The 58,744-nt window shown below is 37.2% G+C and overlaps 8 protein-coding genes and 5 pseudogenes across 15 annotated transcripts; 7 read left to right on the top strand and 6 right to left on the bottom strand.

Moving 5' to 3' along the window:
* Positions 1–2,629: 2,629 nt before the first annotated feature.
* On the bottom strand, positions 2,630–5,652 carry LOC147940802 (uncharacterized; annotated as a pseudogene).
* An 881-nt stretch (positions 5,653–6,533) lies between these two features.
* Positions 6,534–7,540, bottom strand: LOC104700224 (polyubiquitin-like). Its single transcript, XM_010415707.3, has 2 exons — positions 7,223–7,540; positions 6,534–7,142 (listed from the first exon to the last, which is right to left on the bottom strand). Exons 1-2 carry the CDS (start codon positions 7,529–7,531, stop codon positions 6,699–6,701), a joined length of 753 nt encoding a protein of 250 aa, XP_010414009.3. The 5' UTR covers positions 7,532–7,540; the 3' UTR covers positions 6,534–6,698.
* A 472-nt stretch (positions 7,541–8,012) lies between these two features.
* LOC104700223 (uncharacterized) lies at positions 8,013–16,064 on the bottom strand. 2 transcript variants are annotated; one of them, XM_010415706.3, is made up of 9 exons: positions 15,585–16,053; positions 15,290–15,337; positions 15,132–15,194; positions 9,381–9,464; positions 9,181–9,285; positions 8,907–9,020; positions 8,711–8,811; positions 8,413–8,524; positions 8,013–8,319 (listed from the first exon to the last, which is right to left on the bottom strand). In XM_010415706.3, exons 1-9 carry the CDS (start codon positions 15,915–15,917, stop codon positions 8,194–8,196), a joined length of 1,086 nt encoding a protein of 361 aa, XP_010414008.1. In that variant the 5' UTR covers positions 15,918–16,053; the 3' UTR covers positions 8,013–8,193. The 2 variants fall into 2 exon arrangements, with proteins under 2 accessions (XP_010414008.1, XP_087312667.1); XM_087456541.1 differs by lacking the exon at positions 9,381–9,464 and having other exon boundaries at positions 15,585–16,064.
* Positions 13,873–14,872, top strand: LOC147940803 (uncharacterized). The gene is made up of 2 exons (XM_087456967.1): positions 13,873–13,990; positions 14,088–14,872. The coding sequence occupies exons 1-2, from the start codon at positions 13,873–13,875 to the stop codon at positions 14,870–14,872; spliced, it is 903 nt and encodes a 300-aa protein (XP_087313093.1).
* Positions 16,065–16,609: 545 nt separating the features above from the next.
* On the bottom strand, positions 16,610–20,555 carry LOC104700225 (tRNA(His) guanylyltransferase 2). 2 transcript variants are annotated; one of them, XM_010415710.2, is made up of 13 exons: positions 20,180–20,555; positions 19,968–20,099; positions 19,839–19,883; positions 19,539–19,708; positions 19,318–19,403; positions 19,047–19,154; positions 18,450–18,706; positions 17,985–18,116; positions 17,865–17,909; positions 17,564–17,733; positions 17,375–17,460; positions 17,166–17,273; positions 16,610–16,975 (listed from the first exon to the last, which is right to left on the bottom strand). In XM_010415710.2, exons 1-13 carry the CDS (start codon positions 20,281–20,283, stop codon positions 16,850–16,852), a joined length of 1,569 nt encoding a protein of 522 aa, XP_010414012.1. In that variant the 5' UTR covers positions 20,284–20,555; the 3' UTR covers positions 16,610–16,849. The 2 variants fall into 2 exon arrangements, with proteins under 2 accessions (XP_010414012.1, XP_087312860.1); XM_087456734.1 differs by having other exon boundaries at positions 17,985–18,045; positions 20,180–20,517.
* Positions 20,556–21,998: 1,443 nt separating this feature from the next.
* LOC104700227 (uncharacterized) lies at positions 21,999–25,531 on the top strand. Of its 6 annotated transcripts, none has more exons than XM_087456735.1 (15): positions 21,999–22,116; positions 22,533–22,641; positions 22,760–22,886; positions 23,002–23,084; positions 23,235–23,273; positions 23,384–23,476; positions 23,553–23,669; positions 23,749–23,844; positions 23,938–24,051; positions 24,128–24,181; positions 24,254–24,301; positions 24,377–24,527; positions 24,615–24,780; positions 24,864–24,933; positions 25,037–25,531. In XM_087456735.1, the coding sequence occupies exons 3-15, from the start codon at positions 22,805–22,807 to the stop codon at positions 25,313–25,315; spliced, it is 1,392 nt and encodes a 463-aa protein (XP_087312861.1). In that variant the 5' UTR covers positions 21,999–22,116; positions 22,533–22,641; positions 22,760–22,804; the 3' UTR covers positions 25,316–25,531. The 6 variants fall into 6 exon arrangements, with proteins under 6 accessions (XP_087312861.1, XP_019082979.1, XP_087312863.1 ...); XM_019227434.2 differs by having other exon boundaries at positions 22,031–22,186; XM_087456736.1 differs by lacking the exon at positions 21,999–22,116 and adding an exon at positions 22,363–22,409.
* Positions 25,532–25,715: 184 nt separating this feature from the next.
* On the top strand, positions 25,716–27,072 carry LOC104700229 (uclacyanin 1). The gene is made up of 3 exons (XM_010415713.3): positions 25,716–26,073; positions 26,163–26,298; positions 26,405–27,072. The coding sequence occupies exons 1-3, from the start codon at positions 25,908–25,910 to the stop codon at positions 26,886–26,888; spliced, it is 786 nt and encodes a 261-aa protein (XP_010414015.1). The 5' UTR covers positions 25,716–25,907; the 3' UTR covers positions 26,889–27,072.
* Positions 27,073–35,129: 8,057 nt separating this feature from the next.
* On the bottom strand, positions 35,130–37,136 carry LOC147940804 (uncharacterized). Its single transcript, XM_087458277.1, has one exon. The coding sequence runs from the start codon at positions 37,134–37,136 to the stop codon at positions 35,130–35,132; it is 2,007 nt and encodes a 668-aa protein (XP_087314403.1).
* Positions 37,137–39,641: 2,505 nt separating this feature from the next.
* Positions 39,642–40,310, top strand: LOC104704280 (B3 domain-containing protein At2g33720 pseudogene; annotated as a pseudogene).
* Positions 40,311–43,343: 3,033 nt separating this feature from the next.
* On the top strand, positions 43,344–43,751 carry LOC109125392 (B3 domain-containing protein At2g33720 pseudogene; annotated as a pseudogene).
* Positions 43,752–44,311: 560 nt separating this feature from the next.
* LOC104704282 (DEAD-box ATP-dependent RNA helicase 21 pseudogene) lies at positions 44,312–45,776 on the bottom strand (annotated as a pseudogene).
* A 5,463-nt stretch (positions 45,777–51,239) lies between these two features.
* LOC147940805 (uncharacterized) lies at positions 51,240–51,656 on the top strand. Its single transcript, XM_087458279.1, has one exon. It carries the CDS (start codon positions 51,240–51,242, stop codon positions 51,654–51,656), a length of 417 nt encoding a protein of 138 aa, XP_087314405.1.
* A 4,540-nt stretch (positions 51,657–56,196) lies between these two features.
* LOC147940806 (uncharacterized) lies at positions 56,197–57,224 on the top strand (annotated as a pseudogene).
* The last annotated feature ends 1,520 nt before the right edge of the window (positions 57,225–58,744 follow it).

Raw genomic sequence — 58,744 nt, forward strand, 5'->3', positions numbered from 1 at the left:
TTCAGACTTTCACATGCCCACCGACTTACTAGCCAAAGTAGCTTCAATTCTGGGTGAAGATGGTGTGGAGGCCTTGAAGAACTTGCTACTCTCTGGAAAACAAGGTTTGGAAGCTGTTTATTCCCAGGAATGTCTCTCTATGGTCCGCCTAGACAAGTCGAAAGATCTTTTGTGGTGGTCAATGCGACACTCAAAATACTACTGTTTCTCTTCTAAATGTCTACAAACCGCCAATCCATACGCAATGTGGGCGACTAATAACAAGGGACATGCTTACGGAGATCTGCAGAGGAAGTTCAGAGATAAACGTCGTAGATGCCCCCGTTGTGCACGACCAAACACTAGAACGCATCAATTCACAAATGAACCGGCATGTCCTCATCCTTTCCACCTCTAAGCGTCCAATTTTGCAACTTCCCTAATCTGACAACGGTCGTTACTTTCAAATAATTCTCTTCTATCATTATTGATGTTAAAATATCGAATTGTTGACCCGGTTTCCAAATAGAAGGCACCTTCGCTTTTTTGATAACTAACAAATACATAAACGTTTCAATATCCACATGGATTATTCTTTATTGTTATCCACATTTTAATATCCACATTTTAATTACTTGTGTAAAGATATCCCAATAATTTCCATCTGTTGTGGATAGACCTAATTAACATATATACGTGTCCACATGGATACGTTTCTAAGAGTTTTCAATTAAACGTGTCCACATGTATACGTATCTTATAGTATCCAAACCGTTAACTTCACCATGACTTTAAGGATTGAGAATAAAATGGAATATAGATAAATTAAAAACGTAGAACAAGGTTAGAAATAATGCGGATGTTGTGAGAAAGAACGTAGTTTAAATCTAATAAACCTTCAATTAAGCTTCAACTTTCGATCAATCGATTGGAGGAGGAACCCGACACCCTGCGTAATCGGCGTCCGCCACTTCTCGCAACTCCTCAAGACTCTGCAACTCTCCCACCAAATCTTCAATTTCCAGAGACATGATTTCATTAAGTTGATGGATTTTTGCATCGATGGTTTCCACTTGATGAAGGAGGGCTGCTTTCTCTTCCTTTTTCTTAAAATGATCCTCCATCATATGAATTATTGCCAAGTAGTGATCCTTAGTCTCCGCCTCGGTCACCTCTCGTGTCTTAGTTAGCGCGGCTCGCATGGCCTCCAGAACCTCCCCTTCCCATTCGAAATCATCATTCCTTTTGGGGCGTTTGCTCGAACTGGCTCCTGCGGTTGGCTCCTCTGCGAAGCGTTTAGGACGTGCTGTTGAACCCTCTCCGGTCATTGCTGCACTCTTGAAATGATACTGTTGCTTGAAGGAAACACAATAGTTTCGGTCGACAATGAGAGGAGTTTTATAGGGGTCATGATCGAACAGGCACATAAGGAGAATGAGACGATTGAATGCATATAGACAGATTCAATCGATACAATGAATTATCGGGGATCGAAACGATACAACGTTTCCGACTCATTTATAGTGTTTTAACCTACGACAACGTTTCTACTTCAATCCCACTTGCTATTGGTTGGGTTATGGATACATATCTTAAATAATCTAATTTTTTGGTTCGGATAACCCTTACAGTATGTATCTTAACATAAACCTGAACGACAGATTAAAGTAAATGACACCCAACTATCATGTACACCCAACTATCATGTAAATGACAGTATCCACATTAATAAAATCCATATGGATACATTAACATCACTATTTTGATCTATATAATATGCACCAGCGGCTATCTACGTGGATATAATATGTGACATGATAGACAAACACAAACATCCACGTTTAAATATCCACATGAATTATGTTCTGTTATTCTCCACATTTTTAATATCCACATGGATTATATCACGTCTGTGTTTCCGCATAATATAATCCATGTGGATACTAAAGCGTGGATACTAAAATCCTAACCTCAGAATATTTTACTTTCAATTTCACATCAAACCATAACAAACTAACAACGTGGTTACTAACCTTTCTTCTCGATTACAATCCAATAGAGTACACCAAAAAAATCCGTAGTATATCAAAGCTAACACAAACATCCGTGGTTAGTCTATCATGGCACATGACGTGGATATAATATGTGACATGATAGACTAACACAAACATCCACGTTTAAATATCCACATGAATTATGTTCTGTTATTCTCCACATTTTTAATATCCACATGGATTATATCACGTCTGTGTTTCCGCATAATATAATCCATGTGGATACTAAAGCGTGGATACTAAAATCCTAACCTCATAATATTTTACTTTCAGTTTCACATCAAACCATAACAAACTAACAACGTGGTTACTAACCTTTCTTCTCGATTACAATCCAATAGAGTACACCAAAAAAATCCGTTACTGACTACCCAAAATAAAACCATATCCATTAAAACAAGATGGAATGGATACCTAATGTATTTTCTAAGATAGCAATGTAAGCAACAGTGTTCCCAATTACATCCACAAAAAAACAGCAAATCTGGACACTTCCAATTGACTACTATCCGCTCCTAATCCGGTTAGCTTCACCCCAAGAATAACCCAAAAAACAGTGCTCTCCCACACTACCGCCAAACTGTCTACCTTCATCCTCATGGCAACGGGTTCGAACAACTTGTTCGATTGTGTCCCGTCTCTTTGCACCTACCACAACGATTCACTTTTGTTTTCCCGAGTCCATTACTCTGCAAACAACATAACATATCCAAAAAAACCTGGCACGTTACACAAATGTTTATGTGGATACCAACACTACACATTTAAAAAAGGATTTCTCACATATTAAGCCCACTTACACGAAATTCACCAATAGAAGGAATCCTACTCTCTTTTGGACGCCCAGCGGGACGTCGCGCCTTAGGAGGGTATAAAACACGGTTCTTTATTTCAACAGGAACTTCAGCATCACAAATTTCAGGATTAATTATCCCTTCGTAAGTCCTTTTCCATGTTTCTGTCTTGTAACAGTCACCCACCAAAGTCCCATAAGGGATCCCTTGCGTATCAGCTGCTATCAATGCATGCCCGCATGGTATTTTCAGCCTATCGTACTGCTTACAAGAACACTGCTTCATATCAAGCAAAACATGATGCTTTCCATTCAATAAACCAACCACTTCATAACTCCAACTAGATAGACTGCCTACTTTGCTACCACAAACACCAACTAGATAGACTGCTCTTCTGCATCTGTTTATCTACCTCCGGCGTAGTCAACCCTCTATGCTTCTCAGCTTTCTTGCGTCTCGCACTAAACCACCTACTTAACATCGCACAAATGTACTTAAGTAGTTCAATAATATGACAGGATCTACCCTTTCCTAACATATTGTTTAAAGACTCTGCAATGTTGGATGTCATCAAATTGTAACGGTTCCCTTGGAAATAAGCCCTACTCCAATGAGCTGCTCCAATTTTATCCAGAAAAGCAGCACATTTGGCATTTTTAGCTTTGATTTGTCTATAGATTTCCAGGTAACCAGTTACCTTATAGGCAAACGCTGCATTCGTCACAAGTTTTGCAAGTCCTTTACTATGAAACTTCGCATTAACATTCCGGCCTAGATGTACTATGCAAGCTCCATGATGTGACAAAGGAAACACCCTCTTCTTCGCGGTGTATATTGACGGGCACCTATCTGAAATTATGGTCAGGCTCTTACTATCAGCAACAATTCGTTCTAATTTCTCAAAAAACCAAGTCCATGAGTCTTCGTTCTCACTGTCCACAACAGCAAAAGCAAGCGGAAACACCTGGAAATTAGCATCTTGTCCACTCGTGGTCAAAAGAACTCCATTATACTTCCCATTCAAATGAGTCCCATCCATAACAATAACACGCCTAAGCTTCTTAAAACCTTCTATGGAAGCCCCAAAAGCCAAAAACATATACAAAAACCTTTCTCTACCATCTTCAACCACTTCAGTTTTAATATCGGTTATAGTACTAGGATTCGCTTCTTTTAAAACATGGAGATAACAGGGAAGATCCTCGTAAGACTCATCATCAGGACCAAATATTCCTTCCAAAGCCTTCCCCTTCGCCCTATGACATTTGCGGTAGGACGCATCGACCCTCAATTCTTCTAATACCATCTGCTGGAGATCCAAAGGTTCCGGTCCTTTAGTAGGATCCCTGAACTTCGATTTGTACACTGCTGCAATCACCTTCGAGGTTGCTTTCTTTAGGTAATTGGACCTAGTCTCTATTGGGCATGTGTGTTCTAGATTAGCTTTCCTGATCACATAGTACCCGGATTCTTTCATTTCACAAGCTAGTACCCTCCAGTCACACCTATCTCCAGAACAACTAACTACAAACGACTCTTTCTTGGTCGTCGTCTGCGTGAAGTGAAACCTGTTCTTGATGGCGTATATAGCTAAAGCTATCTGGCAATCCTCTTTATTTGCAAAAACCTTACCCTTATAGATACCTTTCCCATCATCCTCATAATCAAGATCCGGTATTTCAGAACTAACATAATCTGTGTCGTCAAACAGAGGAGGAATATCAAACTCCTCGTCATCTATATCTTCTAGCCTGCGACCATCCAGTGCAGTTGCAACTCCCTGACCACGACCACCTGTCCACGTGGTTACATCAACATATTCACCATCAACTACTCCGACCTGTTCCAGACCACCAGTTGTCCTCACTTTATTCTCCTCTTTTAAAGGAACAGCTCCGTTAACTAAGACAGTGTGATCAAAACAGGAGTTTGTGTTACACATAAACTCCACCACGTTCACCCGACCAAACTGATCGCCAATGAAATTCCCCCAAAACTCTTTATCATAGCTCCTTGGGCTCACAGCTACATCGGTTAAAACAGATTCTTCTTCTTCGTCTACATCTTCAAAACTATCTTCCAATCCGTCAATTTTTTCAACACAACCTAATTGTGTACTTGTCATCCCACGACCAACCCCATCTTCTACACCCTTACTGCCCTTCATCTTTCCCTCTATTTCTGCCAACTCAGCCATATATTCTTCATCAACCTGGCTTGTTTCAAAAGCAAATGGCTTCGAACCGGCTGTTGAGGCTTCCCCTAAAAACTCTTCTTCACTACCGCTGTTACTAAGCCCAAACGAAGAACCCGAACTACGTCTCTTCCGACTTTCCTCTCTCCAATCGGAAACCTCAGCATCGTTACCCATTCCTCTCTTCTTAACCTCCTCAAATGTTACAAATAAATTCAACCCACAGTTCTGACTAAGCATCTGAATATAATACTGAAGTCCTAAATTCGTTGTCACAACCACCGGAGGCGTCCTCACCCCCGTCGTCAAATCCATAAACGTTGGTATGCAGTAACTCAGATTAGCCTTCTTCTCCACCAAACCGAATTCACCAACGACAAAAACTTCTAACTCTCCTAATGTTGTGGTCGAAGACAGTGGAACAACACGCGAGAGAAGTTTATTGTCAACTTTGAATCCCCAAACGCCGTCGTCAGAACAGCTCCAGCTACCGGATATTACCACACAGAAACTCGGATCTTCACCCTGCATTACAAATCAAAGGAAGATATCACACCCATCCACGAACATCAAACAGAGTTGCATTAATACGACCCTATCCACACAACGTAATCCCTACCTGCGCAGCCATGTTTCGTTCACGGGGACACAAACCTACATTCAACTTATGTCTCCTATCCACAAACAATCTTCAAATCTAACAAGGAGCATACATCCAATGGTGGAGAACAAAGAGAGGTAAGTAAGGTAACTTTTAAGAAGAGAAAGAGAGGTAAGTTGTTAGTAAGGGCAAAAATGTAAAAAGAAAGTGGACACATAAGCAAAAAACTTGGAAAAGTATACCATGAATGGAAAGTATGTTTTTGTGACAGAACTCACACCCAAAATGGGTTTTCATGACATTTTCCCTTATCTTATTTACATAAAAAAAAATGTTTCTATTCAACAAAACATTAAACATTTCCTAGTAACTCAACAAGTAGATTGTAACATCTTAAAATTGTAGGGTCCATATATCCGGTAGTAGTCGCACTATCTTTTAATTCTCAATCTTTTATATAAACACATTTATTGTTAACTAATTGACCAAATATTATGTACATAAGTTACTGAAAATGCTATATACATTATCAAAAAATGATTATACTTAACCAAATATTACATCAGTCATTTTTCATGATAGAGTCATGAAATATTCAACAACTTTCTTAGAGACCCAATAAACCGATCATAACATCTTAAACTTGTAGGACTCACCTATTATATTGTATTACCAGTTAACTAACATTTGGATTTAAAATATATATTTACTTGATTATCTATTGACCTTAATTATGAAATCTAATCATCTCATTGTGTTATTAAAAATTCATAATATTCAGTGCTTTCCAAAAAATAATTTGTTGTTGTTCAATACTTTGTTTTTTTGTTGTTGTCAACATATATCACATAAGTTTGAATCCGAGTTTTGACACATCAATCATACTAGTACAAATCACTAACATCAACTTGTTTACTTAACCTTAAACCCTTCCATTAAAACTTAATTATATTCCATGAGTGTTTAAAAAAGCATAATCCAATCAAACCCTCCCATGAATACCTCTACATTACATTACATAGTATGAGTTCTTTGAGAGGGATTTATTCGAATACTTATCTTAAATTTTGTAAATCTCAGTACCCTCCAGGACTAATAGACCCTTTAAACACGAAAAGAGTGTCACCATTTTCAACACCATGCCAACGAAGGCTACAATTCTCTCGCATAATCCGTTGCTTGTGTACGAATATATACTCGTCTCTTGGCAACGTCTTGTTAGCTTGTAAACCTTCTCTCATCTCCGAGATAGTACAAGTTTCGTTAATCTCGACAGGGATCCTCGCACCGTTGAATAAACTTGATGACGTCTGCACCAAGAAACAGAGTTCCTTCACCGGAGCGACGTCTTTCGCACGGTTGATTGACTTGAGGAACACCACTATCTCTGAGAATTCACTGATTCCGTATTCGTTTAGGTTTCGATAATCGTCGGCTAGCTCAATCCCAGAATAGTACAACTGCATTCGCTTTATCGGTGTATTCTCCATAATGTGAATCTTGTTCTTCAAGCTACTCACCTGTGAAACATTTGTATCTTGTTAATCAAGAAAGCTCAAACCCCTGTTATAAGATGGGACGTAAACACGTTGCGCTTTACCGTTTCGGTTCTGTCTACTTCGACGGTGAACTTGACGGTAACGTCGATTTTTTTATCGGCGGGGACTATAAAAGACGGTGCCGTGAAAAAGGGGGTGACGGTGAGGTCGATTCTGGTGCCGTCAGAGATGATCGGATAATCTTCCATGTCGAGACCGTCGAGGAGTTCCCAACAAGAGACAAAGAGAGTTAAAGAAGATGTTGGAATCTGAAGAAACTGTCCTAAGCGTTTCTTGATCTCCAACACAGATTCTTGCTCGCTAATTTCCATGGTGAATTCTTGGCTGTAAGAAACAATTGTCACTATCATGTTTTCAGATTCAAAAATTGTGTTTTTTTTTTGTATGTTTATGGGAAGAAAGAACTATGATGATTCCACAATGCCACATGTATATTATATACACACAGAAAAAAAAAATAGTGATAATAATACCTATACACAGACACATATATATAGTGGAGAATGCAAGTTGTTGGACTGCATAAGATATTCATGATAGTTTTTGAAATGTTTAGTTGGGTGACTTGGGTCTTGTGTATGTATATGTGTGTTTGCGTCTGTTACAACACTATGGTTCTGTTCGTGATAGTAACTGAATTTGGCATGAGATTCGATTGGGTATTTTTCAGTAGAATTAATAAATAGGCAAAATAGTGGAAACTTACAAAAGAATTATAGATATATCTGTAAATTTAAAAACTTTATATTTTATTATGAGAGACAGGAAAATTATGATTGCAATAAAAAAAATAAAAATAAAATTAGTATAGTTGAGTTGAGAGACATGAGAAGGGAAATAATTGATTTGTATATATAACTTCTGGTGAAATTATTCATCCTAAAGCCATATAAAATCAATAAAATCATGACAGCTTAAGTTTATAACAGTTATTGAAATTTATGTCATCATCTGTTATTTGCCTACGTTTTTATTCTCCTCATGAGAAACTCACTCTTACCTTTGAGATTATTTACTTATTATTATGATGCATGCCGGCAATTATGGCCACCCCGGCGACTACAACCACCACATATCTTAAAATATTCTTCAAAGTATAAGTTGAATTAATTGTCGGTAACTCCAGCAGCTCCTTCATCTGCAAAAATACCATTAGTACATTGATAGGGAACAATTATGGCATTTGTTTTGAAATGAAATTTGTAAACTGAAGAAAAATGTAATTACTAACCTTAATAGGTTGTTTCCAGTTCTTCTTGATACCTTGTAGATGCCCTCTACCGACAACTGCCACGACCGAACTATGCTCACTTGCAACTCTGAACAATAAAGATGCCATGTACCTGAGATACAATGCAATTTTTGCAAACAGATTAGGAAAAAAAAAAACAGGATACCCAAGTCAGATGAACTGTTGACATTTTCCAATATTTTGATGATGAATGAGCACCTTAACAGCTAATTCAACACAACGATTACTAATCATGCGAAATCAAACTGCTATATTAGAGAGGAATAGAAATACGAACTTATCTCGCTCATGCACAAGTGTCTCCATGAGTGATGGGAATTCCTTGCTCATTTCTTGAATCACCAATGTCAGCATATCCACATCGTTCATGTCTTTCAGCTAAAAGCCATCCAATTTTTATCGTCACTAATATATTTTCACTTTTATTGAATCACTTAAATGGGAGATAGGAAGCAAATGACTTTTTTTTTTACCATCTTCTCAAGTTCTTCAGAATCGGGCAGAAAGACAGCTTGAAATACTATGCCGTACAGTAGTTTTATTTTGTGCCATAAAGGCATCTTACCCCATGTTCTCGTTAACGTGATCTGCTTCAAGGAAATACAAAAAGAAATTGAATACTCTCACTGGAACAAAAAATTTAAAAAAAAAAAAGAAAAAAGAATCAAACATGTCAGAGATTGCAATTCATAACATTTCTATTAAGAAAGATTTAAAACTAATATGTGAACACCAAAGTGAGATCACCTGTACTGGACGATCCCCAAAGACCACCTTGCCACCATATTTCATTGCCTCTTCACATGCCACACGAAACTCAGCACCAGGAAAAACATCAAGCTTATTGGCCATCTAAACATCAAAAGCCATGGGTAAAATATTATTGGTATGGAAATTCCATTTAAGCTACAATTAATCAAAGAAAATCTAAACCAAGGAAGCAATGCCTTTGCAAGTAACCATCCGTAAACTATTCCAAATAGGTTGTGGTTCCTCTTCCACATGCCTATCATTTCCATCAGAGACGGCGCCTCGAAAAAAAAAAAATCACACCATGCCAGAATTAAAAATCATGGATAGAAGAGCTAATAAAACCATAGATAACTATGCTGAAGTTCAATGAAAACGAATGTTTACTAAACAAAAGGAAAGGCGAGTAATAAAAAATAAAAAAATTTAAATAAGGAAAGGCGATAAAAGAGGCGATTAGGGTTTCTTGCGTTCTTGTCACGTATGGTGCCGTCGGCGGTTTCCCCGAGCCGTCTTCCGGTGGAGGGCGGGGGCGAAAAGGAGGGAGATCATGGAGAAGGGATCTCTGAGAAGGTTGTGGAAGTCTCGTCGGAGGGCAGTCAAGTAAAAGAGGGATCTAAGGGTTCTAAGGCAGTGTCGTCGCAACAGCCTGTGGTGGGGGCTCCTACTGGAAAGCGAATCTTTCTGCAAGCTGCACAAAAACGAATGTTTACTAAACAAAAGTTTCCAGTTTCGGAGGTCGATGGAAAGTCGAAGGTTGTAGTACCGCGGGAGGTCTTTGAGGACGCAAAGCCCTTGTGGGAGGATTTTCTGGTGGAGAAATTTGCAGACGCAAAGGCTCCTCATGTTGGCAAGATTCATATGATAGTAAATAAGATCTGGAGGCTTGGGGATCGTACATCATTGATTGACGTTTATGCTGTGAATGAGTCTACAGTCAAGTTCCGGATACGAAGTGAGGGTTTGCGGCATAGGGTGTTGAGTCGTGGCATGTGGAACATTGCGGATCTACCTATGATTGTCTCAAAATGGTCTCCCTTTACTGAGGAGACTCAGCCAGCTATGCAATCAGTTTCATTATGGGTCAAGCTCAAGAACGTTCCACCCACTTTGTTTACAGAGAAGGGTTTGGAGTTTCTTGCGAGTGCAGTAGGGGAGCTGATTCGGTTGCATTCCAACACTGACGAGTGTGTTAGTTTTGATGAAGCTCAAATCATGGTGAAAGCGGATCTCACAAAGGCTTTGCCTTGGGAGTACATCATCTCGGGTGAGGAGGAGGGAGAAGTTGAAACTACTGTTCTGTACAGTTATCCTTGGCTCCCACCTCGTTGTTCTAACTGTCATCGCTGGGGACATCTTAGCACTACGTGTTTGTCTCCCGGGGCAGATCCCTCTCCACAAACTAAATCAGTGGACCCTACCATCAGGACTACTAAGCCTCAATCCTCTGTTCCTCCTTCAGCTCTTGGCTCTGAGAGGGAGGTGGTGCTTCCGGCTCTCATTACTGCGACTCCGATCCCTGCTTCTGAGAGTTTGACAGCAGAGCCTCTAGTTCCCGGCTCTGTGAGTCAGTTAGGGGTGCCTCAGGGTGCGACTAACATGGCTTCAGGAGAAGTCACTGTGACAAATGAATGGATTACGCCGAAATCAGCTGGCAGGGTTAGTCCTATTAAGCAGAAGGAGCTGTCGGATTTAGGAGCAGGTTCGCTGCTAAAAAACTCTTACTCTGTTCTTGGGGAGGCAGAGGATGCCAACCAATATTCTGTAGAGGTTCAAGGGGATGTTGATCAGCAGGAGGTTGGGGTCTCTGTTCCACAGTCTAGGGAAGAGAATCAAGAGGATCCTAAGGCTCCCATCCAACGCACTGGGGCAGCTGTAAAGCAGGATGCACAAGCGCTGGTACAGCTCAGGACGTATTTGCCTCGGGGCACAAAAACGGCAAAGAAGCGAAATTCAACTCTTTCTACTCAATCCACCAGGACTAACCCTGGAGATCAGAGTAAGAAGGCCCCTCTTAAGCATTAATGTCAGGTTTCTCTTGGAATGTGCGCGGTCTAAACAAATCTTCAAAACATTCCGTAATAAAACAGTGGTTGGAGGGGAATAGGTTTCAGTTTGGTTGTTTGTTGGAGACTAGGGTTCGAGAAAGCAAGGCGTTGAGGTTGGGCAGTCATTTGTTTCCGGGTTGGTCTATATTAACGAATTATGAGTTCAATAGTAGGGGTCGCATTTGGGTTATGTGGAAGGACACGGTGCGGTTGGATCCGTTTTATAAGAGTGAGCAGCTAATTACTTGTTCTGTGAAGCTTGATGATACAACGGAAGAGTTTTTCTGTTCATTCGTCTATGCTCTGAATACAGTCGAGGCTCGTAAAGTATTATGGGAGGAGTTGCGTGAGCACCATAACTCGCCCATTGTACATAGTAAGCCTTGGATTATATTGGGTGATTTTAATGAAACGTTGGACCTGGTTGAGCACTCTAGAGTTGATGCTCGACCGCTAATATCAGGGGGTATGCGTGATTTCGAAGCGGTAGTTAACCATTGTTCTCTTGCCGACATGGCTTACCACGGACCTTTGTTCACATGGTGTAATAAAAGGGATAATGATTTGATTCTAAAAAAGTTGGATCGTGTCCTAGTTAATCCTGCATGGACAAGAGAGTTTTCCCAGGGTTACAGTGTTTTCGCTGCAGGAGGATGCTCTGATCACTTGCACTGCCGGGTAATGATAAAGAGGGATCTAGCTAATCCTGCTCACAGGAGAAAGCCTTTTAAGTTTGTTAATCTTCTGACTGAGATGGAGGATTTCCGACCGCTAGTGGCTGGGTACTGGAGAGAAACTCAGCCTCTGTTTCTATCTACGTCCTCACTCTTCCGGTTCTCAAAAAAACTAAAGGGGTTAAAGCCAGTTCTGCGGAGTTTGGCGAAGCGTCGATTAGGTAATTTGGTGAAGAAGACTAAGGATGCTTTTGAAGACTTATGCAAAAAGCAACAAGCAAACCTTACAAACCCCTCTCCTACGATGATGGCTGAGGAGAATGATGCTTACAAGCGCTGGGAGTTCTTAGCGGGCTTGGAGGAAAAGTATCTAAAACAAAAGTCGAAGTTGCATTGGTTGAAGGTGGGGGACCGTAATAATAAAGCTTTTCACAGAGCTGTTACTGTGCGAAAAGCTTCAAATTCTATTAAGGAGATTATGGGACCTGACGGACGAATGGTTGTGAGAGCTGAGGAAATAAAAGTTGAAGCTGAAAGGTACTTCCGGGCGTTTCTGCAGACAGTTCCGACAACTTTTGAGGGCACAACAGTGGAGGAGATGGAGCTCTTACTACCATTCCGCTGTTCTGCAGCAGATCAACAGAGTTTAACTAGAGAAGTTTCTGGGGAGGAAATAAAAAAGGTCCTTTTCTCCATGCCTAATGATAAGTCACCTGGTCCTGATGGTTTCACTTTGAAATTTTATAAAGCAACTTGGGAGATTTTGGGAGCAGAGTTTGTCCTGGCTGTGCAATCTTTTTTTGCTAAGGGTTTTCTGCCTAAAGGTATAAATTCTACCATACTTGCTTTAATCTCTAAGAACGTCTCTGCACAAGAAATGAAAGACTATAGGCCCATCTCTTGTTGTAATGTGATCTACAAGGTCATTTCGAAGATCATTGCTAATCGACTTAAGAGAGTGCTTCCAAAATTTGTCTCTGGTAACCAGTCTGCATTTGTGAAGGATCGTTTGTTGATTGAGAATGTGCTGTTGGCTACTGAACTTGTGAAGGACTATCATAAAGATTCCATCTCTGGGCGCTGTGCTATAAAAATTGACATTTCAAAAGCGTTTGATTCAGTACAGTGGTCGTTCCTCTCTAAAGTCCTCTCTGCAATGCAGTTTCCACCGATGTTCATCCATTGGATAATGTTATGTGTCACTACTGCATCATTCTCTGTTCAAGTAAATGGGGAGCTGGCAGGGTTTTTCAGAAGCTCTCGGGGGCTTCGTCAGGGCTGCTCCTTATCTCCGTATTTGTTCGACATATGCATGGATGTGCTCTCTAAATTATTGGATAGGGCGGCAGGTGAGCAGTTGTTTGGATATCACCCTCGGTGTCGTTCACTTGGTCTTACTCATCTTAGTTTCGCCGATGATCTTATGGTTTTGTCGGATGGTAAAGCAAGATCTATTGAGGGTATTATTGGAGTTTTCACTAAGTTTGCTCAGCTCTCTGGCCTCAATATCAGCTTGGAGAAATCCACTATGTTCTTGGCAGGGGACATCGACCATCGACCTGACTCTGCATCGCTTCCCTTTGTCATAGGCTCTTTGCCGGTTAGATATTTGGGGCTTCCCCTTGTCACCAAGTGTCTTACCACCTCCGACTGTGCCCCTTTACTTGAACAGATCAGGAAGCAGATTGGCTCTTGGACAGTTCGCTCTCTCTCTTTTGCTGGTCGCTATAATCTGATATCCTCTGTTCTCTGGAGTGTTTGCACATTTGGATGGGTGCGTATAGATTGCCTAGGGAGTGTCTCGACGAGATCAACTCCCTGTCTTTGGCGTTTCTCTGGTCTGGCATGGAGATGAGTACTAGAAAGGCGAAGGTGGCGTGGGAGGTTGTTTGCAGACCGAAATGTGAGGGTGGTCTTGGCTTAAGATCTTTGCATGAGGCTAATGTTGTATGTTGTTTGAAGTTGATATGGAGGCTAGTTTCAAAAGGAGACTCTCTATGGGTTCAATGGGTTTCTGCAAATCTGCTGAAGCAGGATTCCTTCTGGTCAATCAAGAATACTACAAGTCTGGGTTCGTGGATATGGGTAAAACTCTTAAAGTACCGTGATCTTGCAAAGTCTTTCTGTAAAGTGGAGATTGGGAATGGGGAAAACACATCTTTTTGGTTTGATAATTGGTCAGGCTTGGGTACGCTTGCTGATGTGGTAGGAAACAGAGGTGTTCTAGATTTGGGGATCAGCTGGCAGAGCTCTATGGCAGCGGCGTGGTCTCGCCGTCGGTCTAGGCGGCACCGAGCAGACCATCTCAATATCATAGAGGATTGTCTGTTACTTAAGTGGCAGCAACGTCAGGAGCAGGAGGATAGAGTACTCTGGAGAGGGAAAAATGATGTTTATCGACATAAGTTTTCAACTCGTGACACTTGGAACCATACTCGTACTACATCAAGCACGGTGTCATGGCATCAGGGAATATGGTTTGGTCATGCAACGCCTAAGTACTCATTTTGTGTCTGGCTGGCGGTTCTGGATCGGTTGTCAACTGGTGCTCGTATGGTTGCGTGGAATGGGCAAGCAGCAGGACTTTGTGTTTTCTGTCAGCTTACTTTAGAAACACGGGATCATCTCTTCTTTGCTTGTCCGTTTGTCTCGACTGTGTGGTCTGCTCTCGCTAAAGGCCTGCTGCAAACATTTTATACCACGGATTGGTCCCTCCTTCTTGCTCACATATCTACCTCGAATCTTCAGCTGGTGGAAGGTTTTCTAATCCGCTACTTATTCCAAGTAGTGGTTTATACGGTCTGGAGGGAACGAAATGGTCGTAGGCATGGTGAGCCACCGAAGCCTGCGGACACCATCATTGCGTGGGTTGATAGGCAGGTCAGAGACCAGCTTCTTGCCATAGCTTTAATGGGGGATCGGCGATATGATGAAGGGTTTCAACTCTGGATGCAATCTCGAGCCTAACACCTCTTATCTATTCTAATATTTTCAACACATTTATTCTTCAAACTATGTTGCACAAGTTGTAAAAACGTTTTATTTTTCTTTTGAATATAATTTAACATTAAATTCAAAAAAAAAAAGTTCAATGAAAACATTGGCCATTCTCTAATAATAGAATTTTGACACATATAGAGACACCAATAGTGATTATCATCTTCTAGCAAAAGAAAGAACGATAACCATAAAATGCCAAGTAAACTGAAGTGGGCATAATAAGAACCTCCTTCAAAGCCTGAGGGTTGAGAATAGACAATCGACTTGTACATAACTCCACGAAGACGACCTGAAAATCATCAGCCAAATACTAAGAGCTGGATAAAAAAAATTGAAGATATATAATAACACTTCAGTCTTCAATGAACTGTTTAGGAGAAGAACCTGTGGTTTCAATGAGCTAATTACAGCTTCAACTTCTCGACATGATTCCTACCAAACAAAAAAAATGCAAATATGAAAACAACGAGGGAAAGAGTTGCAAACAAAGGAGGCTGCAACAGAGCAGAAAACAACGAAACAAATCTCAAGTACGTAAACCCTATCTTCCTCAATTTTTTCATTCAATAAATCAAAACCATTCATCTTTTAGCCCAACGTTACATAATCAGTCACCAAATCCAAGTTTCAATTCATGAACAGCAATTTCTGATTATGGAACCAAACAAGGATAGTATACCTGTGATACATGAGCAGTACCAACCAAGTACACATCACAAGATCCACCTTCAACTGTGGAATCGCACGTTAGAACCATAACGCATTTCGTAAATTCCTCAGGCACCTCCAACTTCTCCGTCGTCTCCTCCACCGCATTCGCTACACCAGCACCGCAGATATCATCTTCACCACTGTTATCACCGATCGAGTCGTCACCGCTAATCACTGAACTGTCGTCGCTATCTTCTTCCTCCTCGATACACTCCTCCTTCTCAACAATCACTATGCTGCTGTCCATGTTAACGAATTCCTCTCGAGATTGAACCTCCGGCATGTCCATCGTCAGCTCCATTTCTCACGACAAGGATCAAGGAAGCAGTGGCTCAATCGGTAAATTCGAAGGTTTTGAAGGACGGAGAGAGAGAGAGAGAGGGAGAGAGAGGAGAGAGAGAGAGAGAGAGAGAGAGAGAGAGAGAGAGAGAGAGAGAGAGAGAGAGTCAGAGTCAGAGAGGAAACGTTACGAGCTATTAAGCCAAATAGCAGAATCGTCTGATCGTCGACGGAGGTAACGCTTACAGTTTTGTTGTTTTTTGAACAAACGGTGAAAAGGTTATTTTATTTCCTTACCAGTTACCACTATATGGTTGAAGTTAAAAAAACTCTTATTCGAAAGTTTTTTTTTTTGAATTTATTTAAAAGTTTCTTTAATAATAAAAATCTCTTCGATTCTATTACTAATTATGGATGTAATTTATAAATACAAATTAATTGAAAATAAGGGGATTCCTTTTGAAATTAAAGTAAAATATTGTTGTATTTGGAATTAGATTGTGGTCAAATTAATATTTTTGAGTATATAGAGCAGTATGTATATTTGGTATGCAAATTCATTAACTTACCTTTTAATTAAAGAAACATATCAGTCAATTTTTTTTGGAGATTCTATTTACCCCTTATATCACTTTAGTCAACCTATTTTATTTTACCAAAACAAGCACTAACATTTCTTCTCCTAACAGTCAAAGGAAATTTAATAACACAATCTTTGTTGTAATTTTTAACTGCCAAATTGAAGGAAATTAGGATAATGTATAGATACAATTGTTGAATAATGAAAACATATACTGTACTAAGAGTATTTTTTTAAAAAAGTAGACCATTCGGTTCAATACTTTTTCTTTTGTTGGTTGTATTTCAGGCTTACAGCTTTGGTTTATGACAATAAGACCGGAATCTGATTCGATTATCTCTTTAGACTTTTTTTGGTACCAAAGAATACCTGTTTTAGGAGCTAAGAATGTGAGGACGTTGTTGCCAGAAACATTGGTCGATAATGTTAGAATGGTCTACGACCACTTCTTCTTCCACTTGCTTGCCTGAAACTTCTCCATTCTCCTCTGTAACACGTTCCTGCATGATCTCAATGTAAAAACTAATTTAGACAGTTTTTTTTTTGATGCTCTGCATAGACACGAACACTCTAAATCAAAACTGACAAAAGAGAAATAAATTTTAGAGGACCCTTCTTTTCTTCACTCTAATAAAGTAATAAGATTTTGCTAGAAAACACTAGAATTTCGGAGTACGATAACAAAAGTACCTTTAGGCGGAAAACGGAAGAACCCATGCGGAAGATTAAAGGTAATGAATTGTACTCAATTCCAAATTGCTGGCTAAGTAACTCGTTTTTCTCTCGTGTTTGGGTACCCTGAAACAGAGCCAAATCCCAAATGTTAAGTGACAAACCAATTTAGTCAATGAACTTAAGAGCGAGCATTGGCTACTAGACGAGGACATATAACAAAGCACCTTTAAGTAATCTTGGGCTTGAGTTTTGCTTTTTCCAGACTTAACAAGCATCCAGAAACATGTATTGTACTGATTATTGATGTGGCCTGCAAGACAAAACGAAATTGCTGAAGGGAAGCATCCAACTCAAACTAACGATACTATATCTCTCAGGAGAGACGAGTGAATCATTAATCACACAATACTCACAGTCGACTTGTCTCCAAGCTAGATAATCCAGGAGAATCTCTGATGTTGGATAGCATACAGCTCGTCCATCAAATGATGGAGGGTACTTCAATTCTTTGTGAGGGAAGAAATCTTCCCATCTTATCACGTATGCAGACGTAAAGAAGGATACAATTGCAGATATTATCTTACTGCAATAAGATAGATATTTGAAACTAAGTTATATGGTCAACAGTGGAAAAGAACAAGAAAAAATTTAGGAAATACATGATAAAATTTATTCTCCACATAGAAACTTAAGGGGATAGAAATCTAGTTTCACCTGGACTGTCTTTTGTAAAGCTCAGATTCCTTCCTCAGAACAAAGCTACAAACCACAGATGAACTCGAGATTAATATCAAGAAATGTAAAGTTGATTTAAAGGTGCTGAGAGTTACATACCTGTACTCATCACTAACCCCATAGGCAAAGGCAATATCCTGAAACTCCTCAAGAACAGCCACTGCACATGAATTCATAAGTTTCAGAGCTTGCTCATCATTTGGCTTCTCAAATACATGAGCTTCAGAGAATCTATCAAAAATCAAGCAAGCTCCATGAGATTCACTTACAACACAACGACGATAGTAATTATTCAAGCACTAGGCAGGTGTTTTACACAAGAACACAAGAACGACTGTATAAGTTCTACAATTCTACTTCTCTGTAAGTGATACTAGCACTACACAAACGCAATCGCAATGTAAGAAACAGGCTGACCATAGCAGTGAAAAGTGTATAAACTCGTAATATAGCATTGTATCTGAAATAAATCCTAGGGAACATAAATTTTTAACAAGTCTAAGGCTTCCATGCAAGACACATTGTCTATCAATGAAAAAAGACGGACACTAAAAAGCATATTACCTGTGAAAATGGCAGCCATCAATCCTAACCACAACCCAAGTTAAAGGTAATAATCTATTCTCAAACTGAAACGACTTAACATAATCCGGTTCAATTTTGCCAATGTCTTGTACAAAATGTCCAAGATCCTTATGAAGAGAGGAGTGCTCATTCCAAAAGCTTCTTCCGGCAATACTTTCTGAATGCACTAAAGTTTCCCTTCTCCTCAATCGCTTTACAGGATTTCCATTCTCATCATGCTTTACAGTTTCTTCCACCTGGAAAAAATTCAACAAAAATACCACACATAACGAAACATACATTAAACCTGACCAATCTGAAACAAGAGAACATCTGACTTTCATGTTTAACTATTTAAATTGATTTTCTACTGAACATGCAAGATGCAGCCACACAGGACTATATAAATTTACAAGATTTCAAGAAACTGATATTTCCGATTCAAAAAACATACAATGGACACCGATCAAAATCACTGAATAAAATGAACTTGCTGATCTTCCTAAAGATTCAGCTTAACAATTGAAAGCTCTAAATTTCTACATACATATGTATGCAACACATCTCAAAGCAAGCATAATATAATAGAAAAATCACCTTCGTCTTAAAAAGGCATGACCCTTGACGAAACAATACAGGAAGCATTTTATAATTAATACCAAATTGCTGGAAGAGAAGCTCATTTCTCTGTTGTTTCTGAGTATCCTGCATCAATATGAAGTAGTGTGATCATACAATAAAATATGATTACTATAAAACCATAATCTATATCAAAAATTCTAATCATAGTGCTAAATACTTTCCGTGGCAAAAAAAAAAAAAAACAGCATAGCTCCTACCAAAAAAAAAAAAAACATAGACAACACACCTTCAAGAGCTCATGTGTTTCACTTAAGGTCTTTCCACTTTTTACTAACATCCAAAAACATGTATCATACTGATTAGTGATGTGGCCTGCAACCAAAAACAATGGAAGCTGTAAGAAGATCTAGATGCAAACTCCAACAAGTATAAATAATGTCCAGAACGTAGATCAAGAATTTTTTTTTTTTTTTTTTTTAAATCCCATAGAATGTTAAGAGGTCTTACAGTCAAGTTGTCTCCACGCAAGGTAAACTTGAAGAACTTCTACTGATGCACAACTTACAACTTTGGAAGCGAATGAAGGACTATATTCTAATTTTCTATGAGGGAAGAAATCTTTCCATCTCGTCACATAGACCGCAGCAAAAAAGGAGGCTACCAAAGACAGAATCTTACTGCATATGAAAAAAAAAAAGTTAAAGTAGATGTCAAAAACATACAGAAGAAAACTAAACATAACACTTCTTTATCTCCCAAAATCGTACTAACCATATAACAAATAAATAAATAAATCAGATGGAATACCTAGCTCGCCTCTGGTAGAAACTTGATGTTTTCTTGAAAACAAAGCTACAATGATTATATGAAAACAAGAAAACCCCTGTCACAGATACGAATCAAAAACTAAAAGACAAAGTAAACTACGGTACCTACCTGTACTCGTCGCTATATCCGTACGCAAAGACTATATCGGGATACTCTTCCAAAACCGCAGATGCACATGAATTCATCAAATTTAAAGCCGTTTCATCATTAGGCTTCTCAAACTTGTGAACTTGGGCGAATCTAACAGTAGTAATTAAGAAGTGAAAGGGAGTAAGGAAACACAAATGTACACTGTTGGAATTAGAGAATTTTGCTGGTACCTGGAAAAATCACGGCCATCAATGCGGATGACTATCAGATTGGGAAACATAACTTCGTCTTCCACTTCGAAGGACTTCACGTACTCGTACTTACTATTCGCCATGTCCTCCGAATTTTCCAGAAACCAATGGACTTCCTTCGGTTTATTCTTTGATTCTACTCTCACTTAAGAGAATCCGATACTTTATACTTCCACTGCCTACAATTATTATAGGGTTTATGGAGATTACATGCAAGTTTGTGGCGGAGATGGCGGATGTCCTGGTGGCGACGGCGGGAGTAGTGGGTTGGGGGCGAGGGGGTGGGGGGTGTAATTAGAGAGTTGTTGATCTGGGGAAATTGAAAATTTTAATAGGAAGGGGATAGAAAACAAAATAAAATAAAAGTTCCGGGTACATTTAAAATAAATGATGAATCATTAGACAAAAATCGAATTTTAGAAAATCGTTGGTAAATGGACTCACGGGCAAAGAGTAATCTCAGTGAATTGTGAAAATAAACTCGTTACCCGTTGGTAAAAAGTAAAATAGCTTCTTCTGATATTTTTACTAGGATTTCGTTTATGCAAATTGCAAAGAGGTTATTTTCTGTGCCTGGAAACAATAAATAAGTGGAGCAAATGAGGACTCTTTCTTCAACCTAGCTATATTATCGGAGGAGACATTGACCATGTACATTTATGTGTGTCTTTGAGGAATACAAAATCTATCACTCTAAATATCGAATTTACAAGTGATATATTTTTTTCCTATAGAGAGAAAACATTATTGACATTTTAACCACTCGGTCGTCGCATGGAGGACCATTGACTAGAAGAAATCAAATAACCATCCTGAGTTATGGTTAATTAGTTACGTTTTTTTTTCTTTGTCACCAATGTGGGTGATCATTTCAATCGAGGGGAATTGGGTTGTATAACCCAAAAAAAAACTATAATTCACAAACTAACCATCAATTAATTATATTTTCTATATTTATGTATTAATGACAGTTTTTGCCAGTTTTTGCCCTAGTTATTTTCTTCTCATCACTACCACCATCTCCTACCACCATCACCATCACCTCTTTACCACCATTATCACTAGGGTTCTCAATGTACTATCCTTTAGAGTTTAGATTTCCTCTAACCACTACCGCTGGACCACCGCTGGAGAACTGCCGGGCAACTGCTGGAGAATCGCCTGAGAACCGCCGGACCACCACTGGAGAACCATCAGACCACCACCGGAGAACCACCGGAACACCGCAGAATACCACTGTCTTACCATCGGACTACCGTCCACTACTACCGCCGTCTATCCCTGTCCACTATTACCCTTAAATCAAAAAACCCAAAATAATAATTTACCCTATCCTTAATTCTATTTTTCTAAATTTTTTTAATAAATAACTATATTATTTGTTAGTTTTTTTTGGCTACTCAGCTAATTCAGCGTTTAAGCCATTTGTACAATAACAATTAAGTACTCTATAACGCAACATAATCTAATTTGTCGACCAAAAGAAAACAGTGCTGGCATTGACTTTTTTTTTCTTTAAACGTCATGGTGTTTTTATTAACGTATATATAGTAGTATTTTTTTCACGTAGAAATTTTCAAATGAGATTTAAATAATTAAAAATGGAAAATTTCAGAAAACGTTCATTATTTCATATATAGAGAGCTACGGACTGTATCAATTAATTTGTAGATAATTTATTTTATAAACAAAATCTAATACTATAATTAGGAGATATTATTGCCTTGAGATAACGTAAATGACTTGCTTAAGTCAATAACTTGCATAAGCCGTTGACCAAAAGCCAAAACTTTGTTTTCTTTTAAAACAAACTTTTTGTTGCTATTAATCGCCACAACGTTTCGTTTCCTTTTCTCGGACCCTTTTTGCATCTTAAAATAGTTCTCTCGGAGTGGTATCAAATTTAAAGAAAAAAGGTGGACTTTATTTGATTGTTCCTTTTTCTGGGTTTTGCCCTTCGAAGTCTTCTTCCTTAATTCTTACAACGTATAATTTTGATCTGCTGTCCTGTCTCTTGAATTGTTCATAGAGGAAGAACTCAATGCAATTTACATTTTGGACGTTTTCGGGAGGGAAATTAAATGAGCTCTTTTCCTTTTTTTTATTCATTAGTTTTTTTTTTCCGCTAAAATACAAAAGAGAGGTTTTTAATTTCTCATATCTCCGATTTTAGTGAAGTCTCTCTTTCGGCCGCTTCAATTTTAATAAAGTCATCAACTTTTTTTTGTGATTCAGATTAAATCTTTGATGGGGTTTGCTAGATTTTTTGTTTTCTTCAGCAAAAACCGATTAGGATTAACAATATCTCGATGCGGTTGTTCATGTTGAGCAGTGTGTGCGACGCCGCCTCCTCCTTCAGTTTCAGAGTAGGAAGCAAAAGGGTTTTGAATTTCTCAATTCTTATGTTGAGAGCAGTGTGAAGCAATCGGCGAGAAAATAAGGTACCATTTGTCTTCTTCTTCGTTGGAAAAGGCTTTCACTTTCATGGTTGTTATACAGTAGTTTAGTTGAATTTTGTAAGAGTTCAGTTTTTTTTTTAAGCTATGTCATTGGTTTCAGAAACAAAACGAGACAGAGGAAGGTTTTTTTTTGTCTTTGGCATCTATGTTTGGGGGTGTCTTGTCTGTGCCTGTGAATAATCCTCACTTGCGCAAATCTGCTAGTAGACACATCGTCACTAATCTTGGTTCGAGCTATTTACTCTCTTTTTGGTTTGTTATCCTTTGGCTACCAGAAAAGAATCAAGTAATTTTGATTACCTTTTTTTTTTTTTCTGGATGGTTTGCTGTATTCTTCGACAGGAGATAATGACTTGAAGAATGCAAGTTTGTTTCTAAGTGCATTTGCGAAACTCCGAACTCCTGTCTTCCTTCAAAGTCTCAAAGTATTCTTCATTTTTTTTGCTCTGTGTTCCTAGACTTTTTCTTTAGAGTTTGATTTTGTAGCACGTTTGTTTAATAATACATGGAAGGAGCTCCCTTGCTTGGTTTCATAGTTTCTCGCTGACTTTAGATTCGCAATCTTGACTCTCCAGGTTGCTCTGTATATTGGTGGTCTTTATGTTTGTGGAAAGGTTGGATTTTGAATTCTTGTTCTTGCAAAAAATGACCTTAGCTTTTGATTTGAAGCCATCGTTTGAGTTTTCAGTTTTGGCAAATATACAATAATGTTAAAAACTTGCAGATTGGATGGGAATCTGTAATGAAAATGGGAATAGAATCGCGAGAACTCTTCTTCTATGAGACATTTCTGTATTATAACCCTCTCCTTCTCATTGTAAGTTCATTTTCCTCTCTAATTACTAAGGCAAAAAGATTTACGTGTGTCTCCTGATGTATGCTATTTTGTATAGACACTGATGGTCTGGCTCTGGGGTGTTAATTTGTGGGTCTTTTCTCGTTCTGGAGTCGATTATGCAGCAATCTTTTTCCTAGGACCAGATCATCTTAGTCACAGAGAGATATGGAAGGTATACAATTCTTAGTCATATCATTTGTACATATTTTTCTTTTCATCTGATTACATTTTATGTAACCGGTGTGTCACAGTGTGCCAGGTGGATGACAATAGCTACATTGACTAGCATGACTGCATATCTGTATCTATACTCACACGGAGACGTAAAGTTGGCTGCATCTCAACCAGTGTAATAGATGCATCTTCTCTTATCTTAAAGTTGTTTAAAAGAAATTTTGATTCTATTTGTTCATGGAACAACCTTTTTCGGATGTTTTCAGGTAGTTTTGTATTTCTCAGCTGTGATCATTTTGATAATCCCTTTCGATATCTTCTACATGTCGTCTCGCTACTACTTGCTTTGGACATTTTCGCGAATACTCTTCCCGGTGCAGGTAAAAAGTAGTGCTGTTGTTTCTGTTGAAGACTTCCTTACATCATCTAATTTTCATTTTGGTGTATCACGAACAGGCAGTGACTTTCTCGGACTTCTTCCTAGCTGATATCTTGACTTCTCTGTCAAAGGTAACACACTTGTTTATCCTTCCTCTATATATTGAATGGAATTGTTGGAATAACAACAAATTTCTTGTGCAGGTTTTATCGGACTTAGAACGTTCAGTATGTCGCATGGTCCATCGACAGGTCAGTGAGTTTCCCTCTTCCTTATGATTGCATTATCCATTCCATATTCAGTGAATCTGATATGTTTCATTGTAGGTTGCTACTATTGCATGGTTTGAAGCCGATTCGGTTTGTGGGAGTCATTCCACTGCAATTCCCTTGGTTCTCGTTCTACCTTATCTTTTCCGGCTGTTCCAATGCATTCGTCAGTACAGAGATAGCAAGGACATTGCAAACATCTACAATGGTAAGAATCTCAAATACGAGACTGGTTCTTTTGTGTTTGGCTTTTGCTAGACGTCTAATATCTCTCCCCTTTTGTTTCTTATTTCAGCTGGGAAATATCTAACGGCGGTGCCTGTCATCTTTCTCTCAGCCCTCAAGTATTTTATTGATCCGGATACATGGACTTACTCCATTCAGCCGGCATGGATCCTCTCTGGTCTAGCTAACACTTTCTTCTCCTTCTTTTGGGATATATTACGTGATTGGGATCTAAGGTACAATAATTTTAAAAACAGGTTTCTCCAATCTTGGAATGACTTGTCAGTTTTTAGATTTCTTATCACTTTCTTGCTTGTAGTGTCTTCACTCGGATTTTCAAATTCAGCAGACCAAATCTTTTCTCACATCTACTATATGGACGCCGTTGGGTACTATATAGTTTCTTGTTCTCATTAAATTTCCAACCACACTGCATCTTATATCTATAAGACTATAACTAGCTATCTCTCTGAATCATCTTGGGTTTTGCAGGTATATATATGGGTAATCGGAAGCAATCTGGTACTAAGGTGGACATGGACATACAAGTTATCGGCTCATCTCCGTAACAACTATATCACAGTCTTCATCATCACTGCTTTGGAGATTTACAGGCGGTTCCAGTGGGCGTTCTTCCGTATAGAAAATGTGTGGTACAAAATCAACAATCCTAAGCAGACTTCTCATCAGTCTAATCCTCTTTCACTCCAGAACGATATCAACAACGAACATGAGAAATTACTTGCTCATAGTCACAGCCCCGGTGTATAAAAATCTCAACGTTCTTGTTGTTTTTTTGTGCTAAGTTCTGAAAAGTTTTGAATAACAACAACACATACAGAGTACTCTGTTACTTATACTGTAACTTGTAACTTCCATTACAGAGAGAGAGACTACTACACTGGCTCCATAATGTACAGCAAGATGTGTAATTGTCTTTAGACTATTCTCTTGGATTAATATAAACCACACCTGTTTTAATACAAAGCGAGTTTCTTTAATGCTTTATAAGTTTATCTCTTTTGCTTTAGGTGCAACTAAACTGGTTTGGGACAAGTGTAGCACCATGAACATTGTCTGGTTTCTAGTGGATTAGGTAAACAAAAAAAAAACTTACTTGATCTATTATTAGTTCTCTACTTAACCCAACATAAATACTAACTCTCAACAGATACAAACACAAGTTTATTATTTACCAACTCTTATCAGAAAAAGAATCTTCTTAATCATTTATCTTTCTTTAACCACTATATATACACACATTTGACACCAAATGTGAAGCACCAAACATCATCATCTCTTAGTCTCTCTTTAAATTCTCTTGTTACCTTCCCCTCAAAGAAAGAAAAAAAAGAAGAAGAGAATGGCATCCAGAGATATGCTGATCATAATCTCGGTCCTCGCGACTACACTCATCGGTTTAACAGTAGCTACAGACCATACCATTGGTGGTCCTAGTGGCTGGACTGTAGGAACTAGTCTTAGAACTTGGGCTGCAGCACAAACATTTGCTGTCGGAGACAATCTTGGTAATTAATCATATATCTCTTATGTTAAACTTTTATTTCAACATCATCAACAACTAAAAGAAACAAATCTCTGTTTTTGCTTCAACCAGTTTTCTCCTACCCTGCTACGTTCCACGACGTTGTTGAAGTCACAAAACCCGAATTCGATAGCTGTCAATCGGTTAAACCGCTTATAACGTTCGCTAATGGAAACTCCATTGTTCCTCTCACCACCCCTGGAAAAAGGTTAATATACTCTACAAACATACAAATCAAGAAAATATGATTGTTTTATATGTTATAGCAATATTGTTATATACTTATAAGATAAACTCTGGATCAATTCGTCTAGGTACTTTATTTGTGGGATGCCGGGACATTGTAGCCAAGGGATGAAACTCGAAGTAAACGTTGTTCCAACCGCGAATGCAGCACCAACAGCACCGCTTCCAAACACTGTCCCATCTCTAAACGCGCCTTCACCTTCTTCTGTTCTACCTATCCAACCTCTGTTACCTCTTAACCCCGTCCCTGTTCTCTCTCCATCTTCTTCTACTCCACTTCCTGCCTCCTCTCTGCCTCTCATTCCGGCACTTTCCCCGGCACTATCTCCGGCAGCTGCAGCGGGGACTTCTCTGCCCTTGGTCCCAGGCTCACCAGGTAGCTCTAGCAGCAGTACAACCACCAAAACCGTCGGGACATTTCCTTCCAGTACTAGTGGCCCAACGGCTGATCTTGCCGGAGCAGGCACCTCTCCTGTTGACTCCTCCTCCGCTGCAAAAACACTTGTTTTGGGATTTGGAGTCATGGTCGCTATGATGCTTCATTTGTTCTAAGTGTTTCTTTTAAGTGGGGAGAGATTTGTTTGCTGAGGGAAATGTCGTTTGTGTTTACTTTCTTATGTTTCTTGTATATGAGACCGTCTGTTGTTGGTTTTTTGGGTGCTCTTTTATGTATTTTAGTATTTGCCTTGTATGTATATTATCCGTTTATTCTCAAATATTACATTGTTACCACTCATATAAGTACACTTTTAATGCCTTAAATGGCAAGAAAATTTGGAAATTATTCGTTTACTCCGATAAGTTAAAGTGAAATAGTAGTAGTGTTAGTTGTAGCGAATAAGAATTGAAACGATTTATCAAATATATATTAGGTGTTTCTTTTGTGCAAGGGTGTCCAATTAAAAATGCATAAAACGTTTTACAAAGATATGATACTGAATCATATACATTTTGAAAGAGAGTATAGGAGATAAAAAAGCTTAAGAGTATGCTTAGTTGTATATTAGTTAAAGTTTTCACGTTAACTAGATTTTGTTTTCAATTAATTGAAAATCTCATTCGAAAAAGATACAATGCTAACATTTTTTTCTAAAATAAATAATCGAAGGATTAGATAATTTCATCCTTAATAACTTTTTTTTTTTTGTTATTGAATGACTTCACTGAAGGTTCCAATATTTGAAAGAAAAACAATAATAAAAAATAAACCATAATCAACCTCCCCTCGGTAGAGGTGGTTTATTTCGGTTTACTTAATGGTCTAATTCCCGTTATCAAATAAAGAACGTATAAAGAACATAACCGGACCTGAGTTCATTGATATGAAACATTTGAATGGGGTTCCCATTTTCTAGGGGTTCCACTTTTTTTTTGGTGTGGTTATATATGTTATGTATGTATATTTAGTGTATATATATGTTTAAAAATATAAGTTTTTTGAGTAACTTTTGTAGAAAAAAATGTAAAAATTTACATATTTTTCCAATGTACTTAATTTGTTAGTTCTTTTTTAAAGATATTACACTACTATGTTTTTCAAATAAAAGTATTATTTAAATTGATTTTTCTTTTATTTTATAGTTAATAATATGATGAAAGTTATAGTGTTATTTTTCTGATAAAGAGATATCATTTAAATTTGCAGAAGAGACGAAGAAGAAGCAGAGTGTTTCACTGATTTGGCCTCCACTGAAACAGAGAACTTGTTCAGATTACCACCTCTCAATTTTGGATTCAACGAGCCTCGTAGTTCAGCTGATTCTAGTCAACAACAATCTAGCTCAAATCAGTTCAACATAGGCTCTTTCCGTTCCCATTATACAAAGGTAATAAATATCAAACATCCACATCCAATAAATCCTCTGAGTTTGAGATATATATATATAGTTGCAATTAATATAACAGTCTTAATATTATGATTTGTTTATAGTTACTATCTTCATCATCAAACCAAGAGGCTGATGTTAAGGTATAGAGAAGCACAACACACTGATTTACACTTGGAACGCGTCAAGCCAATGCTTTTCTATTTAATCTTATTAACAAAATTTATCTCTTACAATGATATAATTTTGTCTCGGTCCTTACTCAACCTATTCTACCCAATAGGATTGGTCCCGACTAAGAATGAATCTAAGCCTCTCTTTTTTATCTAAACACACACCTGTGTAGATCTAAGAGAATAAAACCTCTCTCTTTTCTATATAAACTCTCACAAGTGTAGATCTAAGAGAAAGAAAAACAATTCTCAGCGCACTTAATCACCTCCCTGATTAACGTCACAGAGAACTGGGAACACCCCTTCTAAGTCTTATTTTTGTGGCTTCGAAGTTTAAAAACGTATCAATATTCTAGAGTGCTCAAATTGGCTCGTGGCCTACTCCTAGAACATATATACACGACTTGAGAACCCCTAGAAGATGAATCTCCAATTATCAAGGGAGAAGGAAACTGTTTGCTCTCAAGCTTATCTTTTTCTTATTTGTTGTAGAGAATATTCTTCATATCTCCAAGGATAAGAAAAATGTTTGCTGCTCAAGCTTACCCTTTCCTTATTTGTTGTGGAGAATATTCTTCATATCTCCAAGAACAATCTCGTCTTTATCTTCAATGCCAAGTCATCAACTTTCCTCGACACATCATCACATCCACTCATGTCTTGCCATGTCAGCTCACACATCCATGTCAGCAACTCAGGCGTCTGTGATCTGATGCAGCTTCCTGATTAGCACAACACTCTATTCAGCTGATACATCTTCATATCATCAACAAAAAGTCGTAGCACCATTTCTACAAGATCCATTGATGATCGCTTAAAAACAAATGAGAGAGGTTGCAAAACAAAGATACCTATCGAAGAAGAATCTCCGCAGGTGAGTACTAGTAGCTAGCTATTTCGTATTGGTGCTTTGTGAGAGTTAGGGGGATTTCATATTGTGATTACTATGGTGATCAATGACTGCAGATTCGCGAAGGCACACAAATATGTAAGTAGATCAGAAGAAGCGTCGAAGAAGAAGCGACTTAAAGGCATATTTGTCAAAAAAAATCAAGAATTTGACTATGACCCTGCTGATGACCCTCTAGCTCAACAGTGAGGGCTTTAGATTTTTGTTGCTAATCCTCCCAAATTAGGACCAAATTATGTTTTTGTAACTCTCTCTCTCTCTCTCTCTCTCTCTAATAATCTAGTACTTTGGTAGTGAAGCCTTTGATCTCGGATGGGTTACCTTCAATGGCACGGAACATATAACTTTTATCATATCTCTCCACTTAAAATAGCTAAATTGGCGAAAATCCCCTCATTGTCTTCACTTGTTTACTCTTTTTACCACTGAGAATTATCCCTTCATTTATCATCCCTTTATTTTTTCCAATCTTACCCTAAACTTTCCATTAATTTGTTTTTTTTTGCATTTTCGTCAAATTAACAAAAATGGACACAAAAAACTCTCTAATGATCAATCCTCCTCCATCACCAGTCACCACCACAACTTCCCCCGCAAATGTAGTCTCCATACCACTTCAAGTCACTTCAAATTTAATTCATTGTAGGAAGTTGCGTCAATCAAAGTGGATGGCAAAGATATGTTTCCGGATCCGATGGATAATCGTATTGATGGCCGTGACTATTCAAAATCAAGGGTGAAATTTTCTCGCCACTCAACAAGTGTGTAGATTTGTGAAACGCTAAGCGTATAGAGTTTGCTTAGGTTGTTTTGGGAACTTACTTACAACTTGAACATTGATAAAGGATGTGTTCCTTCTCATGAATTTATTTATGTTCTGTAGCTTTGTTGTATTATGGAAAACATCAAGATTCTACCATAGACGAACTAGGTTTTGATTTGATTTATATATAATTTGTTCTACAATGAGTTGGTATTGTTGTGTTTTTATTATTTCTCATGGCACACTGATGATGGGTAGTTGTGAAAGTGTGAGAACTTATGATCTGAACAATGAAACAATGATTTCTTTAAAACCTCTTTTGATTAATAGAAAATCTGTTTACAAGTTTGTTCTAAACAATTTTTTAATCTCTCAAAACTTTCTTTAAAGAACCCTCACTCTCTCTCTAAGTTCTTAGCTCTTTTCTTTTCTTAAAGACTAAAACTTAGTAGCTAGATTAACTTTCTCTTGTTTGTGCTAAGAATTACAATCAGCCTTCACACCCTATTTATAGAACTAGGCCTATGCCACACAATGGCAAACTACTTATTCTAATCCTAATAGGAATTGGACAATTTCCTTTTTTCTTTATCAATTAGGAAATTTCCCTCTTTTTTCATGTTTACATTCCTATTGTAAACATGAAGCTCTTTGATCTTCTAGAAGCTTCTTGAGCCTTCTAATCCTGTGTAAATCTTCCAGCTTTATAATTGTCGACATAAATAACTTGATACTCTGTTCTTGTACTAGTTCTGAGTCCTTCTGAAGTAGTTCATCCTCTTGTTCAAATGTTGCATCTTCAATCTCCCCCTTTTTAACTTTGTGCTTCTTAAGCATAAGAATTTTGTTGTTGGTTTAGACTTAAAACATATAACTTTGAACCATAGTCAACCGTTCAAAACATAAACCAAAATGATCACCAAACCATAGTCAAACATTCAAACATAATGAACCAACATGATCGCTGAAAGTTGAAAGTTTTAATGAAAATACAAAACTCCCCCAGAATCTCAGACCAGCTTACAAAAACACAAAAAAACACTCCCCCAGAATCTCAGCCCAGCGCCTTCTCCCCTTGCTTGAGAAAAAAAAACATCTTAAATCATCTTGGATAGTGGATGATTCTGTATGAGCCTCTGTACTACTTCCGTAAGCCTTTGCAAAGCTTATGCTGTATCAACCAATGCTTCATACAAAATCTCAACATCCTCTTGACCAATGTGTGGCACACGAATGCTACCCAACTGAATAACCTCAGAAGTAGAAGAAACTCCCTCATCAGGTTGCCTGCTATCTGGAGATACTGGTGTTGACTCTTTACTTTTTGGAATCAGTTTATGCTTAACATCATAGATATGTCCTGTTCTATCATCCTTTGTATAAAACTCAACATACACATCTTCCTCTTCATCTGACCACTCAAGCGGACCTTCTTGAACTCTAAGACTTTCAAAAATTGTTCTCGGAAATACCACATAGCGAGTATGATCTTTCCAGCTGATGTTCATAATCTGATTATAAATCAACTGCCCAAAATCAAACCGGATGCCCTTGATAATCTTGTAAACTACCCCAGCTCGCTTAACCGAAAGATGATTCCTGTGTTTCGAGGGAACCCAATTGTATGCTGCCAACATTAAAAGAGCTGCACTCTCCTCAGGTAGATCCGCAACTTTTAAATTAGCCCAAGTTTACTTGTCTTCACCACTTAAAAACTCTGCAAGTTCATCCGTACTCAACTTATCTATTGCTGCATCAACTTTCTTCTCAGCTCTAGTCAAAGGTGCAATACTAAAAGCTTGATTAATTGCCTTAGGAGAAAATTCATACCAATGTCCCCTCACAAACACTTGAACACCATCCCTAGCCTTTCCATTTGGCAAATTTGCATAAAATTCACAAATAATCTCTTTGACTTACACCAAAGGATCATGAACTGTAGCTCCAAGTCCTAACGACACTATCATCTCAATGAATCCAAATTCATTCTTTTTAGACATATCCAATTGTCTCTCAGCCGTAAAATTCCTAGAAAAGAACTGAGAGTACCTTAATTTCGCTGCTTTGGAGACAAACACATCAGATTGAAACCCAGATTTAGCCCGAACATTTCTAGCACTTGGTTCTGCGGATCTTGGTCGTTTCGACTTGCAATCTGATTTCTTCTTGCTAGCGGATGCCACTTCTCTCTGTTTCTTGCTCCTCTGCTTCTCTGCATGTCTCTCAATCTGCTCTTGTACAGAGATTTCTTCAACCCCAATTTCTGTATCACACTCCGAAACAGGATCCTTTTTTTTTTTGCTTGCCAATAAACTCCACCTCGTCATCAATTGGATTTTCTCCTTCGAGATCATCTACCCCTTGATCTACTTGATTCTCCTCGGATTCACTTTGAGATGAATCATCATCGCTGTCGGATCCATATGGCACAATTCTTGGTTGAACTTCTTCAACATCACTTGAATCATCAACCAACTGAGGTCGATTAGTATTACCAACACTTCGAGACATCTCCTGATTTCTTCCTCTTCGCACCAAACCACTTCGAGTCGCACCCACCATTGTCGCTAGGGTTTTTTTTTTTTTTTTTTTCTCTTTCAAAAAAAACTTTTCGATTAGGACGAAGTTGTAGAGACTCTCGACTTTTCTTCCTTGTTTTAATGCCCAAATCTTAACAAAATATTTTATTTTTCAATTTTAGTAAAATTCAAAAATCATAATATTTTCTCATATCTCGAGCAAAACTTTCACAGTATCCCAGCCATCAATCCTCGGTTTTTTAATAAACCAAAACCAGAACCTTCATGTCTAAAATCAAACTGTACCAACATTAACAACCCTATCTTCTCCGGTACCAGCTATCGACCCATCTTGTGAATGATTCACATCTCACAAACACCAATTGAATTTCTCAAGGTAGAGAATCGATTAAAATCAAGAGCTTTTGTGAAAATATCAGCTAATTGTTCCTCAGTATCAACATGCTCAACCAAAACTTGTTTTCTTTCAACCAGTTCTCTGATAAAGTGATGTCTCACATCAATGTGCTTGGTTCTTGAATGTTGAACTGGATTCTTAGAGATATCAATTGCACTTTTGTTATCACAATATACTTGTAACTCCCCTGAATCCATACCATAATCTGCTGACATCTACTTCATCCACAATAACTGAGTACAACAACTCCCCATTGCTATATATTCTGATTCAGCTGTAGACAAGGACACTGAATTTTGTTTCTTACTCAACGAGGCTATTAAATTGTTGCCTAGAGAGAAACAACCCCCACTTGTACTCTTTCGATCTGTTACACTTTCTGCATAATCAGCATCACAATAACCAACCAACCCTTTGTTTGAACCTTTAGAGTACCAAATCCCAAAATCAACAGTTCCTTTTACATACTTGATAATTCGCTTGACTGCTTCAAGATGAGACTGTTTTGGTTTTGACTGATACCTTGCACATATACCCACACTAAAACTCAAATCTGGTCTACTAGCGGTAAGATATAGTAAACTCCTAATCATTCCTCTGTATTGCTTGACATCTACATCCTTACCATCAACATCTTTTGATAGTTTCAATGAAGTACTCATAGGTATCAAAGCTTCTTTGCACTTATCCATCTGAAACTTCTTAAGAAGTTGTCTAGCATAGGTACTTTGTGAAATAAAAATCCCTTGATCTGATTGAGTAATCTGCAACCCAAGAAAATATTTCAGCTCACCAACCAGACTCATCTCAAATTCTTGTGTCATATTCTTTACAAAGTGGTCTACCAACTTTTCTGAAGTAATCCCAAAAATAATATCATCAACATATATTTGAACCATCATGATATCATCTTCTTGCTCTAAGACAAACAGTGTCTTATCTACACTACCTCTGTCGTAGCCTTTTTCCATGAGAAACCTGGTTAGCCTTTCATACCAAGCTCTTAGAGCTTGCTTCAATCCATAAAGTGCTTTCTTTAATTTGTAAACATAATCAGGTCTAATTGGATCTTCAAAACCTTTGGGTTGTTCAACATATACCTCTTCTTGTAGAACCCCATTCAAAAAAGCACTCTTGACATCCATCTGGAAAACTTTGAAATTCATAATACAAGCCATTCCTAAAAACAATCTTATAGATTCAAGTCTTGCCACAAGAGCCACGTTTCTTCAAAATCCACTCCTTCAATCTGATTATACCTTTGTGCAACTAACCTTGCTTTATTTCGAACCACAACTCCACTCTCATCGATCTTGTTCTTGAAAATCCTTTTAGTTCCAATGATATTCACATCAGTTGGTCTATGAACCAGCTCCCAAACATCATTACGCTCAAACTGTTCTAGTTCTTCTTCCATAGCAATAATCCAAAAATCATCTTGAACTGCTTCAATATGATTCTTTGGTTTAATCATTAACACAAAACACTCATAGAAAAATGTTTCTAGAATTGTAAAGTGACTTGTCATCTTCTTAAAATCAATTTTAACCCCTCTAGTCTTCATCTTCTCGTTCAAATCTCCAATAACATCAGAGATTGAATGATTCTTATGTACTTGCTGGACTTTTTCCGGTTTTGGAACAAGTGCAGAACTATTTGATTCAGAATGATCATCATGCGTTTCACTAATACTTGCTGATTCTACATCACTGTCTGAGTCATCATTATCTCGTACAACCACAAACTGATCGTTAAAAACCACATTGACTGATTCCATAATAAGACCTGTACATCTGTTGTATACTCTAAATGCTGTACTACTTTCAACATAACCAAGAAACATGCCTTCATCACTTCTAGAGTCGAATTTACCAAGATAATCCTTGTCATTTAAGATATAACATTTGCACCCAAAAACATGAAAGTAGCTCAGATTTGGTGTTTTGCCTTTCCATAACTCATAAGACGTCTTTGTCATATCTCTTCGTACATAGACTTTGTTAACTATATAGCATGCTGTGTTCAAAGCTTTAGCCCATAATTTCTTAGGAACCTGGTTTCCATGAATCATTGCCCTTGCCATTTCCTGAAGAGTTCTATTCTTTCTTTCTACCATCCTATTCTGTTGTGGAGTTCTTGGTGCTGAGAATTGATGTGCAATCCCATGTTGTTCACAAAATTCCTTCATAGCCTCATTTTGAAATTCTCCACCATGATCACTTCGTATTTTCTTGATTCCTCCACGTTCATTAAAGCTAAAATCTTGAAGCTGTCTATAGTATCTGACTTCTCACAGATGAAACGAACCCAAGTGTATCTGGAATAATCATCAACTAGTACAAACACATACTTCTTTCCAGCTAAGCTTTCCACCTGCATTGGTCCCATCAAATCCATATGAATCAGATCCATAACCGAATTTGACTGAACATCTGGAACCTTTTTGTGCTGAATCTTGACTTGTTTTTCCTGATTACACGGTCCACACACCATATTGTCTTCACCTTTAAACTTAGGTACTCCTCGAATTATCTCTTTATTCACGAGTGTAGTAAGATTTCTTGTATTCATATGACCAAGTCGTTGATGCCAGAGATCTATACTCCCTTGAGCACTGTAGCATTTGATTGAATGTTTCTCCCACATGTAACAATTATTTCTAGATCTCACACCATATAACTTGACATTACCTGATTCATCCAATGCTTTGCAATCAACCTTTGTAAATAAGACTGACAATCCTTCATCACAGAGTTGACTAATACATATCAGGTTGGCACGCAATCCCTGAACTAGATAGACATTCTCAAGCTGTGGAAGCTCTGTATCACGTGTTATACCTTTGCCTTGTATGAAACCATGACTTCCATCTCCAAATGTTACTGTACCTCCTTTCAATTTCTTAATATTCTGTAGATTACTCTTGGTTCCAGTCATATGTCTTGAACAACCGCTATAAAAAAACCAAGGCTCTGTGTCTTCTTGTTCTTCAGTAATCATAGCCATATTGCAACTTGGTTCCGTTTCTTCTTGTTCTTCAGTAATCATGACCATATTGCATCTAAACCCTGATCCATAAGCTGCCATTGATCCTGATTGATATAGGTCAGCTTTCTTCATCCAAACTTGTCTTTTAACTCCATTCCAGAAGAATTTTCCTTGTTGCTTTAAGATACAGACCTTCTGCCAGAATTTGTAGCAAAACCGTTTGTAGTGACCATTTTTTCCACAAAAATAACAACTCAAAGATCCATTAGAACCACCAGTAGATGCTTCCTTCTCAGATTGATAGGCTCCAGCAGATACAAATTTGGTTGTCTGTGATTTAGTTCCCTTGTTCTCATTAAAGCCTAATCCTCTATGAGTCTTCTCAGTTCTCCTATAGATCAAAATCTTGTCAAGTTGCTTTGTTCCTGCAAACATATGAATCATCCTATGTTGTTGATCTAATTCAGATTGTAGTTCTACGGATTTTTTCTTTTCTTTAAGTAGCTCTTCTTCAAGCTTGTCCGCTTTCGCCGATAAGACCAACTTCTCTTTCATCAGATCTAGCGAATCTTTAGCAAGCTTTTTCTCGTCCACCAACTCATTCTGTAAAGACATAACAAGTGCTTCTAAACGAAGTTTTTCATTTATCAATCCTTGATTTTCCTTTCCTAGAGAAATAAGTGTATTTCGCACTTCTTTGTAACTCTGAACAATGTCAAGAACTTCTTCTCCATCTGATTCTGAATCAGTTACCTCTTCCCCATTCTCAAATTCAGTGATTCCCACCATAGCCACTAAATTAATGAGCTCTTCTTCGCTGCTGCTATCACTATCTGATTCATTCTCCATGCTAATCATAGACTTTTCTTTCTTGGCTTTAGAGTTACTCACACATTCCTCATGTGTGTGTCCAGTCCCTTTATAGATTGTGCACTTTGCATCTCGCAACTTGATTTTTGGGCACTCTCGAATAAAATGACCATATCCCTTACATTCGTGACACTGGATATCAGCCTTTTTGTCTTCACTTGTCTTCTTGAATGAATTACTCTTCTTTTGACCTTGACCTTGTTCTATCCTTCTTAAAGCTCGATCAAATATTCTTACCAACAGGCTCACAACATCTTCTTCTCCTTGATCAGTTATTTCTTTGCTAACTACTAGAGCTATTCCTTTTGGTTTCTTAATTCCATTAAGTTCCATCTCGTGTGCCTATAGCATTCCGACCACTTCACCATAACTGAGATTGTCTAAATCTTGAGAGACCGTTAAAGCTGTTTTGTATCCCATGAACCTTGATGGAAGACACCTTAAAAACTTTTTGACTAACTTCTGATTCTTATAAGTCTTCCCAAGAGTTAAGGCTTCTTGTGCTAGAGAACTCAACTTTGAACTAAAGTCTGAAATCGATTCATGCTCCTCCATCCTTAGATTCTCAAATCTAGAGGCCAACATATCCTTTCTTGAACTCTGCACTTTTGTTGTACCTTCATAATGAATTTGAAGGATATCTCATGCTTCTTTAGCAGTTTCACATCCCTGAATCAACTCAAACTGTTTTCTCCAAACACTGCAATGAATAGCACTTAACGCTCTTGAGTTGTACTTTTATCTCTTTTGTTCTTCATCAGTCCAGTCTGCCTCAGGTTTGGAAATTTTCTTGCCTGATTCATCCTTGATCGTCGGTTCCTCCCACTTTTCTAGAACAGTCTTCCAAGCAAGACGATCAATACCTCATATGGTGGATTTAATCCTTGACTTCCAAAACCCATAGTTTCCATCATCCAAGATGACTTTGTTGTTGTTGATCAGATCTCCGTAGCTCTCCATCTTGTCCGCAGAATCTCACCTGTAGTAATCCGAACAAGTGTTGCTCTGATACCAATTAAAAGTGTGAGAACTTATGATCTGAACAATGAAACAATGATTTCTTTAAAACCTCTTTTGATTAATAGAAAATCTGTTTACAAGTTTGTTCTAAACAATTTTCTAATCTCTCAAAACTTTCTTTAAAGAACCCTCACGCTCTCTCTAAGTTCTTAGCTCTTTTCTTTTCTTAAAGACTAAAACTTAGTAGCTAGGTTAACTTTATCTTGTTTGTGCTAAGGCTTACAATCAGCCTTCACACCCTATTTATAGAACTAGGCCTATGCCACACAATGGCAAACTACCTATTCTAATCCTAATAGGAATTGGACAATTTCCTTTTTTCTTTATCAATTAGGAAATTTCCCTCTTTCTTCATGTTTACATTCCTATTGTAAACATGAAGCTCTTTGATCTTGTAGAAGCTTCTTGGGCCTTCTAATCCTGTGTAAATCTTCTTGTACCAGTGCTGAGTTCTTCTGAAGTAGTTCATCCTCTTGTTCAAATGTTGTATCTTGAGTTTGTGTTCCAGGCCTCATGTGTAAAATCAATGTAACACTTGTTTCTCGACGATGTTAGTGAAAAGTGGAAAGACCTGGCAACCGACACTACACAGGAGAGATTCTGAAGGTGTGTCGTTTTGTGGACAAAGTAGGGTTTTCTTTTGTCATTGAAAATATGAAGCTTTTTTTTACAAAAATGTTAAATATGGGTTATGTACCTTCACTTGCTATCATGGATGGTTGTTAATAATATTTTATTTTGTTCAATCACATTACTACTTCCTATTGTTACCTGCAGGATTCGCAGAAACAACAGAGAATTGAGCGTCTTTTCCAGCAATTTGGTATTAATTATAAAATGCATCATGTTCAAGGATTATGCGTTTTTACCACCAAGGTGACCATTTCAGTTATTTCATACTTTCAGTTCTAGCCTTATATGCTTGCTTTTGACATGTGTGGACTGGCATATATATGTGTGTGAAGTGTGAACAAACGCCTGCGCCAGTTGCTTTACTGATGTGTATCGTTCTGTTGTAATTACTAATGGACCTTGCTTTGATTTTGATAGACTAATAATGAATTCATGTGCAGTGGCTTTGATTTACTATTGCTTTGCTTTACTGAAGTTCATGAATTTGAGAAGCCAAATGATGAGCAGGCTCTAAAACTAATGAATCCATGTGCAGTGGCTGTTCTTGAGGAGTTTCAGGATATTGCCATGAATTGCCTTTGGCGTTGGTGATGAGTACAGGTCTGTAACTCTCGGCCGTTTAAATCAAGTTCATCGGACGAGCTGTTTGCTATCCAACATCCTGGATCATCTAGAGCTGACTGTGAGTATTGCGTCTGATACATTCACTTGGTTTGGAATTGGATGCTTGTTAAATCTGGAAAAGAAACAACTCAAGCCCAAGATTTTACTTGTTATATTTTTCTCTAGTTAATGGAAATAGAGCTGTATTTGGATTGTGTCGTGGGCCTAGCTAAGCCCATCTGTATGATCTTATTGAAATAAAATTGTGATTATAAAAAAAAGACAGCCAACCGCATTAAAATCTTAACACTAATTCACCGCAGAATAGATGTAATTGGCAAAACTAAATACAAATCTTTTTCCTTTTTTTTTTCTCGATAACAAATGAATTTCCTTTTTTAAACAGGAAAAATACCTGAAAACAAAAAGTTAAAGGCAAACGTGGCTCATCTCTATATATTATATAAGATACATACGTACATACCTCTAACCTCTCTGTCTACATTCCAGAGTCTCAAATCAAATCGAAAGAGAATGATGCAAAGTCCGCCAAAAACATCACAAGACCTTCAATCCTCGGCAATGATGATGATGATGATGGCTCCACCCTCTGCTACATCGACTACTCAACACTTGGTCTACGGCAATTCATCTGAAAACCCTAAAGAGAGTTCGGTCTCCACCACTCTCTGTTTGTCGTCTTGTGAACACCCTAAGAAGAGGAAGAGGAACCATGATGATCCGGCGGCCAAGGTTTCTTGCTCACCAAGCGACAACAACTACTTAACCAAAAAAGAAAGACAGACTAAGCGAATGAGAAATCTCTCGAGTGAAGAAGAAAGGGAAACGGACGAATGGTATGGTGTTTCAACAGAGCTAACACTCTTCAAAGATCCGTGGATCCTCAAGAAGGTACTAACCCCTAGCGATCTTGGCCCGCTTAGCCGTCTTCTTCTTCATACTCGCCCCATTGAGGACCACATCATCAAATACCTCAACAAGGATGACCAGATTAAGGTACACCAAGGGATAGGAATCACGGTCGATGTGTATGACCACGACACTGACTCGACGTTCCAGCTGCTTCTAAAGAGATGGACCACGTTGAATGGTTATGTTTTAAACGGTGGATGGCGTATGCATTTGGTTCGTAAGAGATGTTTGAGAAAAGGAGACGAAATTGGACTATTTTGGGATCGTTTTGCTTCGAGGCTCCACTTTCGTGTGCTTTCACGTGCAAAAGAACCCTAACTAGTGGAGCAATGAGCGCTGAGAGAGAGACGTCGAAAGAGATTCTTCTTTTTTTTTACTCTAAGTTTAGCATTAACATTCGCATAATGTTCATAACATGGATTAATTTTGATGCATTTGTTACCATTACCAGTTTTTCTACGTGAGCTAAATAAATTTGTTGGCTCGGATAATTGATTTTATATTTAGGAAAACATATCAAAACAATATATAAAATTTATTTTGTTTCGACTTTAAGTTTGATTGATGACTTTGGCAAAAATTAATTATTTTATGTTGTACATGATATATTTTATTATATTTTAGAAAATTTTCAAATATTGATGATGTTTTCGGCTTGAATGAAAAAATTCTTTAATATGAAATCAAACCAATGTAATAATACATCGAGCGCTATATAAATATTTAAACCAAACCAGATAATAATTATGTCTATAAATGTTTATTTAGTTGGGTCACACAAATTTAATAATAATTTTTTTTATCGAATAAACTAAATTAACATCATTAAAAATTATTTTTATAAAAAAATTAATACATAAAATTAAGATATGCAAAACATACACTTTTAAATTTAATGAATTATTTTAAATGATTTTTTTATCCACAACTGAACCAAATCCAAGTCGGAATTTTGTCATAATATAAGTTTGATCATCCAAGATCTAAAAAACTAGGAAAATTTTGAACCAAAAAGACTGAACATGCTACTTGTAAATTTGTATAGCTTACATGATATAATTTTTAAAAGTAAAAAGTTGGTTGCATGATCATAATAAAATAAGAAATATTGAATTAATTTAATATCTGAAAAATACATTTTTGAATGAATACTTGGAAACTCGAATTTACAAATATTAAATCTTAATATTGTTTTTATTTATCTGTTTTTAAAAATTTGGCTCTATTTGATTTTTATTAGGATTTATTTTACCTTCTACTAAAAGTTGAGAGATTAAAATTCCGACAAAGAAATAAAGATCTTTTATATGTTTTTGAAAAAGGTGAGGGTTTTCTTTTTACACATTTTAGGTATTTCAAATACAGTAGAACCTCTATAAATTAATACTCTTTAAATTAATACTCGCTATAAATTAATAAATTTTTCCAGTTCCGAGTTGGACCGGTGTAAAAAATGACACACTTCGATAAAATAATAAGATAATACTTTTTTCTGAAATCCAATGTAAAAATATAGTCCCATCAATATCATAAATTAATAATGATATAAACTATATATATATATATATATATATAGATATATCTAAGAAAATTTAGTGAAATATGGCTCTATTATTGTTTGTCTATTCTTGAATTTGCATTTTTGTTAAAACTCTTCTATAATCTTTCTCATTGCATCAAAAACTTTTTGTGTTGTTTTCTCAAATTGTATTCAAAAATTGTAAAGCGTCTTACACGCGATAGTTGCTTCTTTACGTGTAATTGGTTATAAGGATACTGTAATATCTTCTTTGACTTCATCATGAAAAATAGTAACAACAATTTTTTCTAAACTATAAACTTTTAAACATTTATCATTTTCACTTTCATAATCTAGTAAACTATTGACATCAATCATATTACGATAGCCAAAACTATAAATTAAGAAATATAAAAGTGTAACTTATAAAATATTCAAAACTATGAAAATAAAAATCTCTTCATAAATTAACATTTTATTAACATTTTATAAAATATTCAAAACTATTAATTTCATAGTTTTGAATATTTTATAAGTTACACTTTTATATTTCTTAATTTATAGTTTTGACTATCGTAATATGATTGATGTCAATAGTTTACTAGATTATGAAAGTGAAAATGATAAATGTTTAAATGATAAATGTTTAAAACCTCTATAAATTAATAAAATATCTTGGTCCCGACCTTATTAATTTAATGAGGTTTTACTCTACTATAGTTCAACTTCTCATTCCCCCAAAAAGAAGGAAAAAGCAAGTAATTCTTATTAATAAAAAGGCTTAAAACTACGTAACAGAATAATTATAAATTTACACATCTTAACATAATATATATTATACTGCCATAATTACCGCTACATTCTAATATTTAGTCAAAAAAATATTTAGGAAGTATAATAATTGTATACTAGTTTTTAAGTAATGAACTCAATGTCTTTATTTTTAGTTCAACACTCAATGTCTATATAAACATGAATTTGCAACAGGAAAACACTTCACAAAACTAATACATGATCGCCTCCTTATAAACGCATCACATCTTCGTGGCGTAGGTTGGCCCCTCATCCATTTTTTTATTCATTAATTTTATGCTAATATATTGTTTTTGATTGTGAATTATGAGTTTTATACATTAACCAAATTTCATATACCATAATATTTTGTCATCCAGCATATAGCATATTCGATTTTAGTAATATTCATATTGGGTTGCATATCAGATATCTAAAAGTTTAGTATATCTAGATTCAGAATAATTATGTCATAAACATTAGTATCGATATTTGTAAGAAATATTTAAATAATAATAGAGTTAAATTATATAAATTTTTATCATAGAATGTAATAGCAAATTTGTTTTTTCATCAACATTTTAAATCATAATATTAAGGTTATTCTAAAATACCACAAACTTATAAGACGGGATCCTGAACATGATTTTAAATTATTTCATATTGATCTGAATATATATATATATATATATATATATATATATATATCTTATTATAAATCTCGTATTTAGTAACAAATGATTTTTATTATAAAAATATACTGTGCATAATTTATTTTATTTAAAAAAAAAAAAGATTTTTGATCCAGCTATGCTTTGTTCAGGTTTTCACTTTTCTTCGATCATGGATAAGAGTTTCGTCACCCTGGATCTGTTTCCGTATGACAAGCCACATGACCCCAAGGTTGCTTGTGGACCAACAGCCAATAAGCAAGCCGAAGAGAAAATAAACCTGGCGAGGATGAGGTTTATGACGTATGAAGAAAGAAGAGAGGAGGCGCGGCACAATGTCTCAACAAAACTAACTCTCTACACCGATCCATGGCCATCAAGCAGGAAATAACCGAAAGCAATCATGGCTATATCAACAATATTTTTCTAACCGAAAGCTTTGTACGTAGCGACATTCTGAGGTATCTCCCTGTGTTTGAAGTACTCGAAGAAGGCCCTGGCTTAACAGTCGACGTGTATGATGACGACACTTCTACTATGCACATCGTGGTTCTTATGAAATGGCCCGACTATCCAAGCTATATTCTCCTCAATGGATGGCATAAAGATTTTGTGGTGAGAAGAGCTTTGAAGGCAGGCGATGTGGTTGGAATATATTGGGATCCTTATGGTTCTAAGCTTCATTTTTGTGTTCTTTCTCGTCCGACGATAAAAGCTAGCTCAGTTTCCGTACCAATGGGTTCAGCATCATTTACTCCTCGTCCTGCAGGTCCATAGGAGCTCGCTAGCTATGGAGGCAGACAGGCAGTCTCTGCAGAGAGATTCGTATTATCTTATTGTAATGGTCAAACAAATTAAAGTGATGTGGTTTATGTGGTGTTTATATGGTTTATGTTGAATCTAACAATGCTCTTATGTCTTAAGAATAAGCAATGAAACTATATTAATTTGTTACAGCGTCATACACAGAAAATATCCCACACTAAGAAGTAGAAACCCTCATATAACAATGGTAACATAGTAGAAATGTAGACCTTAAGGACCGCCAGGATCACGTACAAAAGAAAATATTACACGTTTTCTTGTGCTTTAGGATAACAAAAAGGTCAAGTTCGCAAAGTCATTGATTTGCTACATAACCAAAAAAAACCTGAATTCTTGCTACATATCGTCTTGACAGATTTACTAATTCTCGAGCATCAGTTTTCAATTTAAAACACAAAGAGAAGATATAAATAAATGTGAAAAAAGAAAAAAAAAAACGAGAATCGAACATACTCTTCTTGGACAAAAACCAGACCTAAATATAAAAAGTTACTCAGGTTTCAACTCTCCCACTTGCTATCAAACTACGAATCATAAAGATAAAACATGCAACTAACATCATAATTATCCGAAAGCGTAAACGTCACTATGTCTTGGGGGTCTGTATATCAGGAACTGTACCAGGTTTGAATCTGGATGCTTCATGCCTCGCCAGCTCAGGAGGCACCGAACTGTTTCTCTGAACAAGCATCTGCTTCAGATCATAGAAGACCTCGGTATCATGAAGAGTCAAGAACGAAGTCGCAACACCTCTCTTCCCAGCACGCCCTGTACGTCCGATACGATGTGTATACATCTCAATATGTTTAGGCATATCGTAGTTTATGACGTGAGCCACATCGGGAATATCAATTCCACGTGTAACAACATCTGTTGCAACAAGAACATTGTATATCTTTGCTCTGAAACCTTCTAAGCTGATTTCTCTCTGCTCTTGTGATTTCCCACCATGTAAGGTCGTTACAAAGTACCCAGCCATGTCCAGATTCTTAGCAATAATGTCTGCTTTTTTCTTGGTGTTAACAAACACAATGGCAGTCTTATCATCATCCAGTTCATCGAGCAGTGTCTGCAACCTGAAGAATTTTTCGGATTCTTTCATCATAATCACGTGTTGCGAAATCAAATCTGCAGTACCAATGGTGACGACAACAGGGTTCCTCAAGTACTTCCTAGCAAGCCGTTCTACCCCAGGAGGCATTGTAGCACTACTGAACATACATGTGGTTCTGTAAATTTTCTTTTCATCAAGCTCTTCTTCTTCGTTCTCGGGTTTCAAATTACTAGAAGGCATCGCATCTAACACACCTGAAACTTGCAGCTCGAAACCCATGTCTATTATCCGATCAGCCTCATCAAGAACCACATAGTTGCACTGGTTCAACACAACATACCGCCTCTCAAGGCAATCAATCAAACGACCCGGAGTGGCAATCACAATCTCACACCCTTGTGCTAGCTTCAACCCCTGTTCCTCAATCGACTGACCACCCACAATTTTAGTCACCCTAAACCCTAAATAATGGGCTAACTTAACAGTTTCCTCCTCAATTTGCTGAGCAAGCTCCCTAGTAGGGGCCATAACCAAAGCATAAGGTCCCTTAGTCTCATTCTCTTCAGTCATGGGTGGCAATCTAGATATGTAAGCTAACATAGGCAAAACAAAAGCAGCAGTCTTACCAGAACCAGTCTCTGCAATGCCGATAACATCACGCTGTTGCAGTCCAAGTGGTATAGCTGCCATTTGAATAGGAGACGGTTTCTTGTATCCAGCTCTCTCCACAGCTTTCAGAAGCTCAGAAGTAAGCTTGCTCTCTTCCCAGCTCCCCATAGGACGAGGAACCCTCGAACCCTTGTAAGAGATATTGAAATCTTCCCCGAAGATACGCCAATCCCTTTCAGTCATCTCCTCTAATCTCTTATCGCTCCAAGCTTTATCTCCCTTTTAACCCTAATTTCTCTCTTAGTTGTTAATTCTAGGGGTTTGGTTCTCATTGATGTCTCGAGAGGTTTTGAACCTTTTATATATAGAGAACTCTTATAATTAACCGACTAGAGATAATTTAAGTAAAAATAGCTAAACATAATAAAAAAGTAAAAATACCAAAAACAATAACTTAAACTAAAAGGAAACATAACAAATCGTGACTTTAGAAGCTTCTCAAGTCTTCTGGTTCTCTTACCATAGTTACGTATCATGTGGACATACGAAACATATGGTTGGTTTTTCGCTTTTGTCGCAAGACATAATTGATTTAGCTAAAGGTTTTTAAAACGACCTTTAGCTAACGAAACGGTGAAGATGGTGAAGAAACTCCAGGCTATGTTGGAGCAAGAGAAAAACCAGAGGAAGGCTCGAAGAGGAGGAGGATGCAGATTGAGATTGTTTATTGAGCGTTGGAGGAAGTTCTGGTGCGGAAGAGAGTCGTTATTGGAGTGGGACTGTGGGAGTCGTCGTTGTTGTTGCTGACACTCTCTTCCTCTTTACCCTCTCCTTAGAATATTACACATTCTCTAGTGCTTTAGGATAACGAAACGGGCAAGTTCGCAAAGTCATTGATTTGCACATTACCAAAAAAAAAAACTGAATGGTATCCTACTCGCTTAGCATATCGTCTTGATAGATACACTAATTCTCGTTGACCAAAAAAAAAAAAAGATACACTAATTCTCGAGCATCAATTTTCAATTTAAACATATAAATATAAATGTGAAAAAAAAAAAAAAAAAAAAACCAGAATCGAACATACTTTTCTTGAACAAAAACCAGTACTAAATATAAAAAGTTACTCAAGTTTCAACTTTCCCACTTGCTACTTGCTTCCTTGACTATCAAATAAAGATAAAACATGCGACTAACATTATCTGATAAGTTGCATCGGGTGTATGTGTATGTTAAACACATGCGAATAACAATTGTATATAAACAGAAAATAGGGATTAGAGGGAATTATGTTTGTTGTGAGAAAACAGATTGACGCATGTGTCATATGAGAGGGAGAGAGTTATGTCTAGTTGCGTCTAGAGTCTCTTGTTAACATTTGTATCGCTTATTCAGATAATAAAAGAAGGTTCTTTTCTTATCAATTGGTGCGTCGTGATCTCGGATTGAAGCAATCGCCAGGGAGTGAAGTTAGGGTTCGAGTAATTGGGAAATTTTTGTTTCTTCCGCAACGAACGAAGGAGCTTATCTTGAAGATGGTTATGGAGTTAGGGTTATCACTTGTTCGCGAATTGTCAGCAACAGAACAACAAGAAGCATCACTAGCCGATGTTTACGATCAATTGAGCGAGATGCGCAGTTCAGGAGCGAAGATGGAGACAAGAATCGATTCATTGGGTTCTCAGATGAGCTCCAAGATTGAGTCGTTAGCCAACGATATGAACATTCGCGATCAAAAATTGGAGGATCTTGGAAGGAAGCTGGATCTGGTCCTCAGTTTTTTACCCATAATTGAAACGGTCTGTGAGGTGGGTGCTTCAAGCCATTCTGCGCCACCACAATCATAAGATTGTCGCAATCAGGTACGTTTCCCAGTCTCGGAACCTTGCCATAGCAACATTAGGCCTGGTCTTAGAGAAAACTTGATCAAGAATGTAGAAATGACGGTCTTCGATGATATTGGGGTTTATGCTTGGGTTGCTCATGGAGCGATTTTTTTGTATTGGTGGATACAATGATGCGGAGAAGCTGGCATTGGTATCAGTGAGTTTAAGCGGAGAAGCTTTGAGCTGGTACAATTGGGTTGTTAATACAAGACAGTTTGAGAGTTGGTTGCAATTTAAGTCTAGCTTGATGCTGAGATTTGGGAATTTGAATATGCATGGTCCAAGTCAAAGCTTATTTTGCATCAAACAAACGGGAACAATAGCTGACTACATACAAAGATTTGAGGACCTTTCATCAAAAGTATCAGGTCTAGATGAACAAAAGCTGGAAGGGATATTTCTCATTGGTTTATCACAGGAAATGCAAGAACTCGTACACATGCAGAAACCGCACAACTTACCTGAGATGGTGGCTGAAGCAAGAGCCATGGAATCAAGAATTATGCATAGTGTTGTGCGGAAGGAACTGATGATAGCTAGTAAGGAGAATAAGGAGAATTTTAACTCTGAATACAGAGAGAATTCTCACTACAACTCTAATAGTTGGAAGACAAAATCCATTGGGACTGAAATCATACAGAGTTTGCAGAAACCAGTCAGCCGAGTAGAGTCCAGACCGAGAAGAAACAATACGAGTGCTGAACTAGACAAAAAAAAGAAGAAAATGGATATGTTTTAAGTGTGATGGTCCCTGGTCGAAGGAACACAAATGTCCAAACAAGGAACTGCGAATCATGACAGTGCTCAATGGCTATGAGGTAGTAGTATTGGATGTGAACAATGAAGCAGAGCTAATAGAGGAGCCTATAAGTGAGTGTATGGCTTTATCGTTTGCATCATTCAAAGGTATTTTGGGTCCAACAACTACAAAAGTAAGAGGATCAGTGGGCAGAGAGGATATCGTGATAATGTTAGACAGTGGTGTATCTCACAATTTTTATCACCAGCTGATGTGAAGAAACTGAGACTAAAATGCAAGGAGGATCCAAATTTGAATATTAAGCTGGGAACATGCATCATGGTGAATGGTTTAGGAGTATGTGAGAAGGTGACTTTTTCGACTCAAAATCTGGAATTTACCATAGATTTTATTATCCTTGAATTGGGTCAAATTGATGTCATCTTGGGAGTCTACTGGCTAAGAACTTTGGGAGATTGTAGAGTTAATTGGGAGAAGAATGAGATGTCATTTATTTACAATGGCAAAACAGTATATCTCAGAGGAGAATCTGACTTGGAGAATTCGACGATGTCCTTGAAATCGTTGTCGAGTGGGTTTAAAGTCAACAACAAGGGAGTAGATGTGGAGTTGTGTAATCAGCAGTTGATCCAAACCGAGAAACAACCATTAGACAGTGTTATCACAGTTTGACTGCGTATTTGAGATTCCCACAGCTCTACCACCTATTCGAGGAAGAGAACACTCAATCAATCTGACCCCAGGAACTAAAACGGTGAGTGTCAGACCATATCGTTATCCTCACGCACAAAAGGAAATAATGGAAAAAATGGTGAAAGAGATGCTAGACTCAGGCATAATCAGGCCAAGCCAGAGTCCCTTTTCCAGTCCAGTATTTTTGGTTTAGAAAAAAGACAATAGCTGGAGATTCTGTGTCGATTACAGAGCACTTAACCGAGTAACAGTTCCTAACAAGTTTCCAATACCGATGATTGACCAACTACTAGATGAGCTAAATGGATCTGTTCTGTTTTCGAAATTGGATTTGAGAGCCGGTTATCATCAGATTAGAATGAGAGAAGAAGATGTACCGAAAACTGCTTTCAGAACTCACGATGGACACTATGAGTTCCTTGTGATGCCATTTGGACTTACAAACGCACCAGCAACATTCTAAGCGCTAATGAATGAATTGTTCAGACCATTCCTCAGAAAGTTCATCCTAGTATTCTTAGACGACATTTTGATATATAGCTCGACAATGAAGCAACATGTTGAGCATTTGAGGATTGTCATGAAGATTCTAGAAGATAATCAGCTTTTTGCAAATAAGAAGAAGTGCATGTTTGGACAGAAGCAAGTGGATTACTTGGGACACATTATATCAAGTGAAGGCGTATCCACTGATCCAGCAAAAACAAAGGCTATGACTCTATGGGTGACACCTAAATCAGTGAAAGAATTGCGTTGGTTCTTAGGCCTCATAGGCTATTATAGAAGGTTTATAAAAGGCTATGGGGTGCTAGCAAGACCTTTGACAGAACTATTGAAGAAAGATAGCTTCGAGTGGAGTAAGGAAGCACAACTAGCTTTTGACACTTTAAAGAAAGCAATGTCTACAACACCTGTTCTGGCTTTACCCGACTTTACTGAAGTGTTTACGATGGAAGCTGATGCATCTGGGTATGGTTTGGGAGCAGTACTGATGCAAGGCAAGAGACCGATTGCATATTTTAGTCATGGGTTGTCTGTCAAGGAACAGTTGATACCGGTGTATGAAAGAGAGTTAATGGCTATAGTACTAGCAATACAAAAATGGAAACATTATCTCTTTGGGAGATATTTTGTGGTTCATACAGACCAGAAAAGTCTGAAATTTTTGCTAGATCAGAGAGAAGTGACGATGGACTATCAAAAGTGGCTGATTAAATTGTTGAACTATGATTTTGAAATCATATACAAACCTGAGTGGAAAATTCTGCAGCTGATGGGCTATCTCGAATGACGCAACCTCAAGGGATAATACCATCACCTGTTTTGCTTGCATTAACAGTTCCTACTACATTACAACTACAAGATATATACGAAGAGATTGACAAAGATAAGGATCTACAGGAAGTGATACAAGCGTATCAAGCAGACCAAACTGAACACAATGGCTACACTGTGAGGAATGGGAGATTATGGTTCAAGAACAGGTTAGTCTTACCTAAGACATCTAAGTCCATCCTTTTGATATTGGAGGAATATCATACGGGTATGTTAGGAGGCCACTCGGGGGTGCTTAAAAAGCTAAACGAATTCAGCAATCTTTTCGCTGGGAAGGGTTGATGAAAGATGTGCAGAAATTTGTGTCGGAGTGTGATGTCTGTCAGAGACAAAAATATTCTACACTTTCGCCAGCAGGATTGTTACAACCCCTACCGCTTCCTAAACAAGTTTGGGAGGATATCTCCATGGATATTGTGGAAGGACTTCCCCGTTCTCAAGGCAAGGATGTTATCTTGGTAGTAGTTGACAGATTGAGCAAGTATAGTCACTTTTTGAGCCTTAAACATCCATTCTCGGCTTTTGATGTGGAAAAATTATTCATCAAAGAGGTAGTGAGACTACACGGTTTTCTAGCATCTATAGTATCAGACAGAGGAAACACGTTTATCAGTGCTTTTTGGAAAGATTGTTTCAAGTTATTTGGTACTAAACTCAAATATAGCACCGCATTCCACCCTCAAACCGATGGACAAACAGAGGTATTGAACCGATGTTTGGAGACTTACTTAAGATGTTTTGCGTCTACACATCCTAAGACATGGCACCAGTATTTGACATGGGCAGAACTATGGTATAACTCTTCTTATCATACTGCATTGAAATGCACACCATTCAAAGTTCTTTATGGTCGTGACCCTCCTGCTATCTTACGATTTGAGGAAAATTCGACAAAGATATCAGAGTTAGAAGAGATGATGAAGGAGAGGGATTTAATGCTATCACAGATAAAAGATCACTTGATTCATGCACAACAGCTTATGAAGAACAATGCGGATAAACATAGGAGGGATATTGAACATGAAGTGGGGGATTGGGTGTTTTTGAAGTTACGGCCATATAGACAATAGTCAGTGGTTAAGAGAGCTTGTCAAAAGTTAGCAATGAAGTTTTATGGTCCTTATGAAATGATGGAGAGAATTGGTAAAGCTGCATATCGTTTGCACTTACCTACAGGGTCGAAGATACATTCGGTGTTTCATGTATCTCAACTAAAGAAAGTTCTGGGCGATCATCATCAAGTGATTCCCTTACCAGAGCTGTTGAACGAGAATGATGAGCTGATAGTGGAATCTGCTAATGTATTGGAGACTCGTTATAACGATAATGGCGTGTTGGAAGCATTGGTTCATTGGAAAGGCCTTCCGGATCATGAAGACACTTGGGAGATTGTTCGTGATTTACAAACACAGTTTTCAGACTTTTCGCTTGAGGACAAGCTGCATTTCGAAAGGGGGGGGGGTATTGATAAGCTGCATCGGGTGTATGTGAGAAGGGAAAAGACATCACGTGCGGAGTAAAGAGTTAAACACATGCGAATAACAATTGTATATAAACAGAAAATAGGGATTAGAGGGAATTATGTTTGTTGTGAGAAAACAGATTGACGCATGTGTCATCAGAGAGGGAGAGAGATATGTCTAGCTGCGCCTAGAGTCTCTTGTTAACACTTGTATCGCTTATTCAGATAATAAAATAAGGTTCTTTTCTTATCATCATCCCAAATGTTAAACGTCACCAGGAAATTTAAGAACAAATCCAGAAGAGCCTAGAGACTCAATTTATACAGACAGTGTCACTATCACTATGCCTTGGGGGTCTATCGGGAACCGTACCAGGTTTGAATCTGGATGCTTCATGCCTCGCCAGCTCAGGAGGCACCATACGGTTGCTATGAGCAAGCATATCTACTTCAGATCATATAGAAGACCTCGATATCATGAAGAGTCAAGAACAAAGTCGTAACACCACCTTTCCCAGCACGTCATGTACGTCTGATATAGTGTGTTATTAAGGAAAGAATATCATCATATCACATATGATTATTTCAAATCTCATATATTACTCAATATACATTAATTATATTATTCTATTTAATCCCTTTAATTATGTCTTTTGATTATAGTTTGTGCTTATATATATAAGTTATATCATTTCATTTGATTATACAACAACAATAATATATCATTTCATTTGATTATATTCTCTCTATATACATGATATCAGAGCCATAATAATCTAACGATCGGCTTCATTTATGTTTCTAAGCTACGTGCTTCTTTTGTTTATTTTTGTTTTTAAGCCAAATGCTTCCATATTCACGTTCATTGATATATCATGGTTTTTGTGGTTTTTAACCATGATATAAGTGTGCTTTTGAGTCTTTTGATTTGTTTTCTAGGATGTTGTTGAGTCTTGACAGATTTTTTAGGATTTTGGTATGGATGGAGCAAAGTGGAGCAATTTGGATCATTTTGGAGCATTAATCCGGGGAAATCAACTTGGATTCGATTCAGAGAGATGGTGTCGGTCGACACCCCTGTTAGCCGCAAGAAGACCCAAGTTTTGGAAGTTTTACAAATCTGTCCCAAAGTTTTCCATATTTGCATCATTAGTCCCTGAACATGTTTTAGGAATATAAGTAGATTTCTAGGTCATTGTTTAGACCTAAGTTTGATTCTAGCAAGTTTTATTTTCTGCAACCTCGAGAGATTTTTGAGAGCTTTTGGGAGAGAGAGATCTGAACTCCTTGTAGAGAGAAGAATTTTTAAACTCCCTTTTTACTCTTTTTATTGCTTATTATTCAGAATTATGTTTTGTTCTTCATTGAATATGTCTGAGTAGTTTGCTTGTTAGGTTCAGGATTTTTTACAAAGATTTTATGATTTATTAGATCTGTTTATTTATGATTCATTATCTTTCTAGATCTTCATCGTAGGTTGTTCTTCATATTAATCCTTGATTGGTCATCTAGAATTAATAACTTAGGAAAATAAACTGATATGAGAATATAATTGATTTTCCTGATAAAACCTTTTGATAATCAAAATTACTTCTTGCAAAGAGATTTGATTTAGTAATTGTGTGACAATCTAAACCTGGTTTCAAAGCTGATTTTTAACTTAGAATTATACAAAGATATTTGGATTTTCTGGTTTTAAATTTAGATAATATTTGCAGTGAGAACTGATTTATTTTACAAAAGAGTGTAGAGTTTTAGATCTGACTTTTAATTGCTTGAATCCTATTTAATTATTGATTTAGTATTTCACAATTTCCTGAGAAACTCCCTAGGCCTAACTTTTTAATCCCTTTAATTTTCACAAGCTTTTATTTAATATTTTGCATTGTTATTTTAATTCAAATTAATTTGTTTAGCTTAATTATTAAACTCTATAATTTATTGTGTAGACTTGAGTCTTTGTGGAATTCGACTCCTAAATACCACAGTGACTTCTTAATTTGAGAAAGTAGCTCTAGGGTTAAATTTGAGCATATCATTCATCATGAACCTCTGAATCTAAACCATCAAGTTTCTTTTTATTCATGTCTACCATCTTAGACCTTTGAATCTAAGTCAAATGTTTTTTCTTTTATAAATTTTTTTTATAGCAAAAAGTGTTTCTATCATTCAAGCTTATATCTCATAAACTTTTGAATCTAAGTCGAATTTCTTTTGAATATTTTTTAATAAAAAACAAAAGCAAAAAAAAACTAAAAAAAAAAAGAAAAGAAAATGAAGAAATTGGATCTACTTCTGCAACCACCGTTGATGCCGACCGCCTCAACATCACACAACTCGGCACCAGATCGAGTCTTTAGCAAATCTTGCTCAACAACAACAACTCATCTTCTCAATTCATAACAGGCTCTTTCTTAACACTTGGACTTGTCAATCTCAACTCTTACATCACCCATTGAGATTGAGAAAACGTATTAAAGAAAGAATATCATTATATCACTTATGATTATTCAAATCCCATGTACTACTCTAATATACATTAATTAATTATTCTATTTAATTTCTTTAATTATATCATTTGATTATGGTATGTACTTATATATAAGTTATATCATTCTATTTGATAATAGAACAACAATAATAATACAATCCTATTTTCTCTATTTTTTACATATACATCTTTATATGTTTAGGCACGTCGAAGTTTATGTTGAAACAAGAACGTTGTCTACTTGTTTTATCTCTTTTTTTCTCAGCTATTGTGATTCCCCACTCATGTAAGGTCGTGACATGTCACACAGTACCCAGCCATATCCAGATTTTTATTACAATAGAGTCTGTGTTTTTTTAGACCACCTGTATCTGTTGTTCAAAATAATACATTTTAAGTAATATTAAAATAATATTATATATTTATAAAATAATATTATATATTTAAATAATAAATTTGAAAAAAGAGTTAATTTATTAGAAATTGACATATTGACAAAAAAAACTAATGCATATCTGAAATCGATTCTCACGGATGTTGAGAGCAGAGATGTTTCTCAGTTTTTGTGTTTCTTTATTATTACTTTTTAATTATTAATTGACAGAATTTTTAAGAGAAACTGAGACCGGAGATGCTCTTATAAGTATGCTCTTTTTTCACTGACACAATGGATCGAACCTATATACTTGAAAACAACAAAAAAGCTACTTAGCCAGATTTTAGTCAATTTGAACCGTATAAGATCTGAAAAGATTTTGGTTTCAACAAGTTCGGTTCTGCCGGGTTACAAAACCTACCTACCTGATTTAAGCAAAAAAAACAAAAAATACATATACAAACCAAAAAGCATGGTCAAAACCACTTGAATGCGAACACAGCCGAGAACTATGGGTAATGTTTTGTATTAGTTTCATTTTTTGTGTGGATATCATATGGTTTCCGAGTTTTATCCGAACCAAACCAAGAACCATTTGGTACTTATGAAGTACTCAAAACCGAACTGAATTCCAAATTTTGTTTCGGTTTGGTTTTCATAAATATACCAGTGTTGTAAATCACTTGGAGTGGATCTCCATAACCGGCCCATTCATATGTCCAAGTCCATAAGGCCCATTGGCCACCTTCTCTATTCTAAGTCGGTTTAGGATCCTATTATGATAGGGCTTTGTAAACTACTATATAACGTACTCTTTATTCGATAAGATCAACAATACAAGAGAATACATCCTTCGAGTATCTCTACTTTCACAACACGTTGCACATCATCTCATGTTCGTTCGAAGCTCGGCGGTTGTTCAAACCCGTGACCAATACGTGATCGTTGCTTGTTTGTGACTAGTCCGAGGTTCGTGATCAAATTCAAGGTATATCCGAGGTCTTTAGCTCTCGGATCAATTCCAGTTAACCCCAAACGGTGGAAGGTAAACAATCAAACTTATCAAAACATATGTATCGAATCTGGGCTTAAATCCTATAAGAACCCTAGAATCTACAAGTAAACAATCAACAAACAAAACCCTAAGCTTTGAATTCCTAAAACCTTAAAACCCTAAAACTTTAAAAATCCGATTGCTTAGATTGTTTGCAATTAAATTTGATTATGACATATTTAAAATATGGTTGTTATTGATTGCTTGCTTGTTTAATCGATTGCATGAAAACCTTAGAACTTAAAACCTAAAATCGAAAAGAGAAAAATATTAAGCTGCTTGTTCTAAGTTTTAAATCCGATTGTTCTTGATTGTTTGTCTAAAATCAAAACCCTAAAATTAAATCTTAAAATCAGAAGTCTAGAGAAAATCTATCTCCTTAAAACTTTGTCATTATCCTATTTTAAAGAAAAAGGAAAATTTCTAAACTTGAAATTATGTGCATATTTTCCTGTTCATATATACTAGAATTAATCTAGGATTGTTTTTCATGCATATCAACCACGAAATTATGGATAAAGGCATGGCATGTTTCGGTCTCAAATACTGCATGGCCTAGTTTAAATTGATGGCATGGTTCGGTCTCAAATACCGCATGGCCTAAGACTAAAAAAAATGCATGGTTCGGTCTTACATACCGCATGCTAATGATCAGATGCATGTATTGTATTGTGTAGATGGCAAAGCTCAACAATCTCCAATATGTTGCCCTTAATGTCTCTGGAGACAATTACTTACAATGGGCATTGGATACTAAGATCAACCTGAAATCAAAAGACCTATGTGAATGCATTGAGGATAATAATGATTGCACTGAAAAGAGTAGATATAAGGCGATTTTTCATATACGCCATCATCTTGCTGAGAGTCTCAAGAACCAGTACCTTACCATAGAGAATCCTCTTGACCTTTGGACAGAGTTGAAAAACAGATATGGACACCAAAAGACGGTGCTCCTACCAAAGGCTCAATTCGATTGGAAAAACCTAAGGATTCAGGATTTTAAATCCGTGGATGAGTATAATTCATAGCTATTTAAGATAGTCTCGATCTTGAAATTATGTGGTAAGGAGGTTACTGAGGAGGACTTGCTAGAGAAGACATTCTCAACCTTTCACACTAATAACATACTACTTCAGCAACAGTATCGTGAAAAGGGTTTTAAGACATATGCAAGCCTCATCTCTTGTTTGCTACTTGCTGAGCAAAACAATGAGCTATTGTTGATGAATAGTGCAGTGAGGCCTCCTGGATCTACCCCATTACCAGAAGCCCACAAGGTTGACATGGCCAAGAAAGAGCCTAAAGAGCCCAAGAAAATTAAAGAGTCTAACTACGTCCATAGAGGCAAGTATCACGGCCGTGGCCGTGGTAGAGGACGTGGTGGTCGTGGCTATTACCAAGGAAACCAGTATGATGGTTATGGCTGTGGGAACCGATCCGACTTCGGTCGTGGTCGTGGTAGAGGCCGCAGAATTTTCAAACCGCAACATAAGACTAAATCGGTTGTCACCGATGTGGTATGGTAAATCATTGGGCTAAGACGTGCAGGACATCTAAGCATCTTATTGATCTCTATCAAGAGAGATTGAAAAAGAATCCAGAAGCTAACCTGGTTCATCTCGATGGTGAAGAAGATTTCGACCATGAGAATGATGACCAATTGGATTATGAAACTTCTGATTACCTAAGAGAGGATAATTAAATTTCACATTGGTTGTATTGATTTATTTTAATTATCTATGTTTTATAACTTTGAATTTTATTGGATTATAATTTTGGTTTAAATTTAATTATTTTATTTCCTTCAATATAAAATTGTTTTTTATTACTTTATGTTTAAAACAAAAAATTCTTGTCTATATTGAGAAATGGCTGAGGACAAGAATATAATTGTGGTGGATAGTGGATCAAGCCACACAATTTTGGTAGAGGCTAATATGGCAATGAACAAGATGTTCAATGAACAATTCACTTTATGGCATGACCGGCTTGGCCATCCGGGTTCGAACATGATGCGTAAGCTAATTATAAATTCAAATGGGCACACTCTAAAAGAGAGAAGAGTTATCCCTAAAAATCTAACATGTGTAGCATGTGCACAAGGGAAACTCATTATAAGGCCATCACCAATGAAAGTCACTAAAGAGACTTTAAACTTTCTGGAAATGATACAAGGAGATATATGTGGATCAATACATCCACCTTGTGGGACGTTTAGATATTTCATGGTCCTTATTGATGCATCGACCAGATGGTCGCATGTTTGCTTATTATCAACTAGAAACCTTGCTTTTGCTAGATTGCTGGCCCATATCATAGGTCTGCGAGCCCACTTTCCAGATTTTCCACTTAAGACTATACGTCTAGACAGTGCTGGTGAATTTACATCCCAAGCGTTTAATGAATATTGTATGTCCATGGTGGTAAGTGTGGAACATCCCGTGGCACATGTACATACACAAAATAGATTAGCTGAATCCTTTATTAAACGTATTCAATTAATTGCTCGACCATTACTCATGAGGTCGAAGCTTCCTGTGTCGGCTTGGGGACACACAATATTACATGCGTTAGAGCTTATACGCATCAGGCCATCTAGTGAGCATAAATATTCACCATCCCAATTACTAACGGGTCATGAGCCAGACATATCCCATCTAAAAACATTCGAGTGTGCCGTTTATGTACCGATTGCACTATCACAGAGAACTAAGATGGGACCTCAAAGGAGGATGTGAATATATGTTGGATATGATTCTCCCACCATTATTAAGTATCTAGAGCCAACTACGGGTGATTTATTTAAGGCCACATACGCGGATTATCAGTTTGCTGAATCCGAATTTCCTATGTTAGGTGGAGAGACAAACAAGCTGGTCAAAGAAATATCATGGAATCAAACATCCTTAAATTGGCAAGATTCTCGGACTCTAGCATGTGAGGCAAAGGTCCAAAAGATTATACATTTGCAAAAGCAAATCAATTGCCAGATTCCTTTTGCTGACCCAAAGAGAGTTATGAAATTGTACATACGAGCTTGTAATGCACTAGTACGTATTGATGTTCAAAAGGAACACAATCAAGTTGCTACAGAGTCTAAGGCACGTTTGAAACGTAGTAGACCAATAGGTTCCAAAGATAAGAACCCTCGGAAATCTAAGAAAAGTGCAAATCAAACCGAGGTTAAGGAAAATATAGACATGGCCGCGTCAAATCCTAAGG

The sequence above is a fragment of the Camelina sativa genome, chromosome 7, assembly GCF_030686135.1.
Source record: "Camelina sativa cultivar CO46 ecotype springtype chromosome 7, ASM3068613v1".
Classification (NCBI taxonomy): Eukaryota; Viridiplantae; Streptophyta; class Magnoliopsida; order Brassicales; family Brassicaceae; genus Camelina; species Camelina sativa.

Coding starts and splice junctions, on each gene's coding strand:
- LOC104700223 (XM_010415706.3), bottom strand. CDS start 15,917: ATGGAGCTGACGATGGACATGCCGGAGGTTCAATCTCGAGAGGAATTC. Junction 8,525..8,710: donor CTTGTGCATGAGCGAGATAA/GTTCGTATTTCT, acceptor ATTGTATCTCAG/GTACATGGCATCTTTATTGT. Junction 8,320..8,412: donor ACTGGAAACAACCTATTAAG/GTTAGTAATTAC, acceptor GTATTTTTGCAG/ATGAAGGAGCTGCTGGAGTT.
- LOC147940805 (XM_087458279.1), top strand. CDS start 51,240: ATGAAGTTTTATGGTCCTTATGAAATGATGGAGAGAATTGGTAAAGCT.
- LOC104700227 (XM_087456735.1), top strand. CDS start 22,805: ATGTTTGGGGGTGTCTTGTCTGTGCCTGTGAATAATCCTCACTTGCGC. Junction 23,477..23,552: donor ATAACCCTCTCCTTCTCATT/GTAAGTTCATTT, acceptor TATTTTGTATAG/ACACTGATGGTCTGGCTCTG. Junction 24,182..24,253: donor TCTTGACTTCTCTGTCAAAG/GTAACACACTTG, acceptor TTTCTTGTGCAG/GTTTTATCGGACTTAGAACG.
- LOC104700224 (XM_010415707.3), bottom strand. CDS start 7,531: ATGATAGTGACAATTGTTTCTTACAGCCAAGAATTCACCATGGAAATT. Junction 7,143..7,222: donor AAGTAGACAGAACCGAAACG/GTAAAGCGCAAC, acceptor AATGTTTCACAG/GTGAGTAGCTTGAAGAACAA.
- LOC104700229 (XM_010415713.3), top strand. CDS start 25,908: ATGGCATCCAGAGATATGCTGATCATAATCTCGGTCCTCGCGACTACA. Junction 26,074..26,162: donor TGCTGTCGGAGACAATCTTG/GTAATTAATCAT, acceptor TGCTTCAACCAG/TTTTCTCCTACCCTGCTACG. Junction 26,299..26,404: donor CTCACCACCCCTGGAAAAAG/GTTAATATACTC, acceptor CAATTCGTCTAG/GTACTTTATTTGTGGGATGC.
- LOC147940804 (XM_087458277.1), bottom strand. CDS start 37,136: ATGGAACTTAATGGAATTAAGAAACCAAAAGGAATAGCTCTAGTAGTT.
- LOC147940803 (XM_087456967.1), top strand. CDS start 13,873: ATGGAGGCTAGTTTCAAAAGGAGACTCTCTATGGGTTCAATGGGTTTC. Junction 13,991..14,087: donor GTCTGGGTTCGTGGATATGG/GTAAAACTCTTA, acceptor ATAATTGGTCAG/GCTTGGGTACGCTTGCTGAT.
- LOC104700225 (XM_010415710.2), bottom strand. CDS start 20,283: ATGGCGAATAGTAAGTACGAGTACGTGAAGTCCTTCGAAGTGGAAGAC. Junction 19,884..19,967: donor GGATATAGCGACGAGTACAG/GTAGGTACCGTA, acceptor TAATCATTGTAG/CTTTGTTTTCAAGAAAACAT. Junction 17,910..17,984: donor GGGGTTAGTGATGAGTACAG/GTATGTAACTCT, acceptor TGTGGTTTGTAG/CTTTGTTCTGAGGAAGGAAT.